The sequence below is a fragment of the Rhamphochromis longiceps genome, linkage group LG20 (assembly GCF_057381845.1).
Source record: "Rhamphochromis longiceps isolate RC_006_pf linkage group LG20, R_longiceps_female_GT1.1, whole genome shotgun sequence".
Classification (NCBI taxonomy): domain Eukaryota; kingdom Metazoa; phylum Chordata; class Actinopteri; order Cichliformes; family Cichlidae; genus Rhamphochromis; species Rhamphochromis longiceps.
In genome coordinates, this window is record NC_140576.1 from 24,080,819 (window position 1) to 24,135,206 (window position 54,388).

The 54,388-nt window shown below is 38.9% G+C and overlaps 3 protein-coding genes across 4 annotated transcripts in view; 1 reads left to right on the top strand and 2 right to left on the bottom strand.

Annotated features, from left to right (window-relative positions):
• Positions 1–15,572, bottom strand: part of LOC146645370 (uncharacterized) — a 22,657-nt gene extending 7,085 nt beyond the window's left edge. Inside the window, exons 1-40 of one of the 2 annotated variants that reach the window (XM_085394981.1) lie at positions 15,264–15,572; positions 13,272–13,478; positions 12,098–12,114; positions 11,956–11,988; positions 11,271–11,303; positions 11,091–11,144; positions 10,735–10,827; positions 10,267–10,344; positions 9,647–9,691; positions 9,487–9,540; positions 9,125–9,178; positions 8,426–8,479; positions 8,279–8,332; positions 8,119–8,172; positions 7,972–8,016; positions 7,781–7,834; positions 7,594–7,638; positions 7,444–7,497; positions 6,941–7,039; positions 6,793–6,837; positions 6,588–6,686; positions 6,433–6,486; positions 6,220–6,327; positions 6,046–6,099; positions 5,794–5,892; positions 5,602–5,655; positions 5,159–5,257; positions 4,973–5,026; positions 4,835–4,888; positions 4,681–4,734; positions 4,362–4,415; positions 3,769–3,813; positions 3,516–3,614; positions 2,596–2,703; positions 2,382–2,435; positions 2,182–2,235; positions 2,017–2,070; positions 1,393–1,446; positions 1,188–1,295; positions 819–872 (exon numbers count right to left, since the gene is read on the bottom strand). In XM_085394981.1, the coding sequence (XP_085251107.1) occupies positions 819–872; positions 1,188–1,295; positions 1,393–1,446; positions 2,017–2,070; positions 2,182–2,235; positions 2,382–2,435; positions 2,596–2,703; positions 3,516–3,614; positions 3,769–3,813; positions 4,362–4,415; positions 4,681–4,734; positions 4,835–4,888; positions 4,973–5,026; positions 5,159–5,257; positions 5,602–5,655; positions 5,794–5,892; positions 6,046–6,099; positions 6,220–6,327; positions 6,433–6,486; positions 6,588–6,686; positions 6,793–6,837; positions 6,941–7,039; positions 7,444–7,497; positions 7,594–7,638; positions 7,781–7,834; positions 7,972–8,016; positions 8,119–8,172; positions 8,279–8,332; positions 8,426–8,479; positions 9,125–9,178; positions 9,487–9,540; positions 9,647–9,691; positions 10,267–10,344; positions 10,735–10,827; positions 11,091–11,144; positions 11,271–11,303; positions 11,956–11,988; positions 12,098–12,114; positions 13,272–13,478; positions 15,264–15,357 (2,679 nt within the window). In that variant the 5' untranslated portion in view covers positions 15,358–15,572. The remainder of the gene's footprint in view (positions 1–818; positions 873–1,187; positions 1,296–1,392; positions 1,447–2,016; positions 2,071–2,181; positions 2,236–2,381; positions 2,436–2,595; positions 2,704–3,515; positions 3,615–3,768; positions 3,814–4,361; positions 4,416–4,680; positions 4,735–4,834; positions 4,889–4,972; positions 5,027–5,158; positions 5,258–5,601; positions 5,656–5,793; positions 5,893–6,045; positions 6,100–6,219; positions 6,328–6,432; positions 6,487–6,587; positions 6,687–6,792; positions 6,838–6,940; positions 7,040–7,443; positions 7,498–7,593; positions 7,639–7,780; positions 7,835–7,971; positions 8,017–8,118; positions 8,173–8,278; positions 8,333–8,425; positions 8,480–9,124; positions 9,179–9,486; positions 9,541–9,646; positions 9,692–10,266; positions 10,345–10,734; positions 10,828–11,090; positions 11,145–11,270; positions 11,304–11,955; positions 11,989–12,097; positions 12,115–13,271; positions 13,479–15,263) is intronic. The other variant, XM_085394982.1, reaches the window with a different exon arrangement.
• Positions 15,573–22,833: 7,261 nt separating this feature from the next.
• Positions 22,834–45,096, top strand: gls2a (glutaminase 2a (liver, mitochondrial)). Its single transcript, XM_085392778.1, has 18 exons — positions 22,834–23,177; positions 24,801–24,888; positions 26,632–26,753; positions 30,635–30,764; positions 30,851–30,930; positions 31,074–31,237; positions 32,058–32,116; positions 33,919–33,951; positions 34,049–34,107; positions 34,192–34,258; positions 34,375–34,425; positions 36,250–36,426; positions 36,540–36,671; positions 36,852–36,950; positions 40,193–40,254; positions 41,428–41,504; positions 41,674–41,737; positions 41,833–45,096. The coding sequence occupies exons 1-18, from the start codon at positions 22,966–22,968 to the stop codon at positions 41,987–41,989; spliced, it is 1,833 nt and encodes a 610-aa protein (XP_085248904.1). The 5' UTR covers positions 22,834–22,965; the 3' UTR covers positions 41,990–45,096.
• Positions 45,097–45,286: 190 nt separating this feature from the next.
• spryd4 (SPRY domain containing 4) lies at positions 45,287–48,201 on the bottom strand. Its single transcript, XM_085392779.1, has 2 exons — positions 48,035–48,201; positions 45,287–46,001 (listed from the first exon to the last, which is right to left on the bottom strand). The coding sequence occupies exons 1-2, from the start codon at positions 48,165–48,167 to the stop codon at positions 45,460–45,462; spliced, it is 675 nt and encodes a 224-aa protein (XP_085248905.1). The 5' UTR covers positions 48,168–48,201; the 3' UTR covers positions 45,287–45,459.
• Between the last annotated feature and the right edge of the window lie 6,187 nt (positions 48,202–54,388).

The following is a 54,388-nucleotide window of genomic DNA, read 5'->3' on the forward strand; positions in this document are numbered from 1 at the left end:
GCCAAAAAATAGTTTTTTTTTTATCACTTTTAAATTTAAGGCTGCAGTTTTTGTTTTATAATCTTCTATTGATCTGATGTTTATTCACAGCAGGCAGCAGCTGCAGCAGCCCCCAAAATTGTCTCACCAGAGAGAAGATTATAGGAAACAAACAAAGAAGCCTATTTGATCTGTTTGACAGAAATGTTTAAAATCAAACTGTGCTCTCACACAGCAATCTGGCCCTCAGGCTCACGCTTTAGACTGCACAAAGATAAAGAGTAACTGCTATAAATATTCATATGTTCCCAGCAAACTCTGATTGTTAATAAAAACTTCTTAAGAATATTTTAGAGTTCAAAATTTTCCATCTTAGGAAGTTTCAATCACAACTTACTAGACTTTTTTTTCAATTTGCTTTGTTTTGTGTTTGTCTTATTATTATATGTGTATCTGTTGCTACGGGATGTTACTAAAGATCTAACTGAACTTATCTAAAATGTGTCTTTTTTGTTTCCAAGATGGCATGTAGAGAAAACTAATTTTGTCAGGTTGATTTTTTTTTTCAATATTGATAGCATTGAAAACCTTTGAATGATTGATTTATGATTGAAAAGCCAAGTTAAAACCTTGGGAGCTTTAATGATTTCATATTTTTTTAAGTTTTACTTCTTGTTTATGACCCCAAAAAACCCAAATGTGCCACACACACACACACACACACACACACACACACACACACACACACACACACACACACACACACACACACACACACACACACACACACACATATATATAAATATATATGCACTGTATGACATGTAGGAGTTACTTACAGGAGGTCCCTGAGCGCCACGTGCTCCTTTAGCTCCAGATACACCGGTAGGTCCCTGAAAAAGGGGAATGATCATGTTTATGTCACAGTAGAATAACTTTTAAAAAAGTGACAAAAGTGACAAATGGAAACTACCATACAAGCACTGACTAAAAGTATTTCACATGCAATGTTTTTCTGTTTGGCCCAGTCACATATATAGGCTTCATAAATTGCTACTCCGTCATGAAAACTTACCCTGCTCTAAAATAGTGTAAAAGTGTTTGTGCAACACTGTGCAATGTATTTCTTTCACTATGTAATTCGATTCGACAGATAGTAGATACATAGTAACAAGTTCCATGACTTAATTTTTGGTTTAAATACCTACCACAGGTCCAGGAGCACCAGATGGTCCCTGAGGTCCATGAGAACCAGACTCTCCTTTCTGTCCACGCTCACCAAGCTCTCCCTTAGCACCAGGCTGACCATCAGCACCCTAAATATATTCATCAGAAAAAGATAGAAGCTGAACATCAATAAATGTTTTTTTTAAATTCCATATGTAAAGAATGAATTATGGGGACTCTACTTACAGGAGGTCCAGCAAAACCAGCAGGCCCAGGAGGACCAACCTCACCACGGTCACCCTGTGAGCACAAGAAGGATGATGCTTAGTTATTCTGATGTGCAATCCTGCATCCTGATCCACCCATTATCTTATTATAATGATGGTAATTATTATAATAATAGGGCGACCGTGGCTCAGGGGGTTGGTAATCGCATCTGTAACCGGAAGGTCGCCGGTTTGATCCCTGGGCTCTCTGTCCTGGTCGTTGTGTCCCTGGGCAAGACACTTTACCCTACTTGCCTACTGGTGTTGGCCAGAGGGGCCGATGGCGCGATATGGCAGCCTCGCTTCTGTCAGTCTGCCCCAGGGCAGCTGTGGCTACAACTGTAGCTTGCCTCCACCAGTGTGTAAATGTGAGAGTGAATGAATAGTGGTATTGTAAAGCGCTTTGGGTGCCTTGAAAAGCGCTATATAAATCCAATCCATCATTATTATTATTATTGGTGCTCTTCTCTAGAAGAGTAGAATTTTTATTGAGAAAGAGCTCTAATATTATAAACCCAGGCCTCTGTATCAGACCTGATCAGTCTGATGTATACTTGTTCTGTGCTACTGATACTGATACTTAAACTCAAGAAAAAGTACTTACAGGAGCACCACGAGCACCACTAACACCAACAGGCCCAGTAGGTCCAGTCTCACCCTGGATAAAAGAGAAACTATCATTCAAACAACTAAAATGGTTAATAATACAATATAAATTCTAATTTAAACCACTGTTTATTCACATAACAAAGCAAAGGATTATTCTTACCTTGGCACCATTGGGTCCAGCTGGGCCAGGAGGACCAATAGGACCAGTCAAACCCTAAGAAAGAGGAGAGAGGAGGAAACACATTAGAACATAGTGTAGGTGTCACTGAATGTTACACTTGTTTGATGAATGATTTACAGGGTTTAAACTGTAAAGATGTATCAAACATAAGAAGAGATCAAAGATATTTTTGAACTCACTCTAGCACCATCCTTTCCAGGAGCACCCTCAGTTCCTTTTCCACCATTGTCACCCTGTGGGCAAAAAGATAAGCTTTGTTTTAATCATACAGAACAGAATGCAATATTTACAGTGCAGTATTTTTTTTTACACTACTTTATGCACTACTACTGTAAGCTACATTTTAACTTAGAGAGCAATTCACAAAGTGAAAATAAAGAATCTATCACTCACTCTGTCTCCCTTGGGTCCTGTGATACCAGCAGCTCCTCTCTCTCCTGGCATACCTTGCAGGCCTGGGGGTCCCTGGGTTCCAGGAGAGCCAGCTGGTCCAATAGCTCCCTGATAAAAGCAAGATGGACCACAATTAGGAGAGCACTTGTCAATCCAAATCTTTCATCTTTCCTCTCTATTTGATGATGTTATGAAAAAAAAAATTAAATAAAACTTTCCAAGCTCCTTAGATTAAAAAACATCTGGAAAAGTCTCAGTCGTTCAAATTATATTGTGCTGCAGAAAACAAGTTGACCAAGGCTGCAGATGTTAAAAATTTCCACCTGAAATTCAACAGACTTGATTTTTAATTTTTTTTTTTATTTAATTCTTCTTATTTCATGTAGAGAAAAGTTGATGTTTTGAGAAAAGTGCTTACTGTGTTACTTGCTGAGAGTTAGATAAGAAAACGTATAATGTGATACCATCACACCAAGACTGGAAAATATGGAGGAACAGACGGTGTTAGTACGTTCAAAGGTAAGAAAATCTGCACGTCAGCACATTCAAATTTGACTAATCAGGAGATCATATCTCTTTTGTTTAGCTGAGTAGAAACTGTGACGTAAAAGTGACACATCCTGGTTTGATGTGGGTTGTGACAAAGCTTTTGTCAGTCTAGTTGGTGCTATGAGGCTGTCAGGCAAATAGTAGAGACTAGACAGGTGACAGCAATGACATTATGTTGTTCTGGAGTCACAACCTTAAATGTAGTCAGCACAGATTTGTGTGGGTTGTTTTTTTAACCTGAACATTGACTATGGGCATGAATAATAAAAATATCAGCAGATGATGTTATTGTGGGTATTCATCTGCATCTGAGAAGAGCAGTTAAGAATCTTGAACCTGCAACCAGAAATTAGTCTGAGTCATCCACTGACCTTGGGTCCATCGCTGCCTGGTGTTCCAGGAAGTCCACGAGGTCCCTGAAGACCCTGGGTTCCTGCACCACCTCTCTCACCAGGGAAACCACGTTCGCCCTGTAATAAGACAGAGCGATATTGGATAAGAAGAGAAGCAAAGCATATAAGGAATAGCTCAGCAAAGACAAAACAAAAAGATTACATGTATGAAACCAACAGCAAACTTTAGTTCTATGTACACATATGATACACATAATTAGTGGAAACTCACTCTGGGTCCAACAGCACCAGGAGCTCCACCCTCTCCAGGAAGACCCTGCAGAAAGGACAAACTATATCATTTTTTGTTTGTTTGTTTTTTTGTTTTAACACTTAAAACCTGACAACAGAACGAGTTTTACGTGTTCACGTTAAAATTTAAAAATGCTACGTAATTAAAGATGATGCTGCCAGGATGCCAGGTCTTTCTTGGAAATGACATTTTAATCTCAATTAGATTTTTACCTCGATAAATAAAGGACCAATGATCACATAGACCACTCTGGTTTTTAAATAAAGAGAATATTTATCCATGAAAAAGTTGTTACAGCAGCCACTTAACTGTAAAAACTGAATTATACACTATAAAAACAGCCTAAATAAAACATTACAATACTTAATAAAACAAATTAACAACATCTGTTTTTCGAGTGTTTTGGCATTTAATAAGCCATTTTGTGTTATTTTAGCAGAAAGTTTCCCATTGAATGTATTTTGCATGTAGGCAGCGTCACATGTACTGTAGAATACACTGTTGTTGACATGTTTGTCAGAAAACAGAGAAGTGCAGGTGCAACAAATTATTTGGATAGAGTAAAACCTCACCGGCTCTCCAGATTTTCCAGCTTCTCCCGGGGCACCAGATGGTCCAGGTAGACCCTGCCCATAATAGCAAAATAGTTATTGAAATGCCATCAGTAAGCATGGACTAGAATATTATCTGTAAGTTTTTTATAATACATGATTCTGAGGTGTCTTTGAAAGATGTGATGTCGAAATCCATAAAAGGTGATCCTTCTTTAGCTTAAATACTTGCTGAAACTCATAATTACTAAAGCTTCTAATGTTTAAGGCACGGACATTGTGCACATGTTTAGGTTTTACCAAAAGTCATATGATGGGATGGGTCAGAAAATTATCTCACCTGGAAGCCAGGAGGTCCAGGAGATCCTTGTTCTCCTCTCTCTCCAGCAGGTCCCTAAGATGATAAACGCAAACACATTTGATCAATCAAACATAAAAGTCTGTTTGCTGGCTATAAAAGTGTCTCAAAACATGTTATTATACAGAATACTTACAGCAGGCCCATTAGGGCCAGCAGGACCAGTCTCTCCATCTTTTCCGGGCAGACCCTAATTAAGAGCACTTTAGTTAGGAAAAAGGACCTAGAGAGAGAAATTAATGATGGTTAAGCACTTATGGAGAGCTATACTTACTCTCAGACCTGGGCGACCCACCAGTCCCTTCTCTCCAGGCTTTCCAGGCTCACCCTGTCAAAGAGAAATCATACACTATAAACTGTAGGAAGTTTCTTTAGCACTGGGGATCAAAGGGATAAGAACAGCATCATAAGATGTGGAAGTGCCGCTTGTCTGTTGTTATAGAAACCTTCAGACTCTTACATTGGCTCCCTTTGGTCCAGGGAATCCCATCACTCCTGGCTGACCACGGGCTCCCTGAGGACCAGGTGGGCCAGGGCGGCCATCATCACCAGGGGTACCCTGTCAAAATTACGGATAAACACTGTAAATCAGAAGGTATTAGCCTGGAAGCTAAAACCTGGATGTTATTATGATTTTACTCTGAGGATTATTGCACCAGCCATGAAAAATTCTTCTTAAGTCTAAACAGGCAGCAGAAGGTTGTAAGCATTTTGCTCTGTTTAATCTTTATGATTTCCATAAAGCAACAATGAAACTGTAGATCATGGTGTTAGTAACCCTACTGAAGGCAAAGCTTGTATTTTTTAGAACAGGATCAGCTGCTCTATTATTTTAATTTCAAATTTCATGGAAGTAAATCTATAAATCACATTCAATGTAATTGTAATTAATATTGTACTTACAGCAGGTCCAACTTTGCCTTGAGGACCAGCATCTCCAGGACGACCAGTAAGACCCTGCGTGAAAGGCACAAGCAACAGAGACTGTCAGCTCCATTCAAATCAAAATCAAATCAGTCATAAAAAACCTGCCACAGTAAACATCCTACAAAAACCATAAAAATGTGCAACACTGCATAAAGTTGCAAGACTCACTCTGGCTCCAGGGAGACCAGACTCTCCTGTGCGTCCAGGTTCTCCAGTAGCGCCTTTAGCCCCAGAAGCACCAGGAACACCACGGTCTCCAGGGACACCCTGAAGAAGAAAAGACCAAAGGTGTAAACTTTAAATATGTTATAGAAAAATCACTTGTTGTAGTATCTTTCTCATGCAGCACTGTCATGCTGTGGTATCACTGAGATAAAATGATTATAACTTTTCAAAAGATCTCATTTTGCAGGCACCAACCTTTGCACCAGCAAGACCATCCTGTCCAGGGAAACCGCGGTTTCCAGGGGCTCCCTGGGAGGAATCACAGAAATCAAGATATATTTGATTAGACTGTGAATACAGTAACCATGTTTACCCTTGTTTTTAGTCAGATGTGACCAGTAACATGTAATGCATGTCCTGATCACTTACTCTCTCTCCGGGAGGTCCAATTGGTCCAGCGCCCCCAGGCTCTCCCCTGGCACCTCTCTTTCCTTCTTCCCCTGGAGGGCCAGGGGGACCTAGAGGACCAATAGGGCCCTGGAAAAGATAAAGATATTTCAGTGAATCTACTCTAGGGAGTAATTCCACATAAAATTTTTATGTGGTCATGTATATTTATGATCACAAAAAACTGAAACTCACAAGCTCTCCCTTCGGTCCAGCTTCACCTTTGAATCCAGGAAGACCTGGGTCTCCCTGAACAACACAAGAAAAGAAGGCAGCCACAATAATAAATAATCACAACATTACAAAATATTTAAATTTAGCATAACTTCAGACTATCTCAGCTGACTTACAGCCTGTCCTTTGGGCCCTAGAGGTCCTGTTGCTCCCTGAGGTCCAGGTGGGCCACGGGGGCCGGGGAATCCAGGAGCACCAGCAATACCAGGAGCACCCTTCATTGAAAGGAATAATCAAATATCAGAATGAAGAGAAATATTTATTGAATAAAATTTAACCTAAAGAAAGGCATCAAAACCACTAACAAAAGTGTAAACCTACAGCAGATCCTTTAGCTCCGGGAATACCATCAGTACCAGGGTTACCCTGCATAGAACAAGAAGCATTATATTAACAACAACCTGATCAACGAATGAAAATGAATCAAAATCAAAGTCTGAATGTTTATGAACAGTGAAGGCAAACAAACCGATGCTCCAGCAGGTCCGGGCGATCCTGGGGTACCAGCCTCTCCACGTGGCCCCTGGGATCCTTCAGGGCCACGGCCGCCAGTAGGACCAGCTTCTCCCTAAAAAAGGCACAACAAATTTATCATTAACATAGTAAAACTGTATTGGTTGTAGATTTCTTTGAGCTGTGTATTGGTGCCTCCCTGCCATAGAGCTGAATATAATACTGTTGTTTCATTGTCTATGAGAGTTATTCAAAATAAGTCAACTAAATTTAAAAAGAATTTGAAGGCCAGTTTATCTTCTTTAGCAAAAAGAGAAGTTTGACATAGTTGTATATTTGTCTATGAAAAAATAACAATAACTAAACATACAGTGTTGTGGAAAACTGGAATTTAGTGTCCTACAACCAGAGTGAACAAAGACTGATGTAGTGGCTCTTGTAAGTCTTTTTTTCTGTTTTATTTTAATACACAAGCTCTTCAACAGCAAATGTTTCCTGGATGATATGTTCTGTAAAAACCTTTGCTCCTGGGGATCCTGGAAAACCAGGAGCTCCAGCAGGACCCACTGGTCCCTGTAGAGAAATAAAAAAATAATCATCAGATCAAAGGCAACAGATTAAAGAAAAATCAACACGAAATGGCCACATAGCGGTGACTATGATACATACAGGTGGACCGGCAGGGCCAGGCAAGCCATCATTTCCTCGGGCACCCTAAGGATAGCAAAGACAGGTCAATTTAGTTTGGTTCATCACAGTGTTATGATCTAATAAAAGATTCAAAACCATAATAAATAGCAAATGAGAAATAAATTCCTGTTGAATAGCCTTAAGCAGCTGCGGAAATGTTACTTACTGCGGCTCCAGCAGCTCCAGGACGTCCTCTCTCACCAGGCAGACCACGTGGACCCTATAAAAGAATGATTTATATATAAATATCTTCATTATTTATTTTATTGCTGGAGCCTAATATGCTATGCAAATTTACTGATGTTGTCAGAAAGTTCAGAGCATCGCAGACTAGAAAAAGCGATGGTGGCAACTCACCATGGGTCCAGGGGCACCGTTCTCTCCAGGAGCACCAGCCTCACCCTGAAAGGAACAAAATTACCATGAGTAAGCACAAAATAGCAGAAGTAAGCTGAAAAAGTGTTATTTCTGGAAAACCCACACTGTCACAAAAGATGACCTTACCTTAGCTCCTGCTGCACCAGTCTCTCCTTTAGCTCCATCTAAACCAGGGTGACCCTACAAAGAAAGCTCATAATCAGGACTCAGACATCAGTCAGTCACCACATGCAATCAATGAGCAGCCAGAGTTTTGCGAAACATGTGACTGAACTGAAACACTCACTCTGTGTCCTTTGATGCCAGGAAGTCCAGGAGTTCCAGGGAATCCACGAGCTCCCTGAAATAAAAACAATCATGCAGCAATAGATTAAAGTTTTTTTTTGATTTAAGTATGAAGTAAAAAATATTTGAATAATTATTATTTGCTCACCTGAGGCCCTGCCGGTCCACGCTCACCAGGTTTGCCAGGTTTGCCAGATTCACCCTAAAAACCAGCAGCAAAATTCAGGATTACATGCTGAAGCGTTGTAGCTGCAAGATAAGATGTAGCTGCAATGGCCCTTCACTGTTCTGTGTTTGAAGGCTGTGTATTGTGAAGTCACCATGTTCGTTGGTAATTTTTGGAGATACACAGTGCCCCCTGGTGGCACATGGAGTGTATAACTGAAGTACATTATGGAGGTGTGTACTTTATTGAAGAAGAAAGTGTGTACTTTATTGTACTTTATTGAGCCCCGTGGGGAAATTGCTCTCTGCATTTAACCCATTCACTCAGTGAAGCAGTGGGCAGCCATTGGGCGCCCGGGGAGCAGTGTGTAGGGACGGTACCTTGCTCAGGGGTACCCCAGGGTAGCTGTTAAGGGGAATCGAACCCCCGACCTTCCGATCATGGGGCAACCACTCTACCTACTGAGCTATCCCTGTTTTTTTCCAAATAAAAATGTGGTCTGACCGTCTAAGAAGGTCATATATGTATATGTCTATATCTATCTATATCTATATATATATATATATATATATATATATATATATATATATATATATATATATATATATATATATATATATATATAAAAAAAAATCTGCATGTATTTTAAGAGTTTTGAATTTTGCTATGAATATGACTTACATCACTTCCTGGTTTTCCAGAAGGTCCAGGTGGTCCACGAGGTCCCATAGGTCCCTGTATCAACGCAAAGCAAGAGCATTAATACTGACAATCAACATATAAAGACAAAAATTCATATGTTATGTAAAATATATCTCTGCCTTAAAGTGCCATTAAGGCCATCAATTTGGTATTAAATTTTGAGCAAATAATAGAGATCTTTTTTCTTTTTTTTTTTACAATGAACAATCATGACATTTATAATCAGTATTGTTTTTGACAGTGTATGTGTTGTTGGCAAACCCCAAGATTTACACCTCATATGCAGCTCAGCTCGTTTGTAAGGCATACAGATCCATTCTGGGATTGATACTGATACTTACAGCGGGACCGGGCTCTCCAGCCTCTCCGGGGGACCCTTGGAAACCTTGTGGCCCCTATTGTAACAGATGATAATGCAAAGCATTAGAAATGTGTTCAAATAAGCTATTTGATTATAAAACCCAATCATATAATGATTTGGGCTGTGATCAGAGTACTTACAGGAGCTCCGCTAGGCCCAGGAGGACCCCGTGGACCCATAGGACCCTACAAAAGAAACACAACAAATACAGAGAACATCAGTCTGGCATCATTTATTTTAACAAGTAGTGGAACAAATTTACCAAATGAATACAGGTGTCCTGAGTAAATAAAGGTTTCACCAGTTACACATTAACCATTCAGAACTAGTAAGAGTAAAGTCAAATTTAAACCTTGTCCCAGCTAAGAAAAATATTTGAGGTTAAAGACTGGTATCCAGTTCAAAACCTTTCATAGAAAGATTTCATTATTTTATGTGATGTGTCCACTGAGGCAAATTCATTCCCACATGCTATTTTTATAATCTATTTCTATTTGTGTGCAGATTCAGCATTCAGTTCAGAAAGCAGGATTTTAAAAGGTTATAGTAAGGCTCTCTGTTGGGATGAAATTATTGAGGCACAAGGTGGCAGCACTGCAGCAATCTGAGTGAGGTATTGGTTATTTTTCAGTAATTATTTTCAGCAGTGATTTGCAGACCAGATGAATATTTGCAACAAAAAATTTTCACGTTTTTTCTCACGATGAAACTGTAAACATACAGTACAGTCACCCTGTTAGATGCACCCAGCGATACATACCATTGGTCCCTGCATCACACCCATTTGAGCTCCTCCAGCCTTCTCATCAAAACCCTGAGCCATCTGAGCAGCAAAGTTCTGTAAACACACAAAATAGACCAAGAGTCAGTTTATCTGCCTAAGCAAAGTGAGCCACAAATAGTAATGTGAATGGTACATCTGTGCCATGAATGGGGGTTTACACCTGTTACCGTCACTCTATTTTTCACTCATCTTGCTTCAAAAACAGGTGTCAGTGTGCCCACCTGTTTGTTTGTCTGTTCACCTCTTTGTGACTTTTACCTCTTTTTTCCTCTTTCTACTTTCATGCATTATAAATTGTGTGGCCTGTTTTGCGCTCTTGTAACAAGTTAAGTGCAGCCAAATAGAAGCTTCATAAAAGATTTACACATTAACAATAAAGTGTTGCAAAAAAGCAGCTATTGCTCAAATTTTGCATATGCCATATTTTACAGTCCTTATTCTCACCCCTCCAAGTCCTGGAGGTCCAGGTGGGCCAGGTGGGCCGGGGTTTCCGGGGGTTCCAGGCTCACCATCTCTTCCTCGAGGTCCAGGATTTCCCTACACAAATGAGAGTAGGGAAGGAAAAGGAGTTACCAGAATAAGCAATAAAGCAGATTTTACAAAAACTGTCATCTGTGTGACTTCATCCACCTGCTGCATCCAAATAAATAAAGATTTTACATGAGTAGTAATAAGATAAGTGCAAACTCTACAGGCCATTCTCCTAGTTCTGATAATGCTGCTTCACCCAGTATCTAAGGACCCAGTGCTGAAAGATTGGTAAAAGGGATTTTTTTTGCACACATTTTGTTGTTTCTTACCTTATCACCTTTAGCGCCAGCTTCCCCTCGTAGTCCCTGCTCACCTGGGGGGCCCTACAGAAACAAACATAAAAGCCTCAGTAGCATTCACAAAACTGCTGAACGTCCTATTCAGAAGAAAGGTCACGTTGTTGTGAAGCATATAAATATGGAGAACATAGCCAAATCTTTGATATTTACCATAGGGCCTGGTGGTCCTCTTGGTCCTACAACCTACAGAGAGACAAAAATGTTTTTGAGGCTGTTTTCATAACTGACTCTACATTGGTGTCGTAACCGATGATTTTGTACTAGTTTGAACTTCCTAAAATTAGAAAACATTCCAGCTTCGTAGGAGGTGAACATTAAAAGGATTTGATTTGACAGGACAAGTTTTTGTATGACCACCACCTCCTTTAACCTCTAATTTGGCTGGCTTTTTTCTTCTGACATGTGCACTTGGAGGAAAGTTGCTGAGAAGATCTAAGAGGATTTGATTGGGTTCATTATGTCCCAGGAATGCAGGATTTTTCCTCATTTAATAGAAAGTCAGAAACATTCACAGTTTCTCAGAGTTTCTCACTCATGAGAAACATTAGAAACTTTGCCACATTTTTTAAGGGAAAACACATTGAAAGTACAAGCAAAAGTGGGTTATAAAAGATAGAACCAGTGATAAAAACGTGATTTTCTTTTAGGCTGAACATAATGAACATAGATGGACAGTTGATCAGATATTTAAATCCTGTAATTCCATTCAAATAAAAGTGAACAAAAGATGCCCAAAATGTTTGTTTGGTCAGGTAGAATTATCTAAGAGGAACTGTTAGAACAATTATTTAAAGCTTTATTTAGCAGTTTTATATCCGTGAGCGTCCATACTTACATCTGCAATGTCTCCTGGTTCTCCTTTCTGGCCCTGAATGATAAAAGAATCAAACTGTATGAGTCGTCTGACAGTTCACTGCACCACAACTACAAAGGAAATATAATTTCTGTGCATAAGTTGCTGGAGATCACTGACTCACCTTAGCACCAATTGTTTCTGATGATGCAGAAGGAGGAACAAGAGGAAAGAAAGAGCATTATTAAAAGTTATACCTTGAAGTGAGATTTCAAACATATGATTGATTTAAAAGCTACTCTGTGATTCTTAGAAAGGAGACCTGTAAGGAAATCCAAAGATGCTGAAGTGATCAAATAACATTTACCAAACCCAAACGCATAAAACCCATCCAGATTATATTACTGATGCAAGAGATGAAGCAGAAACAAGCTCAGACTAAGAAATGAAGGTTTAGACTCAATCATGCAAAATGTAAATAATAGAAAAAAAAGTGAGCTTATTTAATAAAGAAGGGCAACTGCTGTTAGTGTGTTTGTTTTAAGATGTATATCTTACATTGTATTGTCAAATTTTGTATTTTTTTTTTATAGCAAATTTGTAACCAATCTGGAAAGGACCTTAAACATTAGAGCCCAAGAGGCCCATTACATTCCCAAACTTTTTAGCAAAAGAAGAAGCAATTCTACAAAATCATAAATATTCTGTCTTTCAACATCTTGATCACAATATGAATTTAACAGCAGATTTTTGAAGACAGTGCTGGAGTACAGCAGCTGCTCACAAAAACTTGAAACTTTGAGGAAACACATATTTACAGTCATTTTGACATGAAAGGTTGGAAAGACCTTCAAGAGACTATTGAAATTTGTAGAAAGCCTCAAAATGGGTCAAATGAATCATTGAGTTCTTGCACAATATGAGGACTTCATCTCAGCTTTGTGTTAAATTGAGCAGAAGTGTCTCTGCTGGTTTAAGTGTGGATCAGAAAGCACATGACAGGATTCAAATCCCACATGAAAAGACTTTCACTGGGACTGCAAAAAATCCTGATCATGTTGCTTATCTAGTTTCTATAAAACCATCTAAAAAAAAAAAGTCACTGTGGAACAGGGAACATTGGCTGGCAACTGATTTCTTTTTCTTTTTAGAAATGTCAAAATATATAAAAAATAGAAATTATAAAACTAGAAATTGTAGCTGCTCTTGGCCACAAATCAGTAACCACTCTAGTCCTGATCAGGCAGACTATTTGGATCCAGTGGCAGTTCCCCATTCAAAAGTGTTAGCCAGGAAAGAGATGAGTGCAAGCTAAAAGAGTAATTTATTTATGGGTATGTGAATAAATAAATTACAACCAAAGGGGGCACTGGTATCAGCAGGGCAGATGGGACAGCACTCTCCAGATGGGATGATAGGGTTGGCACACTCTTTGATCTCCTCGCAGATTATCTCATCACACAGAACTGCTCCGCTGTCACACACACAGATACGACACGGCTCTGGCTTCCACACATCCTTATCATTATACAGCTGGCCATCCTGGATGCAACCCCCTGACTCCTCTGTGGTGGCCAGCAGGGGTCAGGTGGCAAAGCAGAAATAGGAGCAATAAGAGGGTTCAAGAGAGAATTAGACAGGGGGAGGTAACAGCATTTGAACAATGTTGTGAGTTGGCATAATAGATGTTTAAAAAAAATAATTGGTTTAAGACAAGGATAAGAGGATGTTAGGGATCGAGGGGCAAGGCAAGGAAGTGGGAGGAGTAACAGCAGAAGAGGAGGGATTATTGAGTATAGGCGTAGATGGAAGAAGCAAAAAAAAAAAGTTATTTGGTTGCAAACAAAAACTCTGAACACTGTAACACTGGGTGGTTGACCATTAAAAAATGTCAAAACTGGATTAAAAAATATGTGCTTTAGTGATTTAAAAAAAAAGTGGAGTGAGAATACTTGCTCCTTTGTTACAGATGAACAAGTGCTGATTTGACCCCAAAACACACTGTTGTAAATCAGTAGCTGTGGAGCACAACAGTAATTCACGAGTTTTCAATTTAACACACAATGTATGTAAAGAAATGCCTCTAAGTTATCGTAATAGCAGCGTAAAGTGCAATGTAAACACAAGCCACAGTTAGCCGTTATGTTTGAAGCCCTGATTGAGGCATTTCACATCACTGGCTGAGCATATTTAACCTGCAGGCCTGCTCTGCTGCTCGAATGAATGACCCTCTCTTATAGGGACAGCATGCCCAATTGACACGCTGCTGCTTTAAGTAAACAGAGGGTCCTTCTACATTTCTCCATCTGGATCCCATAGTTATGTTAAGCGCCAGGGCAAACACGCTGGGGAATTAAGAATGGGTGATTTGTTTCGATCATGCAGCTTATACAGCTTAGAACTGGGCCTACTAACTCCTGCTATCTGTGTTTTAGGTCTATTTGTCAAAGTGATACTTATATATATGTATATATATAGCATATATATGCAACATGAATGTTTAAGTCAGGATTGATTAGTCTGGCTACTTGCTAATGAAACCTCCTGAACTAAATTGTAAAAAATGAAACTTTGGAATTAAAGCAAAAGCTATTAAAACAAGAAGATGTCGAAATAAAAACAGTTACAGTGAAATTTGTCTTGCTATAAATACACCTATATGTCCATCATCTGTTGACTCCTTGCTGTGCACACTGTCCTGCTACCCTTTGAGCCTGCTAGTCTGGGGTCAGGCACTGTCTGGCACTGTCACTTAACATAGTGGAAAAAAATCTTAGACTGCTCCGGCCAAAATCTGTGGGGAAGGTTTATTTCTACAAGTCCTTAAGAAAAAGTAAACTTAGTTTTTTATTTGCTAAGTGTTGTTACCAAAGTGTTTCTGCTCAATACTAGAAAAAAAAAACAGCTGCTAGATGCTGTATTATTAGCTTTTCTTTTTCTTAATTTTTTTGCTAAAAACTTTCACTACAAAGTAATCAAACAGAGCATGAAAGGCTGAGTTGTAGGACCCAGGTGAGGACAAACAGGCACTTGTTCACCTGGTCCTCCATCCCACACAGATGCACCTTGTCAACCTTACCTATCTACTGAAAAAAAATCTATTAACTTCGTTGGGGAGATATTTTACAAGCAGACAGCATCAATAACATTTAATTACTGCTTTGAAAAAATTGTCTAAAAAGTGTACATAGAAACAGAAACATGTATCCACAGTTCTTTTTGTGAAAACAGACAACTTTCATTGGATTTTCTAGATCTACAAAGATAGAAACAGAAAAGACTGGTGATGGAATCAGAATTACAATTCAATTATAAATAAGGAAGTGCAAAAGAAAAATACTGCAACTTACGGTCATCCTCTTCCTGACATCTGACCACGGATAGTAAAACAACTTGGGATGCTACAAGTAGCAGAACAGTCCTTGAGTCCACAAAGCTGAACATGTCTAAAAATTAGACATGCAAGAGCTTGGGTGAGAAATAAAGGGATGGAGGAGACCAGGCTTTCAGTCAGTGGTATGTTAAGTGTGTTCCCGGAGACTTATGGCACCATGCAGTCAAACCCTCCAAAATCTAAGTGGAATCCACCACGGGGCCCCAGCTGGCACTCTGCACCCACTGTGTCAGTGCAGGCACCGCGGTTTTATGTCACTGTGCCTTGTATGGATCTTCGTATATTCCAAAATACCAGTCCTTCCCCCAGACCCCCTGTCAGGCTGTAACCTGAACCTCATCTCCCTCCCCACAATCCAGCACCGACGACTCTCCCTGGGACTTTTTTTTTTAACTCAAGCCCTCCTTCTTCCCTTGCCCTGCTTGGCCTGGCCTGGCCTGGCTAGGAGACGCACCTACACTTTCACATTACAAAGGAGGCTGCATGAAGCAGAGCACAGGTCAGTCACATGCCACTGTGTCAGGGCATTATGAAATGCCTGTTTTAGAGTGACTCATATTTCTGTCTTGTGAACAAACTTAAAGAAAGTATCAATTAATATCAGGATATACACCAAAAATGTTTTAATAGGAACATATATGATGATGTTGGTCACATGGGAAATGACTACACACAAACTATAGCATTTTCTTCAGATGATTCTTCAACTGAATTAAACAGATCCAAAGGGGGGAGGGGGGTCTCATTTTGATGGTTAAGGGGGTTGCAAACATCCTGGTACATATCAACAATACAGCAATCCCTTCTTCAAAAAATTTATTTTTATTCACACAAAAAAACATATTTTTTAATGCACAGGCTCTGCATGTGCATTGGTGACTGATTGATGCCCTGTGGTTGTTTTTATTTGGATCATAAGATTTTTGGAGAGGAGGTAAATAGAGAGTTGATTCATTCAGCACGTAAGGTGCAATCAAAAAGTTCTGGGAATAATCCCATAAAGTCATGAAGCGTTCCACATTGAATTTTCTCTGGTCATATTGTTGTGATTTAGTGAGCACTTTGACAGTAACGTTTCACCAGACTGCTGTATTTATTTGAAAAATATATACAATACAACATATACAATATTAGAAATGCATCTAACCTTTGCAAAAGAGAACAGAATACATGTTTTTGTTTTCTGAGTAATGAACCGCTACTTGCAGTTAAACTCTCAGTTTATGGCAACTCAATAGTGGGTCAGCAGGGTTGTTTGGGTCAGTTTAGCCTTTTGGATTATGGATTAAACTGCAGACTTTAGACAACCTTTAAGTGTTGAGCTGACCAATCAGCAGCTATGTCACGCTCTCATTACAGTCAGACATTCTGAGAGGCTTCTCTCTTCGGACAAAGACAAGTAACAAGTGGCTATCCAGTTAAATGGATAATTCTTCTGGCCTTTGAGTTAAGGCAAAAGGTTCTGCAATCAAGAGTTAGCTGATCTTGAGGCAACAGTTCATGCAAAAATCCAATATATACCAGATTTACAGCATCTCCTGTGAAGCTGAAATAAAATAGAGATGAAAGATCTGCATGATCTTTACTATATCTCTCTGGTGGATAGACCCAGATTAGTGAGCTTGAAAAGGAGTCTGTCATGAGCAAAGGACCAGTAATTCCAGGGTCATGACCTTCTAGAGAGCCCAACTTCATTCCACACAGAGAAAAGAAAGATCTGAAACTGACTTCTTACCTGGACCTGTGTGAGCAGTGAGCAATTTTGTATATTGGAATTGCACTCGAGGAAGAAAATTGATGCAGCAGAAGTATTCACAGAAGCATTCATTGTACTATAAAGTTTGATTTTCATAGTACAGCTGATACCTAGGAAAACAGATGCTTGTTTAAAATGATTTTTAAAATGTAGTCATCAAGTTTAACAGGACAGGACAAACCAGCAATAAAGCTAATGAGTCCAACAACAAAGACATTTCAGGAATTTAACGGTCCAGCTGAACCAATAATCACCAGTCTTTAACACAAGAAGGAGTACACAGTGCCACTCTGCACTAACTCTATCCACTGTGGTGTCAAGTCAATGTTGCTGTGTCACACAGAGAAAGATGTGGTGAAGCTTCATTGGTTACTTGGAAAATAACTCTGAGTCTTTTATATTACATCTTCTAAATAACCCTCAAATCATAATCATAGACAACAAACTCCAGTGATAAAACTATAAATATCAAGTGTTTATGCAATGCCAGGAGAAGCAACACTGGTGGTTTAGAGAAATTACTGCCACCATTTACAGCATCCAACAAGTGCTGAGTATGTATAACCTCCAAACACGAATGCAGAAGAGAGCTGTGTAGCAATCATTTGACATTCATCAGTGTTGCATTGATATAGCTCTCTTTAAACTCATGTTACAGGAATAGCGCTGATTTCCAGCACAATTTCAGTTACAGATCTGTTTCAAAGTACAGCAGGAATACTGAGCCCAGTTCAGCCCTACACATGCCTTTTCTCTGGTGCTCTGACTGTATATAGCCTCCTGCCGTCTCCCAGCCCACACAATAGGCCTCTGTGTGCACGGCCCGCGGAATGCTGCGAGATGGCAGGGCAGTGGGATAGCTACATGGTGAGGATGGGGGTTGGAGGGTGAGGAAGGGTGTGGGTGCTCGGAGGATGAAAACTGGGAGGGGTTGGTTTTGGGGTAGGGGAAAGGGAAGGGGAAGAGATGGTAAGGAAGGCGGAAGGTGGTGGTGATGGGGGACTGATCTTTCAGTACTGTACGGGTGCACTGAGGCTCCTGGGGTCTAGAGGGTGTCTAGGTTTCAGCACAGTGACCGTAAGAGAGGGGGTGGATGTAGCCCTGTGTACAGGCAAAGTGGTGATAATTAGCACCCACCTAGGGCAGAAGAGAGTATGAACAGGCCCTATTCACAACATATCTTGTCCCTCATTTGGTTGTGAAGAACACATAAGATAGTAGTGGCTGCAAGAAACTCCGCTTTAATGTTTCTGCCATTGTTGAGACTAAAGGATGCCAAATTTCAATGAGGAGGAAAAACATATGCAGCAAAAATTCAGTTGTCCTACATGGCTATAACGCTCATTACATACCTGATTTTGTCTCGTTGGGGTGGAATGTGTAGCTTTACCGGTGCCACAGAAAGGGTCATGTTTCTACTAACAAAGATTTGCTGTGCACTGGCCACTTTGGGTCAATTAAGATCCAACCTGTCAACCTCAGACTTGACTCAGTTTTTAATAGTTCAAGTTCTTCTTTGTAGCTGACCAGTTGTGTGCTTATGCACCAACTCTTGAATACTGAGATGTTCACATCCCCAGTGTGCATTATAATTTACCAGTGCACTTCATAAAGACCTTAATGTATAGCATTTAAGCTTACATGTGAGTTAAAGTTACCACAATAATCTTTATCTTGTTTTTACTTCATCTGAGACTTACAGACAGGGTTTTAGTCTGTGCACACTGAACCAGCGTTTCAACCTTTGTCATGAGTTAGTAGAGAGAATAAGAAATTCAATCAGAAATTTTAGAGAGGAATGAGGAATTTCTGCGATTCATGAAATCTGTAAAAATGTCTATAGAAACTGCAATACGTCCCCACAAATCACTGGAGTCTAACATCTAGGCCAGTGGTATCAAACCTGCAACTTTTTTACCCGTCGTTAATGGTTCCCTTTGATATTGACAAAAAACTAGATGACTGAAAATTGCGGTCTTATTTTTGTTGAACCTCATTAGTGGTGGTTAGCATAGAAGGACAGACCTACATGGCTCATATCAAGCCCCTCCAGCTGTGTACTATTAATCTAAATAAATGAATAAAGTCATTAAGAATTGAACATGAACAAACTTGGCCTTGTTTTACCGCTGGCTTACTGATATGCCAGATTGGCTGCTGGACTTTGGTTGAAGTCAAACGTTCCTATCTCTTGTTTACTTTTTGCTATATTCAAAGCTAGTAAGCTACTAATAATTTTATTTCATATCAGTATAGACATCCATTAAAGTGATTCATTTGTACATTGAACTAGTGACAAATGAACATATGGACATATGAACTTCTGTATGTTGCTATAGTAATTCAATTTAATTTAATTTATATAGGGCCACTTCACAACAACAGTCACCTCAAAGCACTTTGTATTTAAAGGTAAAGGCCCTATGATAATACAGGGAAACCCCAACAAACAGACGATCCCTGTGAGCAAGCACTTTGTGACTGTAGGAAGGAAAACTCCCTTTCTCCAGGAAGAAAGCTCCAGCAGAACGAGGCTTTGGTAGAGGCAGCCATCAGCCACAACCTGAGGGTGAGGAGAGGAAGACAGGACAAAGGTAGACTGTGGAAAAGAGCCAGAGTTTAATAATAACAGTGAGTGAAAATATGTAAGTGAAGAAGAAACGGTCAATGCATCAGGGAGGGTACAGTGTCATAATAAGCTTTGTCAAAAAGTATGCTTATTATTAAAGGTTAGAGCTCAAGGTGAACAGTTATAGTTACAGATTTAAAAGACAGGCTCTGATTTGTTCAAGTCTGATTGAATAATGCTGTAATCAAACATCATACCCATACTGGACTTTTAGTAATCTCTTCTTAATGTGATGCGGCCAATAAGCTAACAGGAGGCTGAATTAAATAAAATCCTCACTTTGCATTACTATTCCAACAGCGTAGCTTGATAAGGACACAAACCCCAGAGAAACACAAAAAAGGAATTTCAAATTAAAAGGATAGTCAGTTTTAATTATAGCCACCAGATACATCTGATCAAGCCTCAGTTAAACATAAGCTGGTAGTTTTTGTACAGACCAAAGACTGCGATTGATTTTGGTCACCACAGAGAGAAAGAATATTACAATGAAAGAAAAAAAAAACAGTTTCAACTTAGATATCTTTTTAATGAGTATTATGCTCACTACAACATCCCGGGGTGTTACTGCTGCCACTTTGGGGGCAATATTATGACAGACAGACGAGCAACAGATATGACAAGACATCCTATGATACTGGATTGGATGGTTAGGATAAGTCTCCAGGAAATGAATGTATTATAATTCAGTTTTATGCCCTCTATGTGTGTGTGTGTGTGTGTGTGTGTGTGTGTGTGTGTGTGTGTGTGTGTGTGTGTGTGTGTGTGTGTGTGTGTGTGTGTGTGTGTGTGTGTGTGTCGCTATGTGGGTAAGACTCAATTTAGAGAAGAGATGGAATTCCTTACACCCTGGGTGGCACAGGGATAATGGCCCTTATCCTTTCATTTGAGAGATGCATTAAACGATGCATTAAATCTCTACAAGGTTTCAATAGTTTCTAATGAGGAGCTTTATTTCACAATGTGCTATACCTATTTAATACCTCTTCCTAATATCATATTATTGCCATGCAGGCGGTGTAGGAGGCTTTGAGTTTAACAGGAACTGGAAATGGATTAAATTAAGGCGTTTTACATCCTTTGTTTCTGGGGTAATATCCGAACAAGAGTGGTGTGTGGTAGCATGAGTAAAATGTGTTTCAGGGCTTGGACGGTTTTGAGTGATTCAGGAAAATAAGCATGCCCCAATCCAGTGAAAATGGCAGTGTAATTGGTAATGTGGTGAGGACAGGCTGATAATGAGGATTTCCCAGGGCTTTAAATTAGCCTTGAACTAATAGATATCTCCTACCCTGTTAATTACCACACTTTTTTGTATGAACTACCTCTACACAATTCACTTTGACGAAACAGCTATAACCAACATCTTTCTCTAGCTCTTTCTATGTTCTTATATAGCAGCCTTTATTCTATATTTGTTGTTTTGATCCAGAGTATCCTAACAATTGTTCCAATCACATTTCACCTTTTTTCCTCCCTAAGGTACTTAAAAACGTCTGTCCAAAGTGGCCTCTATTGCAAGGCTTTAGCCAGACCTCCAGATTACTAAGATGGAATCAAAGCTCCAGAGCCGGTAAGTTTCTTTTCCTGTGTGAGGTGGAGGGGGAAAGAGGTTAAGTTTGTGCAGGCTTGGTGAGTGCAGTGAGGGGGGTTTTCTCACACAACACGGAGGATGAAGGGACAAAGGTGGCATTCATTGGCCCAGGAATGGAAAACATTTTCTGCTGAAAACAGAGAAGCTACAACCGGCAGAGGTAGCACAGAGGGACCATGGGTTAGCATATACTTCTTTAGAGAACTGATATGGCTGGAAATGCGAAGGAGAAGGCCATTCCTAGCAAGGCCTTGTTTATTTGGTAATAAAGATAATATCTTGTCCCTTTAGTCTACAATTAAAGTGTTACTGCACAGTTTGAAAGCGTGAGAAAGACTGTATTTCAATGATTTGATTGCCTTAATAATAAATAGATAAATATGAATAGATAAAAATAGAAAATATACATATTTTCATGTGATGTCTGCAATTCGGAAGAATCCTCCACTACGATGAGAAATAGTTTTACTAAGGAGTAAAAGTTTTGGTGATACTCTTCAGTGAACATCTCACATAGCAGCTGAGATCAAAGACAGGAAGCCAAGTCCAAAACTCAAAAAAATAAGAAGGGATCTTTTTAAAGTGTCTTTGAAGCACCAGGAAACATGCTGAGAAACCCTCTGGAGAGGAAAGATCTCACTGTGATGTGTACTCAGTAAAACTACAGAGTTAGAGAGGGGAAACTGACCTGAGTTGAAGGTCCTGGAGTGAGTACGCCACCTAGCGGACAGGACCGTAAGATTTCAGTCCATGAGCGTGGGAAACTCACCAGGTGGTGTCACTATGTCACAACACTAGAAAATACCGTAGCGACAACCTGACTGCAACCTTACAGGAAGTATGTAGGAGACAAACACAACACAGTTGGTCATTTACATCAGTCCATATTTACATATCATGACTAATAGAAGAGCCAGTTGTCCTACTGACGCATTTATAATGAAACACTGCCTATATTCTTCATATAAAATGTGGAAAACACTGTTATTGTTGTTGTTGTTGTTGTTAAACACTATCATCACCAACATTATTATTAGTAATAATAAAAACAAAAATAACAGTTTAATAGGAGAAATATATGTAAGATTTTGCATAAACAATCAAATATGAATTCAATATTAGGCATTGGATATTGGATGTGTTATTCATGCAGTAAGAAACAAACCATTTTAGATTGTTTTCTGTAAGTTATTTATATATATATATATATATATATATATATATATGCCTAAAAACGAAAGCAAAGCTTGTTTATGAGCTCATTTCAGGTTTTAACTCCATTTAATCTCAATTTATAAATATTTTTGGATGGTCAATGGAGGGGGAAAATATAAATCCCTGAAAAGTATAGAGAATATATCTTTTTCTCTTTTTTTCTTTTGTTTAAATGGAAGTGATTTAACTTTGGCCGAAATTACATCAGTTTCATGTCGATAGGTACTGGTTGTTGACCCCACCATGCTGCCGGTGTTGTGCCAAAGTACTTTGGCACAACACCGGTGTCACAGCCCCGCCCCGGAGCAACAGCCTCTACTTGATCCCGTCTGTAAGACAGCTGCTGCTATTAAAGCTCCGAGGACCAAGGAGCGCAGGTCACAGATATCTCTCAAGATCAGCTACTGGAGGAAAGAAAAAAAAAACTACTTTGAATTATTAAACGCTGAGCCCTACTTATCACAATGCATTGCCTGAAAAGTCTGAGGACAGCTAACCCGGGAATCCTGCAGCTATTTAAAAATGCAGGGATCTTTGCTAGAGTTGGAGCTGACAGCATGGTTTTGTCCAGGACTCAGCAACCTGTTCTTCTCCCCTGCTGGGCAGCAGCATCACCCCACACCCACAGAGCCTATCATCACCAGCAGGGCCCTGATGTGGACCAAGGACACACCAAGTAGGTCACAGAAGACTGTCATCATTAATTAGTCAAAAAATCATTCAGTACTTTTATTTTTACTACAGTACTCTCACAATAAGAGTAATAATTCTACTAGCATTAGCTGCTTAAGTCCCCCTCATTATTCAAGCTTGTAGTAACAGGTGGCCACACTAACTAAAGTAAAATTTGTCAGAAAAGTTTCTTATTTTGTGGTAAATAGTCTTACCTTTTATGTAAAGCTGGGAAGATTCACCAATGAAGTCTGTAAGATGTAAAACTGCAGCTTGCAGGCAGCTAATGTTTGCTAATAGCTGGAAAAAAATGTTGGTTTGCTTTTGTCCAGAGGTTAATAAAAGCAATTAAACACATGCATGGAAAGCAAACTTTGACAAAACAGTTGTACTACTAACAATACGGCAGTGTGCCAGGTCAAGAAACAATATAACATCTGCTTCCCACAAAACTACACTGAAGGCTATTTTGAAACTTTTGTCGGTGTGGTTACTACATCAGGAGGCTTTAATGCAGGCTAACTGAGACTGGGGTTCCTATTTGACATGACCCGTATCCTAAACTAAAATTATACATTTTTAAACAATAAAAGCTAAACTGAAATGAGCAAACCCAATACATTAAAAAAAAAAAAAATGTAAAAAAATACATATAAAGCTAGGCTACCATAACACATATTGTGTTTAATTAGCAGGCCATCACTCTGCCTGGTCCCCTTTTTCCTCTTTATGCTGTTCACATTTTCACTGTTTCAAATTTTTAAATATGTTGATTTGATGCTTTTCACTTACCTTCAGTGATTTAAGTAAGGAATGTATAGCGAGTAACTAAATATCTCTAATTTGGGCTCCTGGTCAAACAAAACAAGAATCTCTGTGTATACAAAAAAGTAATTTGTAGATTAAATAATAAGTATTTGCTAGTGATAAAAGTTACTCAATTGAGAAATATGGCATAATTGAGGCACTGAATTCATATTATTTGATATAACAGTATTTTTTATTTAATTGGCACCAAATTACTTGCCAGACTTAAAGCAGTTAATTTCCTTCTTTATTCTGCTAATTGCCTAAACACAGACACATTAAAAGTGCAGTGATTAACACTATATTAAAGTGCATATTCTGTAAATCTCAAGTGATCACTATTATGTATATAATTACAGCAGGAAAGATGCAAAAATTGCTGTAAAAAGGAGTGACACCATTATCAATCTTAAAATGACTATGGTGCTGTTACTTTGGGTTCTTTGGAAACTGATTCAGTCACCCTTGCTAACTCTATAACACTTCATGACAAGCAGGTTAATTGTTTTGCCCTTCTTATAGATGAAAATTGATAAGTTCAATTATATTTTAAAATATCTGTCTGCATATTAATTGTATGCAACACTCCAAAAACTACACTGTATATTTTATGTAGATTTTTTTTAAAAATATACATGTAGTTAAGCCTTCTCTAAAACAAAGTTTATGTTAGGATCAAAGTAGATCACTGGAAAAATGCCAGTATTTACACTAGCTTTATGTTGACATAAACTTTGACTCATTGCTCAAGTTCTGACATTGAAGCTTGTCCACATTTAAACATCAAAACCTATTGCGTGTGTGTTTTTTGTTTTTATAGAAGCAGGTTGATGTCCAGCATGGAGGACCTGCTTTTCTACACCATCACTGATGGCAAAGAGATGATCCCTCTCTCCCAGTTCATCTCTGTACGTCAGCAGCACATTTACACTTCCTCTGTCACACTGAGCACTGTTTTGGCTTTTCATGGCCCATGTGAACATACACAAACACACTCGACTACATCGTTGACTTTAACCAAATCACCCTTGGCAGTGCCATGTTATCCCACAACAGGAATCCAGAGTATCTCCACCTGACTGAGGAGTCCAGTTTAAAAAGTGTCTAGGGACTTTCTTATGCAATAGGACTATATATAGTAGCTGTGGCACTAAGGACCAAAGTAATTAGAATCAGAGAGCAATATTAATTGTTCACATTAATTTTTAATTATTATTTTGCCTTTAATTACAACAGGACTTTACAGTTGAGATGTTGTACTGGTCGATTTAATAATATTAGTAGATTAAAGGAATTTAATTTAGGAACCAGCACCTACTATTTCCTTACTTAATCTTAGGAGCATTATGAGGTTCCTGTCAGATACATGAGGTCCCACTAAGCTCACACATTCAAAAAAGTCATGCTTCTATGAACAGATATGAACCTTTTCATATCTTAAAAGTCTCACAAGAGCTCAGGTTACTGAGAAGTAGAACATAGACTTAGAGCATAGAACATAAACTCGGAGTCTTTTTCCCTTTTCTCCTGTGATGGGACATGTTATACAGACAGCTGGTGACTGCGGTGTCTATGACGACTCAGTCTTTTTAAAACAGAACGTACATTAAGAAGGAGAGACGTGTGTCAACACAGGTGACAGCACAAATGACTTGGTGTGTTTGTAGAGGTTACTGGAGCGGAGATGGAACGGGAAAGTGGTACTCGGTGTCCCTGCAATGGAAATAACAACTGCAAAACACATTGACCCTCAGGGTGTCATAAAACACTGGAAACCTAAAGCAGGTGATCTAAAAAAGGCAGAGTCAGGACTTTGAGTGCAGTCAAATAGTTACATTTGCTTAGAAAGGTTTCTAAGTGAGTAAAGTGACCCAGAAGTATATGCATGGCAGCCATAATTAGAGATGTTTGAAATTTCTAAATACTAAAAAAGCTACTTTGGTTCTTCCTTTACTTCCTTCTTTAGCAAAGGATACACTGGGCCATCATTTGTGAATGAAAAGGAGATAATTGTGTGTGATGATGAACAGCTTGTAAAAATTAATTATAAGTGTGTTTTCCACTGACCCAATTTTTTCTTCTTTTTTATTTTTTATTTTCAACAAGCTGTTAAATGCACAACTGAACGTCATGTTGCTGTTAAAAAAACAATCTGCTTCATTTAAAAGCTGTTGCCTTTCGCTAACATATATTTATAAAAAGTTCTGTCTGTTGTGCTCACAAACCCAACCCTCAAACAGTCAACTGAAGGGCTCGACTCTAAAATAGACTCAGGAACACTACAACAGTCTAATTTCAGCACTTCCTGCAAGAGCATGTTTGGAGCCGCGTGCTTGCTTACAGAATTACTTACCAGTCAAAAGGTGTCTCACTGGTCAGGAGGGTTGTACACATGGTGTCCCCAAAATAGACCCACATACAGCGGCTGTCACTGTGACTTGCGAGAGGGATTCCAGTGATCTGGTCTATGCCTGTATTTCCGCCTCTCTCCCTTGTGGCAACACCTGAAGCTTTGCAGCTCTTTCACTGTACATGTCCTTGACACATGTTTAATATTCTTACATAAAAAGCTTTTTCAGTGTGTGAAAGAATATGTCAGTAGGTCACTCCCTTCTTTTCTCCCTTGTGCTTCTTATTTCCCTTCTCTGCAGGCTTTAAGAAAAACAGGCTTGTTAACATCTGACCCTCGGCTACGCGATTGTGTCCATCAGATGCGACAATCCACCCGTGACTCCATTGGGATAGTCATGATGGATAAGAAACTTTTCAGAAGGTGAAAAACATTGTGTATAGTGATGTAATAATAATAGATTGCATTTATATAGTGCTTTTCGAGACCCTCGAAGCACTTTACAATTCCACCATTCATTCACTCACTGGTGGCAAGCTACAGTTGTAGCCACAGCTGCCCTGGGGCAGACTGACAGAAGCGAGGCTGCCATCGGCCCCTCTGGCCGTCACCAGTAGGCGACGACCGAGACTGTCCAAGCTGGGGCTCGAACTGGCAACCTTCTGATTACAAGACAAACTGCCAACTCTTGAGCAACGATCGCCAAACTGATTTCGTTTGGGGACACAGTTGCTGAATACTTGAAAACTAGTCAGAAGACCTTGAGTGAAATATATTTAATTATAATCTTTCAAATAAAGATTGAGTAAATGGGAGGAAAATGATGAAGTTTGGTTGAGTTTTCACATGAGTGTTTGTTAGTGATCTGTGATCAGTGCTATTTGAGTCCAAGGGCCTGACAGAGACGGGCGTTTTATGGCTGACAGCTGCAGCTAACAAAATTCACGTGCATGCATGCCAGCCAAAGCAGTGGAGTGTGCTGGAAGACAGGGGGTCTCTGGGGCTGTTAATGAAAGGGCATCATTCTGGTTTGGCTCCAGACTGTGGCAATTACATTAGCAGGCCCAACAGATCCGTAAGTGCTATGCAGGCTGCTGACCAGACATATCATTTCATAGCAGACTTGTGTAATTCACTCGCTCTCTTCCTTTGGCCTGGAACAGCACAGGGTTAAATAGTCTGACTATCTCTGTTAAAATTAATTGGTCATTTCTGATTTTCTGTGCTTGTTTTCTAAAATTTGTGAGGTCATCTGTTCCTGAAGAACACTCAAGAGCATACTATAAATATGCTACTAGAAACGGAGAGAGCTAGCTTTTATTTTTTTTAAAGATATGACCCGTATGAATAATGGAAGCTCTCTCCACTCTCTTTTCCTGGTGTCCCAAACCTCACGTTAGCATCGTCTTGGATTAGTGAGGCCTCTGGGCCCAGATATTTTAGTTCAGAGCTGTGACAGAATGTGCATACCTTTCCTTGAGAGCATACTGCATTGCTGAGCAGTTAACACACACAGCAATGGAAATCTATAATAACTACTGGATGAGTTGGTATGGGCAGGTTTGTTTACCCTTTTAGCTAAATGTCAGTTGGCCTGAAACGGGTTACTTTGAAGCCTGCGTGTTGAAGATTTCAATTATTGATTGATGTTTTAGTTATATAAACAATTTTTCAGGCACCACCTTTCTCAATAACTTCAGGATTTTCCGCTTGGATCAAAGAAGCTAAAGAAAATGTCTGGACTCCTTTTCTTTGAAAAAAGCCAAAGGTTTATCTTGTAAAGCCAAGTGTATCATTTTTTTGAGACTTTTACATCATCAATGAGTTTTTCTTTTCTGCAATAAAACAAAATTGCAAAAAAAGCCAAACGTAACAAATATTATACTCATTTGATGAACTAAAATATATGCAAATTAATGTTATTTAAGTTTCAATAAATGCTTTATTTCATGGTTCAGGTTTTTAAGGGTTTAAGGTTGGACGCTCATATTACAGAGGAGTGTTTTGACTAATTCTCAAAAACGGTTATGTAGTAATACAACTACATATAACTCAGAGTAAACTACTTAATATAACTTTTAGCTTAAAGGTGCAATCAGCCATTCTGATGTATAAGCCATTCAGTTTATACAGTACTGTGCAAAAAGTCTTGAGTCAGTCCAATCGTTAACCTTTTTCAGAGGAATTGTTTCTTTGCCATTTGACTTATAAATCATGCAAGGCTCAAGTAATGAACTAGTGTTGAGTGTACACATAACAACCCATAATAAATAAAGATTTTACTGTTACTAGCAGCAAAAGCTAATCGTTTCTTCATATTTCTTTAGATTAATCCTTGAAAAATGCTAATGATAACAGTTTGATTGGCCTAAGATAGTGTTTTTGCACCAACTAGGTGATTCCCAAAGACTTTTTGTAGAAAATATAAGCATGTACAGTGCATAGTGTGCTCTTAAAAATTTTTTTTAAGGGAACTGGAAATATGGAGTACAAAAGAAGAAGTAGGAGGCATGAAAAACTATCTGCAAAAGATGAACCGTATCTGAAATTCATGTCCTTAAGAAATGGGAGAGAAATCCAACAAAGACCTGATACGAGACATGATGGATGGATCTGGACCTTCAGTTGATCCATCTGCTGTTCACTGAAGCTGCCGTGAAGAAACATTCTTAAGAAAGGTGCATTTGTAGTTCAAATCACTGTCATGGGAAGGTCATTAGAAAACTACAAAAGTGAATGGTGTGTTTCAAAACACAGCAGAGTCTCTGTCATGGCTGAAAACACCACTGGCTGAAATGAGATTGCATTTCAGCCAGTGGTGTTGAGGATCTTGAAAACTGATTTAATTATGAACTCAGAAAAGTCACATTGTGATGCAATACTATCTACAAAGTGTCTCACGGGCAACAGCTTCATAACAACATTCCCCAAAACACCGTCAGTGCAGTAAAAGCATACCTGAATATGAAACACAATAAAACGCTATTAGTCACAGGTTGGCCAAGAAGACTGGATAACTATTTCTGAAGACTACTTAAAGAAGTTAAAGCAAAAGCTTGCCTCAGAGAGTTCAGGCTATGTGAAAGAATAGACCGATAGCTACTTTATTGATCCTTACAAGGGAAGTTGTTGTCTTACAGTAACAGGTTAAGAATGAAAAATAGTGCAGTCTACAATTTGCCTTGCTGACATTGAAAAGGAGGTGATTTCTTCCAGACCTCTCCACAAAGTTCCTCACCAGCTTCCTGCACTCAAGCTACTGCTTAATACACGCAAGGTGCTGATCTCAAATATTGGCTTTCAAGCTTATTTAGAATTGCAGAAACTCTGTTTTTTGCCTTACGTGCTGTAGCTTGATTTGTTTGCAAGTTTCAGTAAAATCCTGCACATATTTTTCCCTTTTTTTTTTCTTTTTTTTTTTTCTTTTTTAAGCAAAATGCCAAGACATGAGTGAAAGCTCAATACCTTTGCACAGTATTATATGGCTCCATTTGAGGACCTGCTAGCTGTACAGCTCTTTGTTTGATTAATCGTCCTGAGAGTCACTCTGAAACAATATCCTAGACCAAGACCGCAGTCATCAAAAACCTCACAAAGCTCCACCTCTCCACCAAATTTCATTAAATTTAACTTAGTACTTTAATCACGTAGCTCGTCTCGACTTGGCTTAGCGAAGTACCCAAGAGGCCCTGTAATTGTTAATTGTTTATGATTGGTGTCTGCTGTTCAGCGTTTTCTGTTGTCTTACGTGTGAAGCTGAGGTGTAGTTGCTTGCCTGTCTCACATCACAAAGAATACGTCTGATATTAATAATCCAAGTAAGCCAATATTTCCCACAATTTCTGCTGTAACTTAACACAGCAGAGTCAAAGGGATTTTATTTGTTTATGAAAACATCTCAGTCTCCATTACACTTTATTACATGGGATAAAAGTCCTGTTTTATCACACTGGTGTGAATAATAAAATTTATTAAATCCATTAGTCTGGTTCAGTTGTGGGAATTGTACATGCTGCATTTCTGTCACATTGACACGGCTCCCTGGCACAGAACCATCTTTGCATTAATATATATAATGTCTTTTAACTGTAAAGGGTCATAATGTCTGCCATGAAAACACTGATCGGTACCTGGATTTACTCACTGAAAGGCTTTTATTTGGCTCCTCCTATTGAAGGGTGGTTTTATGGGCAGTGTTTTTGCTACAAAGTAGCTTCAGTGACAGTTAGGAATATCAAAATTTACTAATTAAAGCGCGCCTTTTAAGGGTTTCTTGACCTCATTGTAATTGTGTCCTTTCGTAGGTGTGTGGGCAACAACATCATGCTGCTGACTAAGGCTTTCAGAAAAAAATTTATCATCCCAGACTTTGAAAAGTTTGTCCACCAAATTGATACAATGTACGACAGTGCGCATCAGCAGGAGGGGGGACAGGTAAGTGCCAGACCAACACGCGTATTGATTTTAGCGTGTGCGTCATCATTTTTTAGCTCACTCACATGTTTCTTGTCTTTATGCAGGTGGCTGACTACATTCCACAGTTGGCTAAGTTCAGCCCTGACCTGTGGGGTGTATCTCTGTGCACAATCGACGGACAGAGGTGCAGTATCAGTTCCACTTGTTCTACGTCTTTCCATTCTCTAAACCTCCACCGTGTGTACTGCCTCACTAACACGCCTCCATTTTTATTTTATTTTTTATTTTATTTTATTTTTTTCTCCATTACATCCTCATGTCATGCAGACACTCTGTGGGTGACACCAAGGTTCCCTTCTGTCTGCAGTCATGTGTGAAGCCTCTGGAGTACGCCATCGCTGTGCACGAGTTTGGCAGTGAGCACGTTCACCAGTTTGTGGGCAAAGAGCCAAGTGGTCTCAAGTTCAACAAACTGTCCCTAAATGAGGAAGGCAAGTGATTTGCGTAAAGAACCCCATTTATGCTCCCTGCGATAATAACATGAGTCAGAGTTTACAAGAACATCTGTCCCTCCATTTTTTTCAAATGTCCAGACACTGCTGCACATATTATTCTGCCCGACCCAGCGATCAGCACGTGCGTGGTCTCTGTGAGGACATTATGTGGATGGGAACAACATTACTACGCAATTTCAGAATTGAAAACAAACAGTTATCTGTGTATTTAGCTGCAGTTAGAGGGTTTGATGGTTATTCCCACCTATTTCCAGTTAAGAACCACAGTTAACCTAATGTCCCAACAGAGTACCCAGAGTCAACCCACACAGGCTGTGTATTTTTTTGTTTGTTTTTATTTTGCTTATTATCTTTTTTCCATCACATTAAAGGAATGCCAAAAACATCCTGGAAATATTCTCTGAATGCAGAGAATATTTGCATTTTTAATGTTTCCATGTAATATTATGAATGAACATTTTCAAAGCATTATATTTATTATGTATATTGCAGTCAGAAATGCATTAAACTTCTAACCTAGAAATATTCCTTGAACATTCAATCGGAAACATCATTAGAGCTTGTAGGTATAACATTTACAAATGTTGTATGAAATTTTCCTGCCAGCTGGGTTACAATTAAAGTACCTGCTCATCTCTAAAGCCAGTTGGATTTTACTGCATGTCTTCAGTTCATTAGCCGTCGCTGCATCCTAAGCCCCCAAGATGAAATTTATTCTCCAGTCTCAGCAGTCTCAGTTTATTATTCTTGTGGTTAGGGGCAAATCAGTGATAACTTGCTCTCATTTCTTGTGCAGATAAACCACACAACCCCATGGTGAATGCTGGAGCTATTGTCATCAGTTCTTTAATTAAGGTAAAATCTAAGCCCTGAATACATTGATGTGATAATAGATGCTTACTGAATGCACATGTCTGTGTTTAAGAATATGCACATAAAATAACTACGTAGTTGTCGGTCATTATATGAGGTTGTTGGGGCAAAACAGAGGAGTCTCTTAGGAGGCAGCTGGACATGACCAAAAATAGGCTTTCCATTTTTAAACCCAGTCCTTATTAAATGTTTTCCCTTGAATTAGTACAGTGCAGCATAGTGTTCTGTAGCCTCTCCAGAGATTCACAGTTCAAAGGAGTAATCACCTGTTTAAAAGTCTGTACAAAGCAGGAGTGAAATAGGTTTTGCAAAAGATTTTTTCATAATGTATGGTTTCACTTGGGTTTTAGCTGCCGGCTCAACACGAGCTTGAAGTTGCCAAAAAAATAACTCTTTCAAAAAAATAGACAAACTCTTTTTTTATTCCTGTAGCCAGTGCATGAGTAGGGACGAGCCCTGTATGGTTTGCAATCTTATAAAATTTGCAGTCATTATGAAACCTGATTGTGCCACAGTTTGCAATCTGTGTGTGACCTAAGCAAGCAAATCCCTTTAGTGGTACTTTGGACGGTAGAATATTCAATATAAAGACAATTGTGAGCTAAATGTTGTGAACTAGTTTAGAAAATTGCTTTTTTCATGGGTATGAAGCGCTAAAGAAATACACAGCTGAAAGCCACAGATTGCTGGTTTCTTAAAGGTCAAACTATTGGTGATGTAATGTTATTTACAATGCAAAGTTCTAGAAAGCAACACTTTTATACCAAATAGGTTGAAGTTTACTGAACAAACTCCCTCCTGATGGATAACGTCAGCAACAGCCATGACATCCTTATCTATTGGCTGAGATTATATGCCCCCCATAGTGACTTATCTGTGATCTTTGCCTTTACTCCAAAACATACAGTCATATATGGTCGTAGAGGCTTTGCTTGTGTTGGTTTTTGAAGTCTGACAGCTGACTCTTATCATATGTGGGCCAAGTGCAGCTGCAAGGGAGGGGAATCGGTCTGGGGCGGACAACATGGCGTGTGCATGCTTGTGGCCAATTGTGGCCCCCAGAACTGAAGGTGTGTTAGCCAGCCTCACAGCTCAGTGTGTTTAGAGGGGGCAATACTTGTGTCAACATAGTTTATTCAGTGTATCTGCATATAGTTTATATTTACACTGAGGAGATTATATACTTAAAAAGCATTTATTTTAGACACAGAAAAGGAAATTAAAGGCTAAAACTACAAAGTATATAGAAGATGCAACATTTGTGCACATTCGGGAGTGCATAAATATTGCTAAGGTTTACATATCAAAGTTTAACATCAAACATCTGTATGTTTTGGTCAAAAATAATTTTTCATATTAGGTAGCACACCAGAGATAAATTCCCTTGAAAGACATAAAGCCTACTCTTTTAGTGGTCATGAGATTTAGTCCTCAGGTCTTTCCTTGAACTCAGTGATGTCTGCTATCATCCTTAACCTTTCGAGATAAGGCCATTAAATATGAATGTAGCGCCATCCCCTTTTGGTACCTCTACAACACGGTAATGATCATCTGCTGGTCCATGAAATTCAAGCACAACCATAAGCAGCCCTCACGTCACAGCGAGCACATTGCCACGAGGGCTGACACGCTCAAACACACCATGTGCACATCAGATATTGACACACACCCAAGATCAAAAGTATGCTTCAGTGTCAAAGCACTCAAACACTGCCATCTGTAGGGACTTACTGACTCTATTGAGCTGGCAACAGAAAGTTATTTTTCCTCTTCTCTTCTTACAGCCTCATTCAAATAAGGCTGAGAGGTTTGACTATGTAAGTAAATGTTTTATTTTTAGAAATTTTTATATCTAGTCCCTTTTTGGTATTTGTTCTTCCTGCTCAATGGTCTCTAAAAGTGATGTTACTGCAGGTGATGGAGTTCTTGAAAAGCATGGCTGGTACAGAGTATGTGGGCTTCAGCAATGCAACGTGAGTGGCCTGCTGCAAGAAATGTAAAAACTATTGTCATTTTGTGCCCTGAATGATGGTTTTCATATCGCTGTGTGCCGGCAGTTTCCAGTCAGAGAGGGAGACTGGTGACAGGAATTTTGCCATTGGGTATTACCTCAAAGAGAAAAAGGTGCGTTTATTATTTTTGGTGTTTTGCATACAATATTAATTACTTCAGGGGTTATTGAATTGAGGTTTTAAATTTAATTGAATAGTATATGCTGACTCTAATCTTATTCCTTGCAGTGCTTTCCTGAAAATGCAGATATGATTGCAGCTCTTGACTTTTACTTTCAGGTGAGATTGTCCTTTAAAGTTGTTGGAAACAATATTTTAGCATGTGTATGCTAGCAGAGCAGCTCCCTGTCAGTTGGTCCAACAATTTGATCCAGATTAAACACAACTGGATGGCGGCACCAGTCATGAATCTTTTTACCCCTTGTTCAAGTTTCCAATTGTCCAATAATCTATGACACTTTGCAAGTATTTAAATAAGTATCACTCCCACTAACCTCAGCTTTAATATTAATGTTTAGCTAAGTAAGCAGTGTAATTAGAAACCTCATGATTATTATAGGTCGATAATTTGCTGGACAGTGAAACTTCTTTTTCTAGGGCAAATCTACACTCTGCTACAGTTCACTGCCTCTGTTCATCACATCACAGTGAATTTTAAATCAAACTATCAATATGTGATTGAAGTACATACTTCCAGCTTTACTTCAAGGGGTTTTACAACAATTTTCCGTTAACTGTTAAGGTACTACAGACATTTTTATCAAAGCATGCTCTGTAGCGTTGAGATGATTGACTTGGCTACTGAAGATTATCCCATTTCTTTACGTTAAGAAACGTTTTGTTTGATTATGTAGCATTTTTGGGGGTCATTATCGATTTGCTCTATGTAGTGCTGTCATGCTGTTTTGCAGCATTTGGCTGAATCAGAACATAGCCCTCTACGCTTTTGCAGAATTTTGCAGGCTTGAGTGTTAGTTTTTTTTTTTGTTTTTTTTGGCAAAGTTTAGCCTTCCTGTTCTTGAGTGTCTCTTGGTTATAGACTTTGATTATGATATTCCTACCTCCTGCAAAATGTTTTTCTCCTGGTTAGATATTGTTAGTTGTCAATGTCATACTTTGCCTCTCCGAAACATGAAATGGGCATGCATGCAGAAGTTGCATTACCAGCAGGGGCAGATAATATATTTAAAGCCAAGAAGTCTGTAGTGAACCAAAAAAACCTATAAAGTACATTTCAGGGTCCTTAATGGTCAGAAACGATTAAGCTAGTTTCTTCTTTCGTCCTTCCTTCTGTCAGATTTTTTTATTTGGCCACTTCTAAAGTTTTGCCATCTCTGTGATAGGTTAATTTTGCTTTTTCAGCCAAATGATGGCCTCCCTCACTTGACAAGTCTGCAGCTCTCATATTTAAAATATCAGTAAAAAGCCATGAAATACCCATTCAACACTCACCCGACCCTGAAACTTGTCAGTGAATTGTTCAGTTGCTTTTAAGCTATTGAAAATCAGAGCCTATATATAAAAAAATTGTATTTACTAAAGAGTTATTGCAAGATTCTTGTAAAAAACCTTGAATTAAAGCTGAAGTTTGGTTTAAAATCCACTGTGGTGGTACACAGAGGCAAAACTACAGAAATTGTGTTTTTGACCAACAAATGACGGATCTAACTGTACCTGCTAAGCATCAGCGAAACATTAGCATTTAGCTATAAAATAAAACACCCTCATCTCTTACTGTCGATAGATTCGTCATAATAAGATCAAATTTTAATGTGCACCATGAAAAGTCAATCATGGCGACCAGAATTAACACCTGAAATTTACATGATTTAGCTAATTGATCTTTTTCTGTTATAGTTTACGGACTCATCTCTTAGCAGTCTTTACACACAATCTTTTCTGCATCAAGAAACTGACATAGTTGGCGACCAGCTGATCAAGAAAGTGAAGGGTTAAACACTAAAACTACTATAGAGCAAAATATTTCCCTCACAAGTTTCCACGTTGCAAAAGAAATCTGTAATGTAAGAATAATACAGTAAGAACAATATAGTCCAATTCTGTGAGTATTTAATCTTTTTTTTTTTTTCTCTTAAACTCCAGCTGTGCTCCATAGAGGTAACCTGCGAGTCAGGAAGCGTCATGGCTGCCACGCTGGCAAATGGGGGTATTTGTCCAATCACAGGCAACCGCGTGCTGAGTGCCGAGGCAGTGCGCAACACCCTAAGTCTCATGCATTCGTGCGGCATGTATGACTTTTCTGGACAGTTTGCCTTCCAAGTGAGTCCCTGTACTGGAGGAAGAAAATTGATTTTTTTTTTTTTATCATAGAGTACTAATCATGAGATGTTTGCATCGAGATTTCAGATGTTTTGTTGGTTGTCCTTGTCTAGGTGGGCTTGCCGGCTAAATCTGGCGTTTCAGGTGCTGTACTGCTGGTGGTCCCCAATGTCATGGGTATGATGTGTTGGTCCCCACCATTAGATCGTCTTGGAAACAGTGTTCGTGGCATTCACTTCTGTCAGGTATGCTTCTTAAACATAATGACAGTTTTTTTTTTTTTAAGTCTTAAATATTTACATTTTGTAACAGAAGCTAAATGTTCATGTCTTCTTTGTGTTTTTATGATAAAAAGTTAAAGATCAAATTCACCACATGTTATGTATGTCATATTAATTATTGTCTTTTATTTGTTGATTCATCAGGATCTCGTGTCTTGCTTTAACTTCCACAATTACGACAACCTGAGGCATTTCACTAAGAAACACGACCCGAGGAGACGATTAGATGACGATGATGATCCAGTGAGTTTAGTGCAACAAGTGTAGCCAGTGCTTTCTTTTCAGGTGACTGACTAACTAAGGGTGTTTTCACACCGATAGTTTGCTTCCTCTGGTCTGGGGTCAGAGGATGAGTTTGTAAACTTTCCCATTTGGTTACTTCACAAAACTCACAGCGAACAAGCCAAATATGGACTTTCAGTCCTCTTATATTAGCCTAATGTATCTGTGGAAGGCGCAACAAAAGTAAATACAGGAAAGAGCTGACAAAAGTGGTTATCTGACCAAATATAAATAAAGCATCACACATCATCACATATTTGGAAGCAGTCAGTTGCCAACTTCTTAGTTTTGGTCTGCACCATGTTCACATCTGCACAAACAAACTGCACCGAAGAGAGAGGGAGAGAGAGAGAGAACCAGAGTTCAATGTAAGCAGTCTAAACAGCAGAGGGCAAGCCAAGTTTATTTATATAGCACAATTCAACAACAAGGTAATTCAAAGTGCTTTACAGAGACATTAAAAAACAAACAATAAAAAGCATGATTTAAAGTTGATTTAAAAAAAACAGTAGATAAAATCAGTAGTTAAAATATAAGTTTTGAAATTTAAGCTTAAAAGTGTGGATTTGGTGCTTTATTCAAATGCAGCTGAGAACAGGTGAGTCTTCAACCTGGATTTAAATAAACTGAGTGTTTCAGCTGATCTGAGGCTTTCTGGGAGTTTGTTCCAGATATAAGGAGCATAAAAGCTGAATGCAGCTTCTCCGTGTCTGGTTCTGACTCTGGGAACTGATAAAAGACCGGATCCAGATGACCTGAGGGATCTGGAAGGTTCATACTGGGTCAGGAGGTCACTGATGTATTTTGGTCCTAAACCATTTAGAGCTTTATAGACCAGCATCAGAACTTTAAAGTCTATCCTCTGACGGACAGGCAGCCAGTGTAAAGACCTCAGAGCTGGACTGATGTGGTCCACTTTTTTGGTCTTAGTGAGGACTCGAGCAGCAGAGTTCTGAATGAGCTGTAGTTGTCTGACTGATTTTTTTTTTTTTTTTTTTTTTTTTTTTTTTTTAGGTAGACCTGTAAAGATGCTGTTACAGTAATCAAGCCTGCTAAAGATGAATGCATGGACTAGTTTTTCCAGGTCCTGTTGAGACATCAGATCTTTTATCCTTGATATATTCTTGAGGTGATAGTAAGCTGATTTTGTTATTGTCTTAATGGGTTTTTCTAAGTTTAGGTCTGCATCCATCACTACACCCAAATTTCTCACCTGGTTTGTGGTTTTTAGATGTATAGATTGAAGTTCGCTGGTGACCTGTAATCGTTTTTCTTTGGCACCAAAGACTATTACCTCAGTTTTGTTTTTGTTTAGCTGGAGAAAATTGTGACATAACCAGTCATTAATTTCCTCAATGCATTTACCAAGAGCCTGTACAGGGCCTCGGTCTCCTGGTGACATTGTGATATATATTTGTGTGTCATCTGCATAGCTGTGGTAGTTTATTTTGTTGTTGTTTATAATCTGTGCCAGTGGGAGCATGTAAATGTTAAACAGAAGGGGTCCCAAGATGGAACCTTGGGGAACTCCACATGTGATACTTGTCTGCACAGATGTGAAGTTACCTATTGATGCAAAGTATTTCCTGTTTTTTAAGTATGTTTTGAACCAGTTTAGTACAGTTCCTGAAAGACCTGCCCAGTTCTCCAGTCGTTTGAGTAATATGTTGTGGTCAACTGTATCAAATGCTGCACTGAGATCCAGCAAAACTAAGACTGACATTTTTCCACTGTCTGTATTCAGACATAAAACCTGACTGGAAGGCATCATAGCAGTTATTCAGGTCTGACTCCAAAGTCTTTGAGACCTTTTTGAAAAAACTTGTTGGCAGGACATCTAAACGGCAAGAGGAGGTGTTCAGTTGACCTAAGATGTCCTCCAGGTCTTTGCTGTTAATAGGGTGAAACTGTTTGATGGTGTTTAAACAGTTTTTCAGTGGACACAGTACATATCCTGAATCTGCTGTTGATGTACCAATTGCTTGTCTAATCTTTTGGATTTTGTCTGTGAAGAATTTGGCGAAGTCATTGCAGGCCATGGTCGAATGGAGTTTAGCTGCCACTGACACAGGAGGGTTTGTTAGCCTGTCAACTGTAGAAAATAAGACCCGAGCATTATGACTGGTTTTGGTGATGATGTCAGAGAAGTAGGAACATGAATTACTAACAATATACTGGAGCCCTGTTATGCTCATTATCAAGGTTCATATTTGTAACCTTGGTCTCAAATAGAGTCCAAGGTTACAAGGATGAGGATAAATAGTTCTTATTTATCCACTCCATTAAACAAACAGATTTATCTCCCTTACCCGTCTCTTTAAATAAGCTTTCTTCTGATTGGCTGCTCTCAAAAACAGAAGGTTTGGACAGCAAGATCTGTGATTGTTTAAAGGTTTGATTGTTTAGCCTCCTAGGACCTGGCATCCACATATGTGGACATCACATTTTGGGTTATTTAGACCAAAATACTCAATTTTGCTCTACAAGGGCCTGATATCCACTTACGAGGACATTATACTGCTACTGTTCTATCGAAATTTTATATGAATATCCTCATATGTGGATCTCATTTTTTCTTAGAAACAAAGATTAGGTAAAGAAAAATCTGGCAATTCTTTGGGACCTGATGAACGTAAAAACAATCAGCCCAAATATCAAAGAGAAATTAAAAATGCATGCCATGGAAGAGTTCGGGTCTTAGGAGGTTAAAGGTGTTTAGAATGTACTCGTTTAACACTGTTAAAGCTGTGAGGTTTCTAACTACAACTCACTGCATGAAATACTAATTTGTGTAAACACTTTATACCACACATAGGATGTGGTATTTGCGTAATCACTCTTTCTGTATCGCTTCACATCACCTACAATGGACCAGTTTAAGTATTTAGGTGCCCGAGTTTTTCTCCTGTCTCCATTATTGTTGCGACCTTGTACACTTTTGATGAGTTGCATGATCTTGATTGTGACTGACTGGAACTGTTCTCAACCATCTGTGTTTGAGATGACATAATTAAGGACTCCCTTTCTTTGAGCCTAAAGGAGACAAAATGCATCTGAAACTAAGATTCTAGAGCAATCTGAAGGCTGAGCTTTAACATTATACAGATTGCCTTAATATGCAATACTTTGGCCATGTTTAGTATGAGCATCCAAAACAAAGCAGATACAACCACTCTCACAGTGTTTGTTGTTTGATCCATTAGAACAAGTCAGTGGTAAACCTGATGTTCGCAGCATACAATGGTGACGTCTCTGCTCTAAGAAGGTAAGTAAAACCTGGATATAATCGTTTTTTAGTTTTTACCAGAAACACATACACAACACAAACTGTTGTATGATGCATTCTTACATAAGCAGATTTTTGGGCATCAATGCAAATGCATTTTCCTTATAATGTGGCACCATTTAAAAGGAAACAACAGTGTCACATTGTTACAACAAAGAAATAATCACTTTTTGTGCTAAGTTTTCTTGTTGTCATACTAAATAAATACATTTTAACATACTGTATGTTAGAGGTGGGAATCACCATACATCCCACGATACGATATTATCACAATACTTAACGCACTATACGATATTATTGCGATTGTTTTTTTGGTTTTTTTTGTTTTGTTTTTAAATATCTGCGATATTCAGATTCTGTACATAAAGGTAAACTTTATCAATATTCATTTTATCTTATATCAAAGTCTTGCACTCAGTCTTTCTCTCATTTCAGTCAGTTTTGTTGACAAACTGAACGGTTTGTATTACAGTCTAGTCCAACTTAACTGAATGCAACCATCTGGTACAATTATAGCTATTCTGAACTATGCAATTTATGAAAACTATGCAGCCCATTCAGCAACTGAAGAATTTGAAAGTAAATTAAAACAAAATATAATTTAACATTAAATAAAAAAGTTTTAAACTTAATTAAAATAAAACATGTCTTAAATTAAAATAAGTAAACTGTCATGTTTATTGCTGCCAAAAAAAAAGTTAAATACATTTGGACAGTGAAGGAATGTCAGGATTCTTGCTCAGAAAAAGGATCAACATGCTCTGAAGTCAGAGCACAAAAACTTTTTTTGTAACAAAATAGCGATTTCTGCTGTCCCTGTATCGATACATTATTAGCAAACAAAATATCACGATACTACACAGTATCGATTTTCCCCCCCACCCCTACTGTATGTTAACAGTCTTTATGTCTAGCTAGCTTGTCTGCTGGCTGTAACAGACCTTTATGAGGCGGTATCAGTCTTCTTACCTAATTCTCCATAAAGAAAGGGAAAAAACATTAAAGAGCATGTTAGCTGCCATATAAATGTGATTTCATCATGTAACTGTTTCTCACATACCATGGTTTCTGACAGTTGTCCTTCACTGGAGTTACAATAACCTTTTCGTGTGCGTCTTATCTCGCCTTCCCGTGTCCTTGTTATCCCCCCAGGTTTGCCCTTTCGGCTGTGAACATGGAGCAGAGGGACTACGACTCTCGCACAGTGCTCCACATCGCTGCTGCAGAAGGTGACAATTTTCATTATTATTTCTTTCATTGTTGGAAAATCCTGGCTTCAACATTCAAAGAAGTCTAAATTGACTACAGCATGTTTAGTCTTCTGTTCTTTGGGCTCTGACGTTGGGCTTGCTGCATTATTTATTTTTTTTATTTTTTATTTTTTTCCTCTCTTTTCAGGTCAAGTGGAAGCTATAATCTTTCTAACCGAGATATGTAAAGTGAATCCTCACATGAAGGACAGGTAGGAATTTAAATTGTCCTCTCCTTCATTTGAAAGCGATAACACTAACTTTAAAAAAACCATTTATGTCCATTTTGTGCCCTGTTACTTGTTAGATGGGGGAATACACCTCTAGATGACGCCATGCAGTTTGGCCATGGAGTTGTTGTTTCGCTCCTGCAAGAGTACCAGCGTGTGTACGATGACATCGACTCACTGAGCAACACAGATGAGCAGAAAGCCGCATTTGATACGCTGAAGAGCATTGTTTAAATCTACTAGGGATCATGAGAGCTTGCAATGAAAATTAGTCTTTTTTTATTATGTAGCTGAGAGGAATGAAAGAGAAGTGAGACTGAGAGCAGTGATGAATGAATTAGTTCAACTTAAATGTGGTAGAAATGTTACGTGAGCATCGTCTCATAGACTGTGAAAAGCTGTATCTCTTTGCAGACAGAAGGTTTGTATCAGAAAAGCGCTATACAAACAAGCAATGTCAGGCTTGTGTGGAGAAAAATTACATTGATTTATATTGTGATTTGGACTGCGTTGAAACTTTAATGCTTTTTTTATGCTCAGCTTCCGATAGATAAATGAGATGTAAATATCTAAAGTGCTTATTTATTTTTAACACAGTGAGATGTTGTATCATCTGCCTTATTAGAGAGTAATTTAATCATAATAATAGGTTTATGCTTCTACTGAAATGACTGTAAATATGCCTAAAGCTGCTTTAATAATTATTCTACCTTGACAGGATATGATTCATAGTCATGGCAAAAAGAAGGGACATCCTCTTTAAATTATAAGGTTTTAATATCTTGTAGATAATTTCTGGAGTAGGACCACACCTCTATACACACCCCTTCTAGTTCTGTCTTTATATGACCCTTACCCCTACACTACAAGCTGTTTGTTCTTGATTTTGTCTCCCAGCCTTCCTCTCTTTTTCAGTTCATGCCCTCCTCATTTTTACCTTGGCATCTGCCCTGCTGCCAGTCCCATCTGAGGCCTTCCCCAAACCACAGTCTCAATTCATATTCACACCATCTGCCATTATCAACTTGAAATGCTGTAAAACCTAAATGTGATGTGGTTCCAGCTAGTGAAAGGACGTTATTAAAAAAAACTAAACAAAAAATCCAAAAGCTGTGTGTGGAAAAACTAAGTAGAGCCTCTCTGCAGCCATAGGAATTAAGGGGGTAAATGGCAGCCAAGCGCTGCTAAGTGCACTTAATTAACTGATGATCAGCAAGTTTGACCACCTTTTGTAAAAGCAGATGTTTAGATAGTTTGCAGGTGTGAAGCATTCAGGTGTGTTAACACAGTGCCAAGACTCTACAGGCCTCAGTTAGACAGTACAATTAGAAAATGACAGAAAATGTCTTGGAAAGGTTTCTAGGAGAAAGCTTCTTCTCCCTAAAAAGACCTTGTCAGCACAACTTCAGTTTGCAAAATTTAATCTGAACAACCCACAAATGTCCTTTGAGCACAACAGCAAAATGGAGATATTCGGTCCAAAAGCAAAGAGCTGTGTTTGGCAAAAAACCAAACACAGCATACCAGCACAAACCTCATACTAGCTTTTAAGCTGGATAATGTAGGGGTGATGATTTGTTAGTTTAGTAGTCAGAGGATCTGGGCATCCTGCAGTCATTGAGTCGACCATAAACTCCTCTGTATACCAAAGTGTTCCGATTCAAGTGTAAGGCCGTCAGTCTGACGGCTAAATGTCAGGTCACAAAACTGAAAAAAACAGAAAAGAATGAAGATGTTGCAATGATCCAAAGTCCAGAACTTAACACTGGTGTTCCAGCAGTTTCCAGTTCATGGCAGACTTGGTGGTTCCTGCATTCTTCCTGATCATCCTAACTAATTTCCCTTTATTTAAATGTGACAGTTTGGATCTTCTTCCTACCATTTGCAAAGTGGTGACACATCCAAATAACCTGTACTTGTGTACAGTTTGAACTTATGATCTTAGAAACTGCAGTTCTTTAGAAATGGCTCCAGATACCTTCCCAGTTTCTGTAAATCTGTGTTTCTCCTTCTTACAGCTTCACTGGGCTCTTTGGACTTTACCATTGTTCTGAGTATTGGTCAGTTCAATGAGTGCTGTCAAATAGACTGTATATCAATGACCAATCATGATCACTAAGGAGAAGTTAATAGGCCTTATGAAGTCAAGACACTGTAGTACATTAAGCAGTATATTTGACCCTGTGTGGATTAGAAATAATCCAAAATAACTTCAACTCGTGAATCCAGTTTTTGGATTTTAAAGTCATTAAAGATTTGTGCTGTATAGTTATTCCACCCTGAAAAAGAACAGTTGGAAGAAATCATTCATGCTCACAATGAGTGTTATGTAAACATCTGACCATAACTGTTCAAAAAAACCATACAACTGACGGGGGCTGTAATTTCTTTTTACCATGACTGTAGTTAATGTCTGAAACACTAAAAGTACCGTTTCAGTCAGTTTCATATCAGACTCCTGTATGTCCAAATTAGTCTTTATAGGAAACATGAGTAACCTATTTTTTTTTCCCTATTTTCCTGTGTACATGACCATGCAGTAATTTCTGATCATCTTTGTGCAGTTGTTTTGATTTCTTTCTCAGCCACAAGATGTTCAGAAAAGGTTTTGACATGCCACACTGTTCAAGTTTCTGCTGAAGTACGTCAGGCGGATTGTCCATGTTTCTCAAAACCAGGATGTTGATTATATGTGAAACATATAAAATGGGTATTAATGCCCATGAGAAACACTCTTCTTTGTCAAGGCTTCAGTTTACTCTGCTGATGGACTGTGATGTGATTTTGTTTTTCTTTTTTGCAGTTTGAAAAACACTTCTCATTGGATATTCTTGTCAAACAAATATCTGAATGTGTCAGGTGCTGGGAACAGTGTACATTTGGGCTGACACAATATGTGAATGTGAATATAAGCTGTGCACATATATGAATGCAAACTTGTGTTTTATCAGTATGCAGACCTGTGATGATTTCACTGCGCTTCATTTGCAACGTGAACTGTTTTCACACACATGAAGTCTGGAAAATGTTGGGATGATGTCCAGTTTCCTTTCTCAAATGCCGCATTCAACAGGAGAAAGTTCATGTCCTGACAGTTCTCACTTCTGGAAATATTCTGGTTTAAGTGAGGGTGCTTCCTGCACAGTCTCCTCATTCTAAAGAGGGATTGAATGACGAGCGTGACTGTGTTGTTGCTGAAAAGTTCATGTGTGAAAACTGCTTTACCTGCAATGAAAAAGCAGTTTCCTGATTTGTATTAAAGCCTTAAGGTCACTGTAAATGACAAACTGTTGTAAATAAAAGAATGTAGAGGCAGCATCAGTGAAGTTATTTTATTAAATTTGAGTGTGAACATGAGCTTGAAAAATGCTTTGTGTTGACTTAAGTTTGCAAAGGTAGGTAATGCCAGCACATTCAATGTAAAAAACAAAACAAAAACTTGGCAGCTGATGTTCCTCTCAGAGGTAGCACATGAGGTACACTTATAATTGCCTGAGGCTTGATGACATACAGAGTACTGGATGGTTAGAAAACATCTGGACCACACACACACACACACACACAAATTAAGGTAGACATGATGCATAAAGATATTGCTTTCTTTTCTCCACTTATTAAAGATACTGTTCTCATAAGTACTGCCATGGTAACAAGCCTAGCCTGCTACTTTTCCCCGACCTTTACAACGATCACGCCATCCAGCTTCACATTAGGCCTTCGGGCTCCTCCAGACCCGAGTGTGTGAGCAGCTCCCCATCCCAAAGTCCAAAAGCCGGACACAGGGGGGCCTTGAACTGACCCCTAACAGTGTGAATGATCCTGGGCTGCTCCACGTCAACCAGCCCCAGGAAACCCCCTTCATAGTCAAGAAGGATCCCAACACGGTCTGGCTTGCCCACCAGTGTCACGGGAACTATCTTATTGCTGGTCATGGCAAACCACTTCCGCTGAGCATAACCAAACACCCAGGAGGAGCTGTTGGTGCCCACGCAGTCGTCTCTGGACATCGCCGCCTCGGCCACGCCCAGACGAAATTCTTGAGACTTTTTCACTGTCACCTCCCAGTAGTGTCGTCCGCTGCTGATCTTCTTGTCGCCGAACACGACAGCCCAGTCCCGGAAACGCTCGGGGTCATCTTGGACCTGGCTGGGGTCAAGGCCCATCATGCGATAGATGACGCCTGTGTCTTTCTTGAAGAGGTCCAGACTGCTGTGGGCTGTTCGCTCGTCGAGCCTGAACTGCAGACCTAGAGATAAAGACAACAGGAATGTATCTTTACATGACTCAAGTTTGATATCAGTTTAGTGGAAGGAAAAAAAAAAGTCTCTTCCATCTGTGATTTGCCTGCCTGTGAAAAAAGAAAGCAAAAGAGCATGGGCTACAAGAAAAGTTCTAAGTAAGAGAGACGTGAATCCTTTAAAAAAGTTGACCTTCTTCTCCTTTCTTTCATATCAATAAAGAAACCTGGACGCTTTGCATACCAGCTTTTCTAATACTGTTGAATTCGATTCTCAGAAGATGCTGTGATCCGGACTATTAATTATCACTTTATTGTGGTTACACTGAGATTTGAGGGGGGGGGGCAGATGTGCAAGCAAATGCATGTGCATCACTGAAGGCAGGCCAGTTCAGTACCCGGGATCTTCTATTATAAAGCCATGCTGTTTTAATAGGTGCAGAATGTGGTTTAACATTATCTTGCTGAAATATACGAGACCTAAGAAGAGACGTCACCAGATTGGAACATACTTGGCTCTAAGAACCTGTATATACCTATGGTGGCATTCCAGCTGTGCAAGTTGTCAGATCCATATACACTTAAAGCAGCTTAATACCATCGGAGTTGCAGGCATTTGAACTGAGCATTGATGAAAAGTCAGACGGTCCCTCTTCTCCTCAGATCAAAGGATGTTATGTCCATGTTTTCCTAAACGAACTTCAAATTTCAATTCAGGTGATCACAGAACAGTTTTCCACTTTGACTCAGTCCATTTTAAAGTAGCTTTCAGTGAAAACAGCAGCATTCCTGGTGCACGTTCACATATAGCTTTTTCTTTACAGACCTTTATCCTGAATTTGTGATGGCACAGTGAACTGTGTTCACAGTGATTTCCATGCCTGTTTTTTTTTTTTTGCTGCCTTAGGGCCTGAAGATCACAGGCACCCAATACAGAATTTGAGCTTTGTCCCTTGCACACAAAGATTTCACCAGTTTCTTTAAATCTTTTGATATTATACACTGTAGATGATGAGATATTCAAAGTCTTTGCAATTTTATGTCGAATAACATTATCCTGAATTGTTCCACAACGTGTAGATTGATTTGTTTTGCAGACTGGTGAACCTCTACACATTTTTACTCCTGAGAAACTGCCCTCTCCAAGATGCCCTTAATGAACACTTACTTTCTTAGTCTTTTCTTATGTGTTCACCTACTCACCCACTGAGCCAAAGTGGCACCCCTTGTGCCAACTTTTTTGAGATACGTTGCTCGCATCAACTTCAAAGTGAGCTAATATTTATTCATTAAAAAACCCCAAACACATTTGATATGTTTTCTCTTTTCTATTAGGAATAAAATACAGGTTTATGAGATTTGAAAATCATTCATTCTGCATTTAGACATCTTCTAAACTTGCCAACAATTATCAGTGCATTACTTGGCAACTCGAAATGTTAAAAACCCTGATTTTTCTCCCAGGTTTAAGCCCATCGGTCTGTTGTACATTATCGTACAATTACTAGCCTGACTACAGTAGATCTTAGTATGCACAGGTGCTCAAGTGTTTTCTGAATGCAATGGACATTAGAAAAGTAATAAAACTGCTCATTTAAAGGTACATTTCCTCAGAAAAACATTTGAAGGCAGGAGTTTAATGCACCTATTTTCGGACAGTACTTGTTTCGCTGCTTTTTATTTCAGTTTAAACTTCTATTACTTCAACACTGTGCACACATACTATGGTCTATGTTTATTAAAATTTTAGTCCCAATGGGCGTGCATTTCAAGGTACAAAGACAGCTACGGCTCCGTGTGAAAACATCAGTCAGGCGTATCCGCACAGCTTTCTTTGTTTTTTTTGTTTTTGCTTTAAATATAAATTTATTCGGATTTTATGACCACTTACAGCCCTTACTACTACAGAAAAGGTAGGCCATAACGGAGAATCCACACTAACAAACATAACCCGTTAGCTGTCAGGTTACGCCTGTTGAGACACTGACCTCTAAGGGGGCGGGCTCAAAAGCTAACCTTTATTAACCACTACATTAACTCACTGCTGGCCGTGGATGTGGAGATGAAGCAGGTCCTCGCTGGCAGGTTGACAGCCCGTCTGTGTCCGGCTGACAGGGAGGAAACAGTGCGTCCTGCCAGGCGACAGACACGAGCCGCACTCACGGGCATCGCCATGTTTTCGCTGCGGCTGCTGCTGTTCACGTTTTAGCTCCTTTTGCTCATCAAATGTAGCAGCTGCGCGCTCTGCCGCCCCCTGCAGGCCTGGAGAGTAGCACCGACACCCGCGTGGCCAAAACATTGATCAGTACCACGGACAGCAGCCTGCCTATTATCAATTATCCTTACATAATTGATGCATTATATATTATTTATTCTATCCATAATAAATAATACATACAGTAATATAAACATCATGCAATAAAGCATTTAACAGAAGGGAGCAACACTTTTGGAATATTTTAGTAATATTAGATTCACAACAATACATTTTCAATATTAATTATTAGTTTAACCTTTAAACAGCCTAGTAGGTGATTTATGGCCCTAGCTGTATTTTTTCTATGAGCAGTTGTGATGTATATAAGAGCAAACATGTTTTCTTCCATGCATTTTTCAATCTACTTTTACAGGATTTAGCCCACTGCGTGGCATGGATAATACATGTATGTATTTCAGTATTACTGAATTATTATTAGTATTATTAAATGTGTGCATGAATGGTTGTTGGTCACTCTGGGAGTGGCTCAGCAACAGCCTAGCTGGGACAGGATACAGCCTTTGCAACGACATGGATGGATGGACGGGTGTTTCTATATACAGTACCGACCACAAGGTCTATTAAACCTGACACGACTTCAGTGAAGAGCTAGTACAAAATACATTTTATGCAAACATTATTACAATACAGCACACAAATTGACACATAGGGACAGTGTGCATCTGATTGTTGGGGTTTCTCTGTATTGTTGTAGGGTCTTTACCTTACAATATTCAGTGCCTTCAGGCAACTTTGGTTGTGATTTGGTGCTATATAAATGCAACTGAATTTAATTGAATTGCACAAAAAGAGAGGTGAAGCCAGGGTGGAGGAGGTAGAGATGTGTGTCGGGGGTGATTTGTGACAGAAGGATAGCAACAAGAGGAAAAGGGAAGGTTTACAAGATGGTAGTGAGAGCTGCTAGGAATTGTGTTTTGGAGACAGTGTCACTAATAAAAAGACAGGAGGTGGATACTCCGATCATATATCAGTAATTATTATTATTATTTATTTGATGTGACCAAGATGGACCAGACTAGAATCAGAGGGAGTATCACAGGGACACCTCAGGTTGAGCAGTTTGGAGACAAAGTTAAAGAGACTAGGGTGAGATGGTTTGGACAACTGCAGAGGAGGGACGGTGTTCATGGATGTAGTGAAGGAGGATATGCAGATGGTACTGCCAGGAGCTCCATGTTGGTAAATAGTGAATTCTTTATTCACTCCCATTTTCCACTTCCACAGCTTAAAAGTAATCATACCAGTTACCATATTGGAATCACCCTGTAATATAAATATGTAATAATGAGCTCTTAATATACAGCATAAATAATATGAGATTGTATTGTGAAATATAACGTCTCTCAAATGCCAACTTCAGTTTCTGGTGGCAGCTGAATTTGTTTAAAGAATAGTAAATGGAGGAAAAATATCCTCTGTACAACATCGGCTTCAAACCAGGCAGTGAATCAGTACATGAAATATTCAGATCCTTTATGTAAGTAAAAAGACCACTACAAGAGTGTAAACTATGCTACTCAAAAAAATAAAAAATAAAAATAAGGGAACACTTGACCATCACAGTGTAACACAAGGCCAGATAAACTTCAGGGAAGTATAAAGCACTGTGCATCAATTTCAGCTACATTGCTGCAAATGGAAGTGACAACAGGTGCACTGCAGAGGCAACAAAAGGCAATCCCCCCAAAAGGGAATGCTTTTGAACAGAACATTGGTCTCTTCTTATCCCTCCTGACTGATTTTTCTTTAGCCTTGCCTTTTGCTAGTTCCCTTGTCACTTCAGGTTGCATTAGACCTGCAGCTTAGTCAGGTTTCACAGCTCCTCCAGAGTGGCACAATCCATATGTGTTGTTGCAATAAGGTTTGCTGTGTCTCTCAGCACAGTCTCAAGAGTGTGGAGGAGATGCCAGAAGACAGACTGCTACATGAGTGAGTGGAAGAGAGCCATAGAAGGGCTTCAGCCCAGGAGCGGGACCTGTATCTGCTCCACTGCATGAGGAGGAAGAGGAAGATCACTGCCAGAGCAGTAGAATCAGACTCAGTGAGCATGACATGAGAGTCCAATGTCCTTTGATGGGACCTGTGCTCATAAACCAGTGGCATGCAGCTCAGTCAGCAGGTCTGCCACTGGCACTGCACTGTTCTCTTCAGAAATGACAGCAGGTTCACACTGAGCACGTGTGACAGACATGAGAGAGTCTGGAGATGCTGTGGTGAACAATATGCTGCCAACAGCATCATCTTTGTGATATACTGTGACGAGTTCCTTTCATGTTTTTGAGCATTGAGCTTGTTTAGAAGTGAAGGTCCTTCATGACTTTTACTAATGATTTTTTTTAATCATAATTACCTGGCAGCCCATTCAGTTTTTAATTACTGTGAAGAAAATCTGAAATTTTCTGTTAGTTCAGAGAAAATATCCCTCTTTTAATATTTTACAATGGAACCACTGTAAAAACAAACAAACCCAAAAACAAACAAAAAACAACAACAACAACAACTGAAATTTCTAAAGTAAGCATTAACAAACAGGGTCCTTTCTGTTTTTTAATGGTTTATAATGGTTTATCTTTTACTTACTCTGGTGTAGCTTGCCAGGCTATGAGAAGACTGTAAAACTAACCAAAATATAGCTACGAGTGGAAAATGTATTCCTTTCTCTTATTTAAATTATTTTCTAAAGCCATCCAGTGGGCCAAATTGAAGCCTTTAGTGGGCCTTTCCTAGCCCCTGGGCCACATGTTTGACACTCCCTGTAGTAGGAAGCTAAGCTAGTTCATATATAGTTTTATGAGGCACCAGATGAGAGTTTGATTTACAAAGGAGGAGACAAAATTCAAAAGTAACAATCACTAAAGCAAATAAACCTTATAATTAAATATATTTGATTAGAAAAAAATATGGATATAAAGCAGAAAATTGGAAATACTCAAGTACCCATTTACAGTAAAATACTTACAGTTCTTATTCTTGAGTAGTACAGTACAGTCCATGAATAAAACATTCAGTTTCTTTCCACCATATGACTGTACGTAAGAGAGACATCATGCAGTCATGACTGTAAACATGTGGAAAAGGCTTTGCTTGAATCACATAAAAATGTCTATATATATATATTTAATTCAATACACATTCTGCAACACATATAGCTGTTTATTTGAGATAAGAACTGCTCCAAGGCACAGTGCCGAATGTTACAGGACATTTAATGTCAGAGATGAGGACTTTTTCTTCTCATGCTGAGGTATTTAGGGAGCTCAATGCATCTTTCATGACATGTGATAAATATTTTGTGATATTAACAAAGCTTGATTCAGCCATGTTGCACAGCCGGATCTATTTTTCACGCCAACATCCAGCTGAGGATAAAATGTCATTGTTTATTCATGGGTCCAATCTAAACGTGGCACATATCATTATTTTTCCTTCCTGTGTAGCTCATAATGATCCTGTTTTGGGGAGAGTCTCCTTCCACATCTTTAGACTGTCTAATAAAAGATGCTTTTGAGTTTCATCTTAATTTCACCTCTGTTTTGTTTTTATTTTTTAATGTTGCATCTTTGGAGATCACCAGTATTATTATGAAAGTAGAATATTAAATTGCTGGAGTATTTATTTAACGTATTGCACTTTATTGTATTGTTTTGTATGGTCTGTTTAGTTCCAAATACCACTGAAATTGACTTTCTTTATTGCGTTTTTGGCCTCAAAACTCAGCAATCTTTCTAAATCTTTAAGTCTGTATTTCAGTCCTTGTAATGTACCCCACTATATCCTTATCCCCTACAGGGATAACAGGCTCTTTTCTCTCTGAGGCTGCAGTCAAACAAAAGAACTGCTCATGTCTTTTTTTAATTCATATGAGGAGTAATATGACTTTAATCCTGGCGTTGGGATTGTCTGTGTAAGGAATGAACCTGTGGAAAATTCAGTTTTCTCCTTTGTGTGCTGAAATTATTTTCTTTGAATTTGACTTTAAATTACAGAGGGTGAGTGAAGTCATCTGCTATGTGAGAGTCTGTCCTCTTTAAAAATGCAATAACGTACATGGCGTTAACTATCACCTTCTAGGTTGATATTATAAAGGTGGAAATCATGAATATCTTTGCAGATTCAAATCACTTTGTTCCTTTAACTTCAAAGATTCACTGATTATGCAGTTCCCTCCCCTTTTTTCTCCCAAACTTTTTCTTCTTTTAGAGTTCAAAGGAACTTCAGTACACATAAGGAATCACTTCCCTTAAGCTGGAAGATGTAGCTCTTACTCCTATAACAAAAAACAGTCAAAGCACCCAAATAGTTTCTGTTTAACAGGAAATAATGTTCTCTGAAAACCTTCTGCCAAATTGGCTGTTCACTATTCTCTCATTCATTTGGATTTTGCCTGACAAATATAGGTCCGGTATTTACTTTCTTTCAGCTCAGCTTGAATACGTAAATGTCTTGCTCTTTTGATCTGACATTTGATTCTAAACAATTACAGTGGGAAGTTTACAACTTTTTCTTTTAACTCCCATTCTGTGGGAAAAGTTAGGTTGTACTGTATTGTGTAGACTCACAGCTTAGAGCATCCATTTTAGCTAGCAGCTGATCAGTTCTTAATACAACGCAAGTGTGCTAGAAACAAAGCTAGAAGAAAACAAAAAACACAGACAGACAGACAGATGGATGCTGCCATAATATCGCAATAGAATTTTTTTCATCCAAATGACTCATTTTGTCAGTTTTACTATTATACACCTTTCAGGTTTTCCAAATGATCAGGCAAAATGTTACAATCCCTGACAGGTGCTAATAATAACTCTGATTATCTCTCTGCAATGGCACCTGCCATGGAGAGGCATGTATTGAGTAGCAGGTGAACACTCAGTTCTTGAAGTTAATGCTCTGCAAAAAGGTAAAATGAGCAAATGTAAGAATCTGTGAAGTGCTGACAAACAAGGGACAAACTGTGACTGCTGGATGACTCGGCCAGAGAGTTTCCAAAAAAGCATGTTTTGCGTGAATGGGTGGATGACTGGATATGTAAAGCGCTTTGGGGTCCTTAGGGACTAGTAAAGCGCTATATAAATACAGGCCATTTACCATGTTTTGGGGATTTTGAGTGTTCTCGCATGTATGCACCAGTTCGAACCAAAGTCCTTCAAAAAGGACTTTTAACAATGTGTCTGGTGGGAGGCATGCAAGTGGTCCAAGATGAGACAGTGATTGAACCAGTGGCATGGGAGTTTTAATCAGGAGTCATGTCACTCCTGAGTTAGCTTGTTCTAGAAAAAGTGAGAAAATAAGGATTTGTTTTGGTTCTTAGCAAAATAGTCATTCGGGTAATACTAGCAGTACAACATAATACTTTTGTGTTTCAAACACATTCATGGATGGAGCCTGATCAGCGCTCGGTGTATGGCTTATTTAGTGAGTCAAAAATATACAGTTGCAGTACACATTTAAAAGTTTACAGTTTTACAACTGTTTATTTCGGTCCTGCTATCTTGGATTGCTAACTTGGGGTACTTTGGTCTGCTGCAACTTTCTGATTTGCAAGTCCAAGTTGAGGGGGCGTTCTTCTTCTTCTTCTTCTTCTTCTTATTCCCTCATTTAAACAGGTAATCTTATGTGAACAAAAAAACATACAAAAATTGAGTCAGCCACATAAACCAACACATATTACAACGCACTTACTGCATCTCCCTTAGATAAAACAAAGGGGGTTGAAAAAAGTTGCTTTTTTCGGTTGCTCTAGCTGGTTAAGTATTTAGAAACGTGTTAGTTTAACTCAGCAACGTAAAGTAAAATAAAATAAAATTCCTAGACACAAAAACAAGTTTTGTCCGTTACTTTGTCTAAGAGCCAGGACAAAATAAAAATGAAAACGCACAGTTAAGTCAGTCACTGACTTAAATATATGCCAAGTAGCTGTTCTTATATGCCCAGTGAATCACCAAAGCCTCATTTAAGCCCCGAGGCAAGTTTGTATATTTTAAGGATGGTGATATGCTTTGATCATTTTAGACCAAAGTTAACAATCTGTATAAATGACTTGCTCAATATTCTATTGAATCCCTGAAACATCGATAGGGTGTAAATCACTGATTCAATTATATTTTTAAATAAATATATC

What these genes read in the sequence shown, in the direction of transcription:
- spryd4 (XM_085392779.1), bottom strand. Translation starts at nt 48,167, where the DNA reads ATGGCGATGCCCGTGAGTGCGGCTCGTGTCTGTCGCCTGGCAGGACGC. An exon ending in CTCCACATCCACGGCCAGCA is followed by an intron (nt 46,002 to 48,034) that starts GTGAGTTAATGT and finishes CTTTATCTCTAG; the next exon opens with GTCTGCAGTTCAGGCTCGAC.
- gls2a (XM_085392778.1), top strand. Translation starts at nt 22,966, where the DNA reads ATGCATTGCCTGAAAAGTCTGAGGACAGCTAACCCGGGAATCCTGCAG. An exon ending in CTCTCTCCCAGTTCATCTCT is followed by an intron (nt 24,889 to 26,631) that starts GTACGTCAGCAG and finishes CCTTCTCTGCAG; the next exon opens with GCTTTAAGAAAAACAGGCTT. An exon ending in CCACATCGCTGCTGCAGAAG is followed by an intron (nt 41,505 to 41,673) that starts GTGACAATTTTC and finishes CTCTCTTTTCAG; the next exon opens with GTCAAGTGGAAGCTATAATC.